The 72089-nt window shown below is 36.4% G+C and overlaps 3 long non-coding RNA genes across 3 annotated transcripts; 2 read left to right on the plus strand and 1 right to left on the minus strand.

Moving 5' to 3' along the window:
• Positions 1-30832: 30832 nt before the first annotated feature.
• LOC145955292 (uncharacterized) lies at positions 30833-33896 on the minus strand. The gene is made up of 3 exons (XR_014431920.1): positions 32285-33896; positions 32126-32201; positions 30833-31639 (listed from the first exon to the last, which is right to left on the minus strand). It is a non-coding gene; the product is annotated as an uncharacterized LOC145955292 (long non-coding RNA).
• Positions 33897-38546: 4650 nt separating this feature from the next.
• On the plus strand, positions 38547-39376 carry LOC109794044 (uncharacterized). The gene is made up of 2 exons (XR_014431921.1): positions 38547-38745; positions 39030-39376. It is a non-coding gene; the product is annotated as an uncharacterized LOC109794044 (long non-coding RNA).
• Positions 39377-47347: 7971 nt separating this feature from the next.
• LOC114914952 (uncharacterized) lies at positions 47348-51640 on the plus strand. Its single transcript, XR_014431522.1, has 3 exons — positions 47348-49163; positions 49288-50041; positions 50553-51640. It is a non-coding gene; the product is annotated as an uncharacterized LOC114914952 (long non-coding RNA).
• The last annotated feature ends 20449 nt before the right edge of the window (positions 51641-72089 follow it).

Below are 72089 nucleotides of genomic sequence, written 5' to 3' on the forward strand. Positions count from 1 at the left end.
TATGAGGATAGATGACCTTATGGATTAATTAGTGAATGGTTGTGTGTTTAGTGAGATTGAACTTAAGATGTGATATCATCATATTAGAGTTAATTCTGAAGATATATCTAAGATAGATTTAGGCTAAATTATCTAAGTATGATTTTTGATTGTATGAGGTGAGTGTTCTAGGCCTTGTAATTTCTTGCGCAGATATAACGTAGATTTACCTATGATAGAAGTTGTGCTTAAGTGGGAGATATCAAAAGTCAATTAGTGAGGTTAGGAGTTTTATTGGGATAAGTTATAGGAAATTTATTGAGTAAATTTTTAAGATAGCGGTTCACGGTTTAGGCTGCTCTCGTTTCTCTCGTCGCTACTACGGGAATCGCTGTTGCTTTCTTTTCCTCTGGTTATTAAGATGTTTCAGTTCACTAGGTTGTCTCTTGCCTACCCATGGATTCAGCAGTAGTTCGAAAGGTTAATCTATATCGGGCATTCCTGGACCTATGCTTATTTTTAACTCCCCAAAGCATTTTGTCGCTTACTTCTCTGGGTCGCTTACTATTACCTTTGACTGGATTGACTAGAAAAGAGTTGTTTTTGTATGGGATAACAAATGTGAGAGTAGTTTTCAAACTCTTAGTAAGTATTATGTGGTATATAGTGATGCTTCTAAGATGGGTTGGTTGGAGTATGGATGCAAGAAGGAAGGGTAGTAGCTTATGTGTCTAGGTAATTGAAAATTCATGAGAGGAATTACCTTACCTATGATTTTAAGTTATCAGTTGTAATATTTAGAAACACTTAGAGACACTGCCTATATGATTCTAAGCTTGAGGTATTTATTGATCGTTAGAGCCTTAATTATCTGTTAACAGAAGGAGTTAATTATGTGACAAAAGAGATAGTTTAATTTCTGGAGGACTAATATTTCAAACTTAGTTATTAATTGAGTAAAGCCATTGTGGTGACCGATGTTTTGTGTAGGAAACCTTTATATTTATCTTCCCTTATGATCAGAGAGATGAATCCTTTTGGCTCAAATTAGAGACTTAAGTTGGGCTAATAAGGTTACCTTTAGTAGTGTGAGACTAAGTATGACTTAAGTAACGAATGGATTGTTGAAGGAAATTGGAGAAACATAATTAGTTGATTCATTTTGGTGACAAGATATGAGGCTATAGGATAAGGTGATGGATAAGAGTTTGACTTGGGCGTAGATGGAGTGGTGAAATTAGAGATTTGATATGTATACCTAGTGAACTTACGCTTAGGTGCTTGATCTTTAGAGATGATCATAGAAGTAAAACCAATATTGGGGCAGATGCCTTGATTATGATGACCTCTGATATATCGTTTTGATGATTTAAGGGTTGGATTTGATGGAAGAATTTAAAGACTTATTCTTGGTGTGTGAGATTACCCTTAGGAGCATTGAATTGATTATGTTGAAAGTGACTAGTGAATTCATGGATGAGATTAGAGAAGCACAGAAGTTAGAGCCTTTCTTAGTGAACCAAGTGGAAAAGATTGGTAGGGGTATAGATAACCTTTTCTAAGTAGAAATTGTTCTTGTTTTGAGGTGCAAGAACAAATTCGGGTGCTTAGTAATCTTGAATTAAGAAAGATGATCTCGGAGGAAAGACATAAGAGTACTTTTAACGTTCATGTAGGAGCTACTAAGATGTATCGGGACCTTAGGAGGATGGATCAGAGTGCTGCAGCAGAAGCATGGTGACCTAAGATAAAGAGAGGAGTAGAGAAATTGTATACTCGTGTTTAGTATGCTAGAAGTCTTTAGGAATTTTTGTAGCACTTAGACGTCCAATTTTGGAAGTAAGATGATGAGTGGATAGGCCTTAATTGTAGGTTTGTCTGAGACGCTTAAGAGGTTGATTCTGTTTGTGTTTTAGTGGATAGGTTCGCCAAGTTTACTTGTTTTGCCCTTAGATATCTTTTGGTGAAATTGATAGAGTTGTACATCAATAAGATAGTGAGGTTGCATAAGAATTAGAATGTAAGAAGCGAGGAGTCTATCATTGCAAAAAAATTTCGGGGACGAAATTTCATAAATGAGGGGAGTATTGTAACAGCCCATTTTTCGTGGGCCAAAGGCCCAATTCGTGGCCCGGAACGGGCCGTTTCAAAATTGAAGCAAGCCGTTCCGGAATAGTTAGAATGCCCAAAATGTATAAGCAGAACGGGTCGTTCCAATTAGAGAACGGGCCATTCTGGTTTGGAGAACGGGCCGTTTTGGTTTGGAGAACGGACCGTTCTAGTGGGAGAACAGGTCATTCTGCTGGGATTGAGAATGGGCCGTTCCAGTTGAGAATTTTGCGTAGTTTCGAAGGGTCCAGAACGGCCGTTCCACTTTTGGAACGGGCCGTTCCGGTAAGTGAGCCTGAAATCCTATAAATAACGCCCCTCACCTCTCATTTTGACACATCTCTCATTCTCTCTTCTTATTCTCTACTGTTCTCTCTTCTTTTCCTCTTCTTCTCTTTGAAGACCAAGGGGCATTTAGAGGAGGAGACCAAGAGATTCCTGTTTTAGTTCAACTGCTGTTTATCCAGGTACGAGGAAAAAGGAAATTATTTATATGTAGAGTTACATAAGAGAATTAGGTAGAAGAAGAACCCTTAGGATTATGAGCAATTTTATAATTATTTCTGTTTGGAGAATTATTGGTCTTATTTGATTCTGTATCAATTTAGGATTATGAATATATGATTTATTTGTAAAAATGATGCTCTCGGAGAGAGAACGAAATTATAGAAAAGTGCCTGTAGGCTAGGTTTTGGAAAAATTGGAATATTTCTGTTTGAGAAATTGGTGATCCCATTAGATTCTGTATGTGTTGAGGATTAGAAATACATATTTAATTTGTAAGAATGATGATCTGAGAGGGAGAACGAAACTGTAGAAAAGTGCCTGTGAGTTAGGTTTTGGAATAATTGAGGGTTTTACTGTTTATGTTAAAATTATATTAAATTGATAATTCTATTGATTATCATATTAACTTATGATTATTATTGTTATATTACTTGATGAAATTGATGACTTAGATGTGAATTGCTTGAGATGTATGAAACTCATTATGTTGGACTTATCTAATATGTGTATGGAATGGAACTATGAGATGTTGTGCGGAATGTGAATGAGATGTGATTGTGGTTCTTCACACCTATGACCAGGGGTGAGCACGGCCCGGGATTGTTACATGGGTATCGTGACCTTGGTTAACATGTCAGGGGTGAGCACGGCCCTGGGTTAGGGGTAACGTGACCTTGGCACAGTGTTATATTAGGGGTGAGCACGGCCCGGGTATGTTACATGAGTATCATGACCTTGGTTAACATGTCAGGGGTGAGCACAGCCTAGGTTAGGGGTAACGTGACCTTGGCACAATGTTATATCAGGGGTGAGCACCACTTTGGATTGTTACGTGGGTATCGTGACCTTGAATAACATGTCGGGGGTGAGCACGACCCTGGGCTAGATATGCTACAGGGGAATCGTGACCTTGGCACAGTGTTATATCAGTGGTGAGCACGACCTTGGATTGTTAAATAGGTAGCGTGACCTTGGCATAGTGTGAAGTGCAAGATTTGTGATGATTGGTGTGATTGAGAATTATGACGTGATGACGATGCATGATTGATTGAAATACGGTATGTTGAAATATCTATGAATGTTAAGCTATAATGAGATAATATGTTGCGTTTTCTTATGTGCTATATATATAGATGTTTTCTTTTCTCACCGTACAACTTGTGGATGTTTTAGGTGAGGAAGATTCGGGCTATGTGTAGCATCTAGAATGTCAACAGCTGATTTATGGGTATGCTCTGATATTGTGACATCGGGGTAGAGGATTTCTAGGACATGAATTGCATTGTATATGGAGTTGAACATATTATTTTGAAAACATTTTGTAACCTCTTATGTTTTATTTTCCAAGTTTCATTTTCAGACTATTTTGGATATTGAAGAATGTGTCTAAAGGTTTTTATGTGAACCCTTTTACCTATGTTGAAAACTTTATTTCCTTAGTTTATTTATATTATTACAATATATGTGTTGGGGTAGTAAGGGTGTCACAGGAACGACACAGTGGCAGAGTATGCTGCCAAATTTGATGCTTTGGTTCGTTATTGTACCTACTACCATGGTGAGGGTGGTGAAAGGGCTAAATGCATAAAATTTGTAAATGGTCTGCGTCCTGAAGTGAAAACTACAATTAACTATCAGGAGATATATCATTTTCCCACTCTGGTCAATAAGTGCAGCATTTATGATCGTGACAACCGTGCTCGTGCTGCTTTCTATAAAGGAGTTGGAGGTCCTATCCGTGCTGTAAGTTCTAGTACTTCGGGTAGGAATAAGCCTTACTTCGCTTCTACTGGATTTCAAGGAAGTAAAGCTGGTGCTAATAAAATCAATTCATTTACTAGAGGATCCACTGTTAGTGCTACTAGAAGTGTTGGAAGGTCTGTGTCCACTCCTTTAGGAAGATGTGGAAAGTGTGGACGTATTGGTCATAATCAGTCTGAGTGTAGTGACAAGGAAGTTACTTACTTCAATTGCAAGGGTAAGGGTCACATCATCACCCACTGTCCTGAACCACCAAGAACATGTGTTATTGGATTGGATTCACAAATTGAGCATCCAAAGACTGTAGGAAGAGTATTTGCTCTTAGTGGTGCTGAAGCTTCTCGGTCGGAAAATTTGATACAAGGTACTTGTTTCATAGCTGAGACTCCTTTTGTTGTACTATTTGATTCTGGTGCAACTCATTCCTTTATTTCTGTCTCTTGTGTCCAAAACTTAAATTTGCCTGTGTCTTTAATGGTCCTGTGACTACATCCCTAGTGTGTTTGAAATGTCCTTTGACAGTTTTTGATAAGCAATTTCTAGTTGACTTAATTTGTTTGCCTCTTAGTCAATTAGATGTAATTCTTGGTATGGATTGGTTATCTTCCCACCATGTCCTTTTAAATTGCTTTGATAAATCTATTTCCTTTGGTGAATGTAAGAGTACGGAATTTCTTAGTGTTGCCGACATTAAAACTTGTTTGAAAGAAAATGAAAGAGTATACATGATTTTAGCTTCCTTAACACTTGAGACTGATAGTAAGCTAGATGAGATTCCCTTAGTGAAAGAATTTCCAGAAGTATTCCCTAAGGATGTGTCTAGTTTACCACCTGAGAGATAGATTGAGTTTAGCATAGACTTAGTACCAGGTACCTCACCTGTATCTATAGCACCCTATAGGATGTCCCCTAAAGAGTTAGTTGAGCTTAAGAAACAAATAGAGGAACTGCAAGGAAAACAATTCATTAGGCCTAGTGTTTCGCCCTGGGGAGTGCCTGTTTTGTTGGTTAAGAAGAAAGATGGGAGCATGAGGTTGTGTGTAGACTATAGGCAACTGAATAAAGTGACCATTAAGAATAAGTATCCCTTGCCTAGGATAGATGATCTTATGGATCAACTAGTTGGGGATTGTGTTTTCAGTAAGATAGATTTAAGGTCAGGATACCATCAGATTAGAGTGAGAGCTGAGGATGTTCCTAAGACTGCATTTAGGACCCGCTATGGGCACTATGAGTATTTAGTTATGCCTTTTGGTGTGACTAATGCACCTGGTGTTTTTATGGACTATATGAATAGGATCTTTCACCCTTACTTAGATAGATTTGTAGTGGTCTTCATAGATGATATCCTAGTGTATTCCAAGACTAGGGAGGAGCATGTTGAGCACCTTAGGATCGTTCTTCAAATCCTTAAGGAGAAGCAGTTGTATGCTAAGTTGTCAAAATGTGACTTTTGGTTGGATAGTGTGAACTTTCTAGGACATGTGATATCCAAGGGTGGTATAGTTGTAGATCCTGCTAAGGTAGAAGCTGTGTTAGAGTGGAGAACACCTAAATCAGTATTTGAGATTAGGAGTTTCTTAGGACTAGCCGGTTATTACAGAAGGTTCATAGAGAATTTCTCTAGGCTAGCTCTTCCTTTAACTAAGCTGACAAAGAAGGACCAACCTTTTGTGTGGGATTCTAAGTGTGAGGAAAGCTTTCAAGATCTTAAGAGGAGATTAACTAGTGCCCCTGTGTTAGTGTTACCTGATCCTAGTAAGACTTTTGAGGTATTTTGTGATGCTTCTAAATTGGGTTTAGGAGAAGTACTTATGCAAGAGGGTAAGGTAGTAGCCTATGCTTCTAAACAACTTAAAATTCATGAGCAAAATTATCCTACCCATGAGCTTGAGTTAGCTGCAATAGTATTTGTACTTAAATTGTGGAGACATTACTTGTTTGGGTCTAGATTTGAGGTTTTTAGTGACCATAAAAGCCCTAAGTACTTGTTTGACCAAAAGGAATTGAATATGAGGTAGAGGAGATGGTTAGAGTTCCTTAAGGATTATGACTTTCAATTGAATTATCACCCCGGCAAGGCTAATGTTGTAGTTGATGCTTTGAGTAGAAAATCTTTGAGAATGTCTTCTTTGATGATTAGGGAATTGCATATGATTGAGGAGTTTAGCGATATGAGCTTAGGGTGTGAGTTGACCTCTAAGAGTATTAAGTTGGGAGCTTTGAGAGTGACTAATAGCTTGATAGATGAGATTAGAGAAGGTCAGAAGATAGATCCTTTCCTATTGAGTCAAGTAGAGAAGTTGAACCAAGATGTTGAGATAGGTTGTGCATTCCTAGTGTGCCAGAACTTAAGAGAGCAATCCTAGAAGAAGGTCATAAGAGTATCCTTAGTATCCATCCAGGAGCCACTAAGATGTACCAAGACCTTAAAAAGATGTTTTGGTGGCCGAAGATGAAGAGGGAAGTGGAGGAATTTGTGTATGCTTGCTTAGTATGTCAGAAAGCTAAGGTAGAACACCAAAAACCTTCAGGTCTGATGCAACCTTTAGATGTGCCTGTGTGGAAGTGGGATAACATCTCTATGGATTTTGTAGTTTGATTTCCTAAGATTGTGAAGAACTTGGATGCTATATGGGTCATTGTGGATAGATTGACTAAGTCTGCCCATTTTATTCCCATTAATATTAGGTACCCTTTAGAGAGGTTAACCAAGTTATATATCAATGAGATCGTGAGGTTGCATGGAGTTCCTACTAGTATAGTGTCTGATAGAGATCCTAGGTTCACCTCTAGATTTTGGGAAAGTTTGCATAAGGCTTTAGGCACTAAGCATAGATTGAGTTCAGCCTACCATCCCCAAACATATGGTCAAACTGAGAGAACAATACAGTCTTTGGAAGATTTGTTGAGGGCTTGCATCTTGGAACATGGGGGTAGTTGGGATAGTTTTCTACCTTTGATAGAGTTTACCTACAATAATAGCTACCATTCCAGTATTGGGATGGCACCCTATGAGGCTTTGTATGGCAAGAGATGTAGAACACCTTTATGTTGGGTAGAATCTGGAGAAAATGTCATGTTAGGACCTGAGATAGTTCAACAAACTACTGAACAGGTTAAGATGATCCAAGAAAGGATGAGAGCAACCCAGAGTAGGCAAAAGAGTTATAATGACAAGAGGAGAAAAGACCTTGAGTTTAAAGAAGGTGATCATGTATTCCTTAAAGTCACTCCTTGGACAGGAGTAGGCAGAGCACTGAAATCCCGTAAGCTTACTCCACGTTTCATCGATCCTTACCAAATTCTTAAAAGGATCGGTGAAGTAGCCTATCAAATTGCTTTGCCTCCATCTCTTTCAAATCTTCATAGTGTCTTTCGTGTTTCTAAACTCAGAAAGTATGTCCATGATCCTTCCCATATCATTGAGTCTGACAACATTCAGTTGAAGGATAATCTTACCTATGAAACGATTCCTTTAAGGATTGATGACACGAGGGTGAAACAACTGAGAGGAAAGCAAATTCCTTTGGTTAAGGTCGTTTGGGGAGGAAATTTTGAAGAAAGTGCTACATGGGAATTAGAAAGCAAGACGCGAGAAGCTTATCCATTTCTGTTTTCAGGTAAATTTCGGGGACGAAATTTCTAAAAGGAAGGGAGAATTGTAATACCCCGAATTTTCTACTATTAAAATATTGATTATTATTTATTTTTATATATAGTTATTGTAGTTAATTAAAGGGTTTTATAAAATATTTTAAAGGTTTGTAATAATTTAATTATTTATGAAAAATTTTATATAAAATTCTATTTCTTTACTTTGGAACGGGCTGTTCCAAAAGTGGAACGGGCCGTTCCAAACGAAGAAAATACATTGTTTTCGAAGCAGCAGAACGGGTCGTTCCAAAAGTGAAACAGGCCGTTCCAAATGTGTAAAAAGGCCTATTTGGGTTTTTCTAGAACGGGTCGTTCCCAAAGTGAAACGGGCGTTCCAGAGTAAAAAAATGCCTAGAAAGTTAAGTTGGAAACGGGCCGTTCTAACTATAGACAATGTGTGTTAACATGGACCCCAGAACGGGCCGTTCAGATTTCAAAACGGGCGTTCTGCTTTTTGGAAGCGGTCCGTTCCAATGTTAGAACGGGTCGTTCCAGTTGAGAAAATTGCATATATTCGAAGGCTCCGGAACCGGCCGTTCCGAATTTAGTACGGGTCGTTCCAGGTACATCAGGATGCTTATAAATAGGGGCAGGGGGGTGAAAAAATTTATAATTGAGTAAGAAAGTGAAAATCTTAGAGAGAGAAAGAGAGAGAGAGAGAGAGAAAGAGAAAGAGAAAGAAAGATAAAGAGGGAGAAAGAAAAAGAGTGATTCCAGGGGGGAGGTTCTACTCAAGTTTTAGCTTCTACTTATCCAGGTAAGGGGGGAGTGAGAAACCTCGCTCGGGGGTGTGGGGATAATTGTTGGATAGTTTGATTGTCGGATTGGACCCCAATCCCTTACTTGTTGTTCTGTTTTATTTTCTGTTTGCTCTACTTTGTTCCTTGTTGGAAGTAATAATGAATACGTAATTAATGTTAAAAATAAATAAGTTTTAATATGAATAAAGATGCTCTCTGTGAATTCCTGTGCGGACCTTATGAGGAGTATTTATGACATGACCATGTGAAATATTCACAAATGACATGAGACATAAGAATGGACTATTGAGACAAGCTATGATTATGAGACTATGAAAAATGATGACATGATGTACTAAATGAAATTATGTAATAAGTCAAATGTTGAGTTAATGAAATAATGAATGTGTGACATGCATCATATGCATATATTACTCCAGGTGTGTCGCTGAGGCCGCATACTAGTGATGCTAACAAGGTGTACCTTAGGGTCACCGAAAGTTGTAATATGCTAACAAGGTATACCTTAGGGTCACCGACAGTTATAACATGCTAACAAGGTGTACCTTAGGGTCACCGACAGTTGTAACATGCTAATAAGGTGTACCTTAGGGTCACCAGTGATGTAACCAGGTGTGCCTTAGGGTCATCAGTGATCAATTGTGAAACTTCCTTATGGCGCCACATGCATGCATCTATGAGTCGAGTCCATGACATCATAGCATGATAAATGAGTATATATGTAATATTGATTATTATATGTATTGTTTACATGTGACTTATATTTGTTGTGCGTGTGTGTGTGCTATCTAACCTTTATTTTTGCACCTGAAACTGAGTTAGATGTTTCTCACTCCCTTGTTATTTTTGTATATGTTTAAATTATGTTGCAGGTGATCAACATCATGAGGATGTTGGTGATGAGGCTTAAAGCTTTAGTGGGGCATGCTCTAATAGGATGTGACATCGGGCATAGCTAGGCTTATTTTGGATGTTATTGTTTTAAAAAGCTTTAATTTTCTCTTCTTTTGTAATTTTGAACATTCTTGAGAAAAGACCAAAATGTACATCTGTCATATTATTTTTATTACATGATTTGAAAATTATAGATTAATTCCTAACTAGGAGGCACTACCACCTTTGCTGGAATTAATCTATATTTTCCTTTATATGATTTCTTGAATTTTGATACTTACATGATGACTTTCTATGATTTATGAATTACGAATGTGAATATTCTACCTTATGATATGAGACAATTATTTTATCCATGAAAGATGTTATCAAACTATGAAAGGTTTTATTTACTCAAAAAGAAAAAGAAAAATAAATTTTTTTACATTTATTGTGTATTAATATTAGGGTAGAGGGTGTCACATTCCCTCTTGCAGTTTACACCAAGAAAGGAAATTGACATGTTTAGGGTTTAAGAAAAAAAGATACAAGGCACGAGAAAGGTTCATATCATTCTCTTTCAATGATATTAGCACTTTCGAAGAACTTGCAAATCTATAAGTTATATGACTTGTAGAGAATAACCTAATATATTAAAATTAAATTAGTACTATACATCTGAATGGAAATTGATCATTGGAATAGATGGATACTTCTCCAATGCTTAAAGTTGATGGACTTGGTCCAACTAGCTAGATAGACTATAGAATGTTTAGGCTCTTTCAATAATTTGGCCTATGTGCTTTAGACTATATTTATCGGTATAAGAAATATTTTATTCGTCTATTTATATTATAGGATAAGGAATTACTGAAAGTATATAGTAAGACTTTATGACTTTATCCATTGGACGTTGTTGATATACTTGTAAGAAAATGGAAAAGCACTCCATTTATTGTGTCAACTAAGGTTAAAATTAAACCCTTAAGATTAAGTGTGTATTTTCACTTAGCACACTTTCTTATGTTAATTAATCTCATTCACGAGTCTTATATCTTTGAATTCAAAGAGTATTTAGAGTTTCTAAACATTGAAACTAACATGTCTTAAATGCTCTCATTCAAATAATCATTTAACCCATGTTTAATCATAACTTTTATCAACTTTTCCCAAATATATAAAGTTATAAACTAATTAGTTTAGAGGCATGATTGATGCTCAAAATTTTTTCATTATAATGTTTCTCTTATTGTGTATAGATAGTAATTTTAAATATTTACATTATAGTCCGTACATTATTGTAGAAAAACATTTCATGATAGGTGTTTTGGACATTCTATATTAGTTTGGGACAATGATATAAAATGTCTGCACATTCTATAATAGATTAACACAAGACATAGAAAATCCACATTCTATGTCGAGTGGTCAATGTCCATCATAATAGAGAGTATGAAATATGAGGATATAATATATCGACATCCACATTTTATGATGGGTGTGACGTTTTCTGTCATAGAATGTGAACATTTTATGACAGGTGACCTCACACCCATCATAAAATGTGAGATTTTTTTTAATATGTTTGTTTTATGAATTTTTCCATACATAACATATACACACACACACATATATATATATATATATATATATATCAATATATTCTGAACAATTTAATTTAGCATATTGTTGTCTAGTTCAATAGTAATTTATATAATATGCAGAATATCTATCATTTAAATTGAAATAATGTATAAATTAACTTTCATATTAATCAACCCTAAATTTAATAAAAATTGTCATTAATTAATAACAATGCACTCTAATAAAACTAAAACAAGGTACACAAATATATATGTACCAAAAGGATAAAACTAAAACATAAATATGTAGCTAATATACACAAATAAAACTAAAATACACTACAAGAAAATTGTCATATAGTGACACACACAATACGTGTCACTAAAAATTACTTTTACCTACACAATAAATATAATATATGTTGGTATATTGTTAAAAAGTGTAGGTATAGAATATAGTAACACACAAAATATATTGTTAAATCTCATTCAAAATCAACACTAAAATTGTATGTAACTATATGTCAAATAGGTATATACCTGCATATATTATACCTATAGTGACACTTTTTATATGTCACTATATGGAACATTTTTTGTAGTGATAATGTACAAAAGTGTAAATCAATCTTGAATAGCCTAAAAAAAAGTAAGATGCCCATCCACTACGGATATTTTCCATGTCACCATGGAAAAATGGATGTAGATTTTTGCATACTCATACAATTAATTCAAAATAAAGATAAATTAAATATTAATCGATCATTATATTATTGTATAATCATTTAAATTAAAAAATATGAATTAAAAATGTATTGCCTCTCTCCATGAGTCCCTAATGTTGTTAGTAATGATGGTGAACATATGCTTCATCACTTAATAGCCACACTTATGATTACTAGCTTTATGTGGACACTATAATATACAACATAAATAAATCATACTTAGAATATATTTTAATTGAACTCTAACTACTATTTGATTGATGGTTGACTTACTTTGGGGGTAATATACTAGAGCTTCTTCCTAGCTTCCAAAAGAAGGCCCCACAACCTCAAGTTTACTTCCAAAGACCTACGAAAGAAAATGATAAATAAAAAATTAAACGATACAATATTTATTTTTTTCATGAAATTATAAACAAAGAATTGACAAAGATTGATAGTAGATACTTACAAATTGATGATGCGTCTAATAGGTAATTCAATAATTTTTTTATGTAATGAACACAAGAAAACTGTGACACCCTTCTACCCCATAATAAATAAGTAACAACAATAAGAATAATTCAATAAATATAACATCAAGAAGGGTCCACATATTTTAATAAAAACTCATAGGTTCACAAGTCTTGAAATAAATAGAAATAATAATAATAATAATAATAAAGTTTTACTCTTAAAAGAAAATTATCAAGGTCTCTAAAGAAAAATGAAAGGAATCCAGAATTTACAAATATAAGGTGAATATAAAACTCTTAAAAATAAGTCTCCTCAAATGACAAATAACAATTCATAACTAAAGCATCCTAAATTCATGCCCCAATGTCACATCCTATCAGAGCAGAACCCTTTCCCTTTAGAACTCAACACTATGAGTGCCTTCATCTTCACCTAAAAGAAAACCACATAAAAACAGGACGGTGAGAGATAGATAACATCATATATGAACATAGAGCTACCCAATTCCCACCCCACACCGTGCACCAAAATATCATCATTAAATATAAACAACAAATACATCTCATATAATTACCAAACATCATTTTTTTTTTCAATCATACAAGCTTTCATACACATGCTCACTATATGCTCATACACATCTCCTCTCCTAAGAGTCTCAACTTGGCACTCCGCACTGTAGACCCCTAAAATTGTCCGGGTCGGAAATAAAACTCGAAGACCCTCAAAGATCGAAGGAAAGTCAGCCAGAAGGACTCCTAGAAAACCATAGGATGGCTATCTGTAGATTTAGAGGTCTTAGAGTAGCTTAAAATAAGGAAGTGGAGGGAATGAAGCCCAATACGGCCGTACTAAACTTAATACGGCCGTATTGAAGCTTCAACATGGCCGCAGTGAACTCAATACGGTGTATTGAAGTTTCTGAAACTTCAATACGGCCGTACTGAAATCAATACGGCCGTATTGAAGCTTCAATACAACCGCAGTGAACTCAATACGGGCGCATTGAAATTTCTGAATTTCAATACGGCCGTATTGAACTTCAATACGACCGTATTGAAGTTCAAAAATTTCAATACGGCCGTATTGATTCTGTAGCCCGTATTGCGCCTATTCCCTATAAATATGACGTCAATTGGACGTCATTCCACACTTGGGAACATAGTTTCAACCCTCTCCTTGAGTATTCTGGGGTTTTTGAGCAGTGTTCTGCCCTAGAAATCACTTGGAGAGTTGATCCGACGAAGTTCTTGAGCCCCAAGCCATTTTGCTTGAGGATCGAACCTAGTCGAAGGGAAATCCTCCGGATTTCCGTAGTCAAAACTTTATAGGAGGGAGCGAGCGGGCTTGTAGAGCGAGGGAACGCCAAAAAGCTTCCCAGTTTTACGAAATATATAAAAGCACGCTTCAAAGGTTTCTTCTTAAATCCTTCCTTTTACTGCTTTCTGTGTGCATATTTAACTGTCATCATGTAGATAGTTAATTTATAATTGCTTAGAATAAATAGGGGTAATTTAGTAATTTTACACTGTTATTTTAGAAATAATCTGTCATAGGGAACCCGAGAGGGGCGCTGTGGGGTGCTAACACCTTCCCCACGCGTAACCGCCTCCCTTACCCGACTCTGGTTGTAATGGCCAAAGTTGATTTATAAAATCAATTGCCTTATCCCTTTTTCCAATGTTTTGAGTAAAACATTGGTGGCGACTCCAAAGAACCCTCCTTTTGCTAAAACCACTAATCCATGGAGGGTCCCGCTTGGGATTAATATGGATTGGTGAATCATTTTAATAAAATTGCTCGTTTGACGAGGTCTCAGTTTGAGAATAAGTCATTCTAGCAATCCATATTTTCAAACAAATAAACGAGTCTAACCATCCTTCGCGAATGCCGAAAGCCCCGTTTCGGGCCGGTGGCGACAGATGGCGACTCCACTGGGGAAGCCTCGAGAGTCAGTCCCATTTAGTGACAGATTATTTTAACAAATAATAGTTAAAATTACTTTATTACCCCTCACTTGTATGATAACATCTTTATTTATATGGCTTTAATAACTGTTGTATGTTTAAATTCTCGCAATTGTTTGAAATATAAATTGCACACAAACCTTTGCACACAACAGTTCCCTCTATACCCGGGGGCATGAGTGATTAACCATAGGGAGTGGATGTTAGTACGGCCGGTTGTCGAATGGGTCTATAGGTGCCCGTAGACCGTTGTCGGAAAACATCACTCAAGGTGATAACCATGAACTTGAGTCCGACGGTGCGTTGGAGCTTTCCATCGACCTACGATGAGAGGAATTGGGTCCCTATAATGGGGGCACCTTGGGGGCCTTGGACCGGTGAGAACAGTTAGAACCACCTTGAATATGCACCTTTCTGCAGGATACCCCTACCTCGTGATTCGCTCGTGACTGTTCATGGATGAGTGAATTGTTTGTGCATTGTTTATGTGAAATTGTTTGAGCATACATTGCATTTCTTTAAACATACAACATTCCTATTCTTTTAAAATAAAAATAAATAGGAATAAGAATCTTCCATTGCATGGTGTTAACATCTACCTTCATCACATTCATGTAGGTAGTTTCCCTTTTCACCCAAAAAAAAATACAAAAAACAAAATACCCAAAAAAAGGAAAAAAGGGTTATTTATCCAAACCAAGCAATATCATGCATCATCTTAGGGACATCCTAAAAACATGATAATGCTTAGTTGAATAAACACTATGCATGCATATTCATCGCCATCATCTCATATCATGCATTCTTATCAAAGATCATGGAGGGATCTAGGTTTGCATTTCATACATCCCTCCCAATAAATCATTAATAAACATTAATAAAAAGAAAGAAATAATCGATGCGTATGTTCAAGATGGATCGCACGCCATTTGTTATTAAGTGTAAGCCAACAACCGCGCCAAGCGAGCGCACATCAACTCCGTTGTTGGTAATCAAGACGAATAAAGGGGAAGGTCCAACACCATTAAGGATCACTGCTCCAAGACCTTTCCCCTACGAATCAAATAAGGCTGTGCCGTGGATATACGACATCCATTCTTCTGCCGACAGCGATATCTCCAACATCGCTGGACTTGGGGGCATGACTAGGAGTGGCAGGATCTACACTCCCGAAGATCTGCACGATAAAGCCCCCAAGAATAAAGAAAAAGAAGAAAAGAAAACCGAGGAAAAAGAATCCGAGGAGGAGACAGACGAGCTGTTAAAATATATCCGACAGAGCGAGTACTCCATCGTGGATCAACTTCATAAGACGCCAGCAAAGATCACTCTGTTGTCGTTGATCCTATGCTCCGAACCGCATCGACAAGCTCTGTTGAAAGTCTTGAACGAGGCATATGTGTCGCACACTATCTCCCAAGACAAGTTTGAGGGGATTGTTAGTCACATCACGGCTAGTGATCACCTCACCTTCACCGATGAAGAAATCCCCGCTGGGGGACCGAATCATAACAAGCCCTTGCACATCTCTGTAAAGTGCAAGGAGTATCACATCGCTAAAGTCTTGGTAGATAACGGATCTTCCTTGAATGTGATGCCAAAAAGAACGCTCAAGCAATTGGCAATCAAGGGAGTCCAAATGCGCCCGAGCAACATGATCGTTCGAGCCTTCGATGGTTCTAAAAGAGAAGTGGTGGGAGAGATCAATCTTCCAATCCAAATTGGACCCACTATCTTTAATGTCGAATTCCAAGTGATGGATATTACTCCTGCATACAGTTGTCTCCTCGGCCGACCTTGGATTCATGATGCGAAAGCTGTACCCTCTACGCTCCACCAGAAAGTCAAGTTCATAGTGGGTGACAAACTGGTGACTGTACAAGCTGAAGATGACATACTCATCAGCAAGCCATCCAACATACCTTATGTGGATGCAGCAGAGGAAGCTTTGGAAACCGCCTTCCAAGCATTGGAAATTGCCAATGTTGAAACGTTTCCTCGAGAAATGAAGAAGGTAGCTCATATGCTCACAAAGAACGGATACTTGCCAGGACAAGGATTGGGCAAGTACTCCCAAGGAATCCCGGAGCTACCCATTATCAAGGACAATCTGGGGAAACAAGGGTTAGGATACAACCTTGTTAAAGATCAAAGAACGAAGAGGAATCAAGATCCTTCTCGACGTTCTTTAAGCCAGATCTTTAGGAAGGCTGGTTCACAAACGTCAAGGCCAGCTGTCGTCATCAAGTGTCCTTTTCCTTCTAATAGGGATGTGTAAATTCAGTGACTATTAGAGATCACTCCTCGGGGACAGCCCGACCCCCGAGCCTCGATAGGGCACATGTTTCCATTATGATTATAATAAAATCATTCTTCATTATTTCTTTATTGCTTCTTTTCTTGCTCGCAATAAAAATCTAAACCACGTTATTTAACCCTGTTTGAATAAACATGAATGAGGTTAAAATCATCTTGATAATAATAAACCCGCATCATTTTTATGTGGAAGTGTGTGTGACAACTTGGAGCACCTTCCCTTGGCCTCAATAAGTGCCGTCATGGATAAAAAGAAATCCATTCAGGACAAAAATCCTAAAAAACAAAAAGCTCGGCAGGAAACCCAAAAAGGGGGCTGCACAAAAATAAGAGCAAAAGACCCGCTAGGAATCCCACAAAAGGGTGACCTAGGCAAAAATTAGGGTTACAAAATAATGAACAAAAATAAAAGCCCGCTAAGACATCACAAATGGGTGTTTTAGGCAAAAGTTAGGGCCGTCAAAAAAAAAAAAGAAAAAAACAAAATAAATCCATGATGGTACCATCAATTGAATTCAACAAGGGGCTCAAGAAAAGCTATCCAAGTTGTCAAAACACAATCATTAATAACAAAGATGTGCTTAACTTCATAAGTGTTTAATCAAACTAACCTAAACACTTGAGCCTACCATTGGCCAGCCATTCTTTCAAAATCCATTTTTCGAAAATAAAATAATCCCCTCTAAAACACAAACTTTTGAAAACATATATCCTTTCCTTCTCTTCTCCCTTGTCCCAAAGATTTTTGAATAATCTAAGTGGAAACATGGAGATATAGTGGTCAATAGGAGGGTTGATACATCTTCTAAAGGAAGGGAGAATCATTTGGTTGATAACACCAAAAATCAAATACGCATCATTCCTCGGTAACAGAAATCGGCAGAGCACAGTCCGTCTGGAGGAATGGCAAAATCCAAACACAAAAAAGCATCGGTTAATTCTTTTGAAAAAAGAATCAAATAGAATTAGGTGCATCATACTGCATACATGCATACAGATGATAGGTGTACTGGAAGATCACTTATTCTCTGTTTATTAAAAAAAAACAAACAAAAAAAACAAAAAATATATAAACTTCAGGAAAAACAATGCGCCCGTACCATGTTCAGTACACCCGTACTAAAATTGGGGTTATGAACAAATTTTTAACTCAAACATGGGCGTACTGAAATGGATGCGGCCGTATTGGCCATAAAGAAATTTTTAAAGACCTTATCATGAGGCAATTGCATAAAATAGAAAAAATAGAAAAATTGCTTGTGTATGACAGCAGCAAACAAAATGCAAAGATTCAGAAAATCAACAGCGTCATACAGAATAACTGAGCCTGGAGAGGCTTGCCGAAAGAATACTCTCAGAATAACTGAGCCTGGAGAGGCTTGCCGAAAGAATACTCTCAGAATAACTGAGCCTGGAGAGGCTTGCCGAAATAATACTCTCTCAAAATAACTGAGCCTGGAGAGGCTCGCCGAAATAATACTCTCTCAAAATAATTGAGCCTGGAGAGGCTCGCCGAAATAATACTCTCTCATAATAACTGAGACATTTCTGTACAGAAAAAGCCGAAAAAACAACAGAAAAGGCAAAAATACAGAAAAAGCCAAAAAATGACAAAAAAGGCAAAAATACAGAAAAAGCCAAAAAATGACAAAAAAGGCAAACATACAGAAAAAGTCAAAAGTCGACAAAAAAAGACAAAGATTTCACATCTTTCAGAATAACTGAGCCTGGAGAGGCTCGCCGAAATAATACTCTCAGAATAATTGAGCCTGGAGAGGCTTGCTGAAATAATACTCTTTCAGAATAATTGAGCCTGGAGAGGCTTGCAGAAATAATACTTCCTCAGAATAACTAAAGCCTGGAGAGGCTTGCAGAAATAATACTCCCCCAACTGTATAGAATAATTGAGCTTGGAGAGGCTTGCTGAAATAATACTCTCATCAGAATAACTGAGCCTGGAGAGGCTTACTGAAATAATACTCTCTCAGAAATAACTGAGCCTGGAGGGGCTTGCCGAAACAATACTCATTCAGAATAATTGAGCCTGGAGAGGCTCGCCAAAATAATACTCCACATCAAAGAATAATTGAGCCTGGAGAGGCTCGCAGAAATAATACTCCCCAGAGAAACCTCAACTCAAGCTCACGGAACGAATCCCCAGCGAGAGCTATCAAAGCAAGATCGACGACATTCCCAATGGAAGCACGATCACCCAAGCAGTATATCTAGTCAAAGGACTTAAAACTTCCTCAGTGGAAGATAGCTCTCTGACTCAAGCGCTGAGTGAGGCTAAGCCTGCAGAGGCTTCCTAAATAATACCCTGGGATACATAAGATCCCACATTCCCCAGTCGCCTACTCAGAGGCGTCCCTGCAAAAGGAGAAAAATCAAAAAAAAAAAAAAAAAAAAAAAAAACATCAATAACCATTCCCCAAGCGGAATTTGGCACTCAGCCGAACACTGAACTTCAAATCCCCAGTCGCCTACTCAAGAGGCACCCCTTCAAAAAGAGAAAAAATCAAAAAGATCAATAACCATTCCCCAAGAGGAATTCGGCATTCAGCCAATCATCAAACATCAAGATAATTCACCTATTCAGAGGCACTCTTTCAAAAAAGAGAAAAAATCGAAAAGATCAATAATCATTCCTCAAGCGGAATCCGGCTCTCAGCCTATCATTGAACATCAAGATGATCTGCCTAACAGAAGAGGCCAATCACAACCAATGACAAAATCCCCTGGCGGATAACAGCCTACACAGAGGCAACAAAATCCAAAAATTAAAAAGAGTTACCCGAATAAGGATAACCGGGATACTCCACCAACGTCCAAAGGACGTCAGCCAATCATAAGGCACTGCTCATCTCAGAAAGAGCATCTTCGTGTCTACACCCCAAGGAAACAGAAATTCCTCAATGGGCGCCAACTACTCAATGGAAAGTTGGGACACAAGAACCTATGAGTAACTGCACATCCCCTAGACGGATCCCTGCGTTATCCAGCCCTCAGTGGCACAAAAATAAAAAACAATCGTCGAAGCAGCATCGTGGACTGTGGAGACAAAATCAACATCCAGAATCCCCAGCGGATAACAGCCTACACAGAGGCAGCAAAAATCAGAAAATCAAAAAGAGATACCCGAATAAGGATAAACCGGGATACTCCACCAACGTCAAAGGACGTCAGCCAAACATAAGGCATCGCTCAACTCAGAGAGAGAGCATCTGTGTCTACACCTCAAGGAGTCAGAAATTCTCCATGGGTACCAACTAAGCAATGCAAGTTGGGGCACAAAAACCTATGAATGACTGCACATCCCCTAGACGGATCCCTGCATTATCCAGCCCTCAGTGGCATCAAAATCAAAAACAATTGTCAAAGCAGCATCGTGGACTGTGGAGACAAAATCAAAATCAACATCCAGAACCCTCAGTGGATAATAGCCTACACAGAGGCTACAAAAATCAGAAAAATCAAAGAGAGACACCCGAATAAGGATAACCGGGATACTCCACTTACGTCAAAAGGACGTCAGCCAAACATAAGGCATCGCTCAAATCAGAAAGAGCATCTTTGTGTCTACACCCCTAAGGAATCAGAAATTCCCCAGTGGGCACCAACTACGCAATGGAAAGTTGGGACACAAGAACCTATGAGTAACTGCACATCCCCTAGACGGATCCCTGCGTTATCCAGCCCTCAGTGGCACAAAAATCAAAAAAACAACCGTCGAAGCAGCATCGTGGACTGTGGAGACAAAATCATCACAAATCCCTGGAAAGGAGATATTCACGCTACCCCGACGTCACAAACACGGAGGTATGCAGCTTCCGGCTCGAGCAATGAGCGAAGCTATCTCTGGAAAGGAGGTACTCACTGCTCACCGTCGTCACAAAGGTACTTAGCTTCCGGCTCGAACAAAGAGTGAAGCTAAGCCTGGAGAGGCGGTACTCACAGCTTCCAGCTTGGGCAGCAAGCAAAGCAAAGCCTGGAGAGGCGAAACTCACACTGCGCACCGTCGTCACAAAGGTGCTTAGTTTCCGGCTCGAACAAAGAGCGAGACTAAGCCTGGAGAGGCGAAACTCACACTGCTACCGTTGTCACAAGGGTACTTAGCTTCCGGCTCGAACAAAGAGTGAAGCTAAGCCTGGAGAGGCGGTACTCACAGCTTCCAGCTTGGGCAGCAAGCAAAGCAAAACCTGGAGAGGCTACTCGACAATTTTCCACCGGAAGACGCTACAAGTCAGAAGGTCGGCGCATCACCCGGACAATTGAGTCAACTCCTTTACTTGTCAGCCGGTACACCAAAAGGCCGTCCGACTAAGTAAAGGGGGGGCAGCTGTAGACCCCTAAAATTGTCCGGGTCGGAAATAAAACTCGAAGACCCTCAAAGATCGAAGGAAAGTCAGCCAGAAGGACTCCTAGAAGACCATAGGATGGCTATCTGTAGATTTAGAGGTCTTAGAGTAGCTTAAAATAAGGAAGTGGAGGGAATGAAGCCCAATACGGCCGTACTAAACTTAATACGGCCGTATTGAAGCTTCAACATGGCCGCAGTGAACTCAATACGGTGTATTGAAGTTTCTGAAACTTCAATACGGCCGTACTGAAATCAATACGGCCGTATTGAAGCTTCAATACAACCGCAGTGAACTCAATACGGGCGCATTGAAATTTCTGAATTTCAATACGGCCGTATTGAACTTCAATACGACCGTATTGAAGTTCAAAAATTTCAATACGGCCGTATTGATTCTGTAGCCCGTATTGCGCCTATTCCCTATAAATATGACGTCAATTGGACGTCATTCCACACTTGGGAACATAGTTTCAACCCTCTCCTTGAGTATTCTGGGGTTTTTGAGCAGTGTTCTGCCCTAGAAATCACTTGGAGAGTTGATCCGACGAAGTTCTTGAGCCCCAAGCCATTTTGCTTGAGGATCGAACCTAGTCGAAGGGAAATCCTCCGGATTTCCGTAGTCAAAACTTTATAGGAGGGAGCGAGCGGGCTTGTAGAGCGAGGGAACGCCAAAAAGCTTCCCAGTTTTACGAAATATATAAAAGCACGCTTCAAAGGTTTCTTCTTAAATCCTTCCTTTTACTGCTTTCTGTGTGCATATTTAACTGTCATCATGTAGATAGTTAATTTATAATTGCTTAGAATAAATAGGGGTAATTTAGTAATTTTACACTGTTATTTTAGAAATAATCTGTCATAGGGAACCCGAGAGGGGCGCTGTGGGGTGCTAACACCTTCCCCACGCGTAACCGACTCCCTTACCCGACTCTGGTTGTAATGGCCAAAGTTGATTTATAAAATCAATTGCCTTATCCCTTTTTCCAATGTTTTGAGTAAAACATTGGTGGCGACTCCAAAGAACCCTCCTTTTGCTAAAACCACTAATCCATGGAGGGTCCCGCTTGGGATTAATATGGATTGGTGAATCATTTTAATAAAATTGCTCGTTTGACGAGGTCTCAGTTTGAGAATAAGTCATTCTAGCAATCCATATTTTCAAACAAATAAACGAGTCTAACCATCCTTCGCGAATGCCGAAAGCCCCGTTTCGGGCCGGGTGGCGACAGATGGCGACTCCACTGGGGAAGCCTCGAGAGTCAGTCCCATTTAGTGACAGATTATTTTAACAAATAATAGTTAAAATTACTTTATTACCCCTCACTTGTATGATAACATCTTTATTTATATGGCTTTAATAACTGTTGTATGTTTAAATTCTCGCAATTGTTTGAAATATAAATTGCACACAAACCTTTGCACACAACAGTTCCCTCTATACCCGGGGGCATGAGTGATTAACCATAGGGAGTGGATGTTAGTACGGCCGGTTGTCGAATGGGTCTATAGGTGCCCGTAGACCGTTGTCGGAAAACATCACTCAAGGTGATAACCATGAACTTGAGTCCGACGGTGCGTTGGAGCTTTCCATCGACCTACGATGAGAGGAATTGGGTCCCTATAATGGGGGCACCTTGGGGGCCTTGGACCGGTGAGAACAGTTAGAACCACCTTGAATATGCACCTTTCTGCAGGATACCCCTACCTCGTGATTCGCTCGTGACTGTTCATGGATGAGTGAATTGTTTGTGCATTGTTTATGTGAAATTGTTTGAGCATACATTGCATTTCTTTAAACATACAACATTCCTATTCTTTTAAAATAAAAATAAATAGGAATAAGAATCTTCCATTGCATGGTGTTAACATCTACCTTCATCACATTCATGTAGGTAGTTTCCCTTTTCACCCAAAAAAAAATACAAAAAACAAAATACCCAAAAAAAGGAAAAAAGGGTTATTTATCCAAACCAAGCAATATCATGCATCATCTTAGGGACATCCTAAAAACATGATAATGCTTAGTTGAATAAACACTATGCATGCATATTCATCGCCATCATCTCATATCATGCATTCTTATCAAAGATCATGGAGGGATCTAGGTTTGCATTTCATACATCCCTCCCAATAAATCATTAATAAACATTAATAAAAAGAAAGAAATAATCGATGCGTATGTTCAAGATGGATCGCACGCCATTTGTTATTAAGTGTAAGCCAACAACCGCGCCAAGCGAGCGCACATCAACTCCGTTGTTGGTAATCAAGACGAATAAAGGGGAAGGTCCAACACCATTAAGGATCACTGCTCCAAGACCTTTCCCCTACGAATCAAATAAGGCTGTGCCGTGGATATACGACATCCATTCTTCTGCCGACAGCGATATCTCCAACATCGCTGGACTTGGGGGCATGACTAGGAGTGGCAGGATCTACACTCCCGAAGATCTGCACGATAAAGCCCCCAAGAATAAAGAAAAAGAAGAAAAGAAAACCGAGGAAAAAGAATCCGAGGAGGAGACAGACGAGCTGTTAAAATATATCCGACAGAGCGAGTACTCCATCGTGGATCAACTTCATAAGACGCCAGCAAAGATCACTCTGTTGTCGTTGATCCTATGCTCCGAACCGCATCGACAAGCTCTGTTGAAAGTCTTGAACGAGGCATATGTGTCGCACACTATCTCCCAAGACAAGTTTGAGGGGATTGTTAGTCACATCACGGCTAGTGATCACCTCACCTTCACCGATGAAGAAATCCCCGCTGGGGGACCGAATCATAACAAGCCCTTGCACATCTCTGTAAAGTGCAAGGAGTATCACATCGCTAAAGTCTTGGTAGATAACGGATCTTCCTTGAATGTGATGCCAAAAAGAACGCTCAAGCAATTGGCAATCAAGGGAGTCCAAATGCGCCCGAGCAACATGATCGTTCGAGCCTTCGATGGTTCTAAAAGAGAAGTGGTGGGAGAGATCAATCTTCCAATCCAAATTGGACCCACTATCTTTAATGTCGAATTCCAAGTGATGGATATTACTCCTGCATACAGCTGTCTCCTCGGCCGACCTTGGATTCATGATGCGAAAGCTGTACCCTCTACGCTCCACCAGAAAGTCAAGTTCATAGTGGGTGACAAACTGGTGACTGTACAAGCTGAAGATGACATACTCATCAGCAAGCCATCCAACATACCTTATGTGGATGCAGCAGAGGAAGCTTTGGAAACCGCCTTCCAAGCATTGGAAATTGCCAATGTTGAAACGTTTCCTCGAGAAATGAAGAAGGTAGCTCATATGCTCACAAAGAACGGATACTTGCCAGGACAAGGATTGGGCAAGTACTCCCAAGGAATCCCGGAGCTACCCATTATCAAGGACAATCTGGGGAAACAAGGGTTAGGATACAACCTTGTTAAAGATCAAAGAACGAAGAGGAATCAAGATCCTTCTCGACGTTCTTTAAGCCAGATCTTTAGGAAGGCTGGTTCACAAACGTCAAGGCCAGCTGTCGTCATCAAGTGTCCTTTTCCTTCTAATAGGGATGTGTAAATTCAGTGACTATTAGAGATCACTCCTCGGGGACAGCCCGACCCCCGAGCCTCGATAGGGCACATGTTTCCATTATGATTATAATAAAATCATTCTTCATTATTTCTTTATTGCTTCTTTTCTTGCTCGCAATAAAAATCTAAACCACGTTATTTAACCCTGTTTGAATAAACATGAATGAGGTTAAAATCATCTTGATAATAATAAACCCGCATCATTTTTATGTGGAAGTGTGTGTGACAACTTGGAGCACCTTCCCTTGGCCTCAATAAGTGCCGTCATGGATAAAAAGAAATCCATTCAGGACAAAAATCCTAAAAAACAAAAAGCTCGGCAGGAAACCCAAAAAGGGGGCTGCACAAAAATAAGAGCAAAAGACCCGCTAGGAATCCCACAAAAGGGTGACCTAGGCAAAAATTAGGGTTACAAAATAATGAACAAAAACAAAAGCCCGCTAAGACATCACAAATGGGTGTTTTAGGCAAAAGTTAGGGCCGTCAAAAAAAAAAAAGAAAAAAACAAAATAAATCCATGATGGTACCATCAATTGAATTCAACAAGGGGCTCAAGAAAAGCTATCCAAGTTGTCAAAACACAATCATTAATAACAAAGATGTGCTTAACTTCATAAGTGTTTAATCAAACTAACCTAAACACTTGAGCCTACCATTGGCCAGCCATTCTTTCAAAATCCATTTTTCGAAAATAAAATAATCCCCTCTAAAACACAAACTTTTGAAAACATATATCCTTTCCTTCTCTTCTCCCTTGTCCCAAAGATTTTTGAATAATCTAAGTGGAAACATGGAGATATAGTGGTCAATAGGAGGGTTGATACATCTTCTAAAGGAAGGGAGAATCATTTGGTTGATAACACCAAAAATCAAATACGCATCATTCCTCGGTAACAGAAATCGGCAGAGCACAGTCCGTCTGGAGGAATGGCAAAATCCAAACACAAAAACGCATCGGTTAATTCTTTTGAAAAAAGAATCAAATAGAATTAGGTGCATCATACTGCATACATGCATACAGATGATAGGTGTACTGGAAGATCACTTATTCTCTGTTTATTAAAAAAAAACAAACAAAAAAAACAAAAAATATATAAACTTCAGGAAAAACAATGCGCCCGTACCATGTTCAGTACACCCGTACTAAAATTGGGGTTATGAACAAATTTTTAACTCAAACATGGGCGTACTGAAATGGATGCGGCCGTATTGGCCATAAAGAAATTTTTAAAGACCTTATCATGAGGCAATTGCATAAAATAGAAAAAATAGAAAAATTGCTTGTGTATGACAGCAGCAAACAAAATGCAAAGATTCAGAAAATCAACAGCGTCATACAGAATAACTGAGCCTGGAGAGGCTTGCCGAAAGAATACTCTCAGAATAACTGAGCCTGGAGAGGCTTGCCGAAAGAATACTCTCAGAATAACTGAGCCTGGAGAGGCTTGCCGAAATAATACTCTCTCAAAATAACTGAGCCTGGAGAGGCTCGCCGAAATAATACTCTCTCAAAATAATTGAGCCTGGAGAGGCTCGCCGAAATAATACTCTCTCATAATAACTGAGACATTTCTGTACAGAAAAAGCCGAAAAAAACAACAGAAAAGGCAAAAATACAGAAAAAGCCAAAAAATGACAAAAAAGGCAAAAATACAGAAAAAGCCAAAAAATGACAAAAAAGGCAAACATACAGAAAAAGTCAAAAGTCGACAAAAAAAGACAAAGATTTCACATCTTTCAGAATAACTGAGCCTGGAGAGGCTCGCCGAAATAATACTCTCAGAATAATTGAGCCTGGAGAGGCTTGCTGAAATAATACTCTTTCAGAATAATTGAGCATGGAGAGGCTTGCAGAAATAATACTTCCTCAGAATAACTAAAGCCTGGAGAGGCTTGCAGAAATAATACTCCCCCAACTGTATAGAATAATTGAGCTTGGAGAGGCTTGCTGAAATAATACTCTCATCAGAATAACTGAGCCTGGAGAGGCTTACTGAAATAATACTCTCTTAGAAATAACTGAGCCTGGAGAGGCTTGCCGAAACAATACTCATTCAGAATAATTGAGCCTGGAGAGGCTCGCCAAAATAATACTCCACATCAAAGAATAATTGAGCCTGGAGAGGCTCGCAGAAATAATACTCCCCAGAGAAACCTCAACTCAAGCTCACGGAACGAATCCCCAGCGAGAGCTATCAAAGCAAGATCGACGACATTCCCAATGGAAGCACGATCACCCAAGCAGTATATCTAGTCAAAGGACTTAAAACTTCCTCAGTGGAAGATAGCTCTCTGACTCAAGCGCTGAGTGAGGCTAAGCCTGCAGAGGCTTCCTAAATAATACCCTGGGATACATAAGATCCCACATTCCCCAGTCGCCTACTCAGAGGCGTCCCTGCAAAAGGAGAAAAATCAAAAAAAAAAAAAAAAAAAAAAAACATCAATAACCATTCCCCAAGCGGAATTTGGCACTCAGCCGAACACTGAACTTCAAATCCCCAGTCGCCTACTCAAGAGGCACCCCTTCAAAAAGAGAAAAAATCAAAAAGATCAATAACCATTCCCCAAGAGGAATTCGGCATTCAGCCAATCATCAAACATCAAGATAATTCGCCTATTCAGAGGCACTCTTTCAAAAAAGAGAAAAAATCGAAAAGATCAATAATCATTCCTCAAGCGGAATCCGGCTCTCAGCCTATCATTGAACATCAAGATGATCTGCCTAACAGAAGAGGCCAATCACAACCAATGACAAAATCCCCTGGCGGATAACAGCCTACACAGAGGCAACAAAATCCAAAAATTAAAAAGAGTTACCCGAATAAGGATAACCGGGATACTCCACCAACGTCCAAAGGACGTCAGCCAATCATAAGGCACTGCTCATCTCAGAAAGAGCATCTTCGTGTCTACACCCCAAGGAAACAGAAATTCCTCAATGGGCGCCAACTACTCAATGGAAAGTTGGGACACAAGAACCTATGAGTAACTGCACATCCCCTAGACGGATCCCTGCGTTATCCAGCCCTCAGTGGCACAAAAATCAAAAACAATCGTCGAAGCAGCATCGTGGACTGTGGAGACAAAATCAACATCCAGAATCCCCAGTGGATAACAGCCTACACAGAGGCAGCAAAAATCAGAAAATCAAAAAGAGATACCCGAATAAGGATAAACCGGGATACTCCACCAACGTCAAAGGACGTCAGCCAAACATAAGGCATCGCTCAACTCAGAGAGAGAGCATCTGTGTCTACACCTCAAGGAGTCAGAAATTCTCCATGGGTACCAACTAAGCAATGCAAGTTGGGGCACAAAAACCTATGAATGACTGCACATCCCCTAGACGGATCCCTGCATTATCCAGCCCTCAGTGGCATCAAAATCAAAAACAATTGTCAAAGCAGCATCGTGGACTGTGGAGACAAAATCAAAATCAACATCCAGAACCCTCAGTGGATAATAGCCTACACAGAGGCTACAAAAATCAGAAAAATCAAAGAGAGACACCCGAATAAGGATAACCGGGATACTCCACTTACGTCAAAAGGACGTCAGCCAAACATAAGGCATCGCTCAAATCAGAAAGAGCATCTTTGTGTCTACACCCCTAAGGAATCAGAAATTCCCCAGTGGGCACCAACTACGCAATGGAAAGTTGGGACACAAGAACCTATGAGTAACTGCACATCCCCTAGACGGATCCCTGCGTTATCCAGCCCTCAGTGGCACAAAAATCAAAAAAACAACCGTCGAAGCAGCATCGTGGACTGTGGAGACAAAATCATCACAAATCCCTGGAAAGGAGATATTCACGCTACCCCGACGTCACAAACACGGAGGTATGCAGCTTCCGGCTCGAGCAATGAGCGAAGCTATCTCTGGAAAGGAGGTACTCACTGCTCACCGTCGTCACAAAGGTACTTAGCTTCCGGCTCGAACAAAGAGTGAAGCTAAGCCTGGAGAGGCGGGTACTCACAGCTTCCAGCTTGGGCAGCAAGCAAAGCAAAGCCTGGAGAGGCGAAACTCACACTGCGCACCGTCGTCACAAAGGTGCTTAGTTTCCGGCTCAAACAAAGAGCGAGACTAAGCCTGGAGAGGCGAAACTCACACTGCTACCGTTGTCACAAGGGTACTTAGCTTCCGGCTCGAACAAAGAGTGAAGCTAAGCCTGGAGAGGCGGGTACTCACAGCTTCCAGCTTGGGCAGCAAGCAAAGCAAAACCTGGAGAGGCTACTCGACAATTTTCCACCGGAAGACGCTACAAGTCAGAAGGTCGGCGCATCACCCGGACAATTGAGTCAACTCCTTTACTTGTCAGCCGGTACACCAAAAGGCCGTCCGACTAAGTAAAGGGGGGGCAGCTGTAGACCCCTAAAATTGTCCGGGTCGGAAATAAAACTCGAAGACCCTCAAAGATCGAAGGAAAGTCAGCCAGAAGGACTCCTAGAAGACCATAGGATGGCTATCTGTAGATTTAGAGGTCTTAGAGTAGCTTAAAATAAGGAAGTGGAGGGAATGAAGCCCAATACGGCCGTACTAAACTTAATACGGCCGTATTGAAGCTTCAACATGGCCGCAGTGAACTCAATACGGTGTATTGAAGTTTCTGAAACTTCAATACGGCCGTACTGAAATCAATACGGCCGTATTGAAGCTTCAATACAACCGCAGTGAACTCAATACGGGCGCATTGAAATTTCTGAATTTCAATACGGCCGTATTGAACTTCAATACGACCGTATTGAAGTTCAAAAATTTCAATACGGCCGTATTGATTCTGTAGCCCGTATTGCGCCTATTCCCTATAAATATGACGTCAATTGGACGTCATTCCACACTTGGGAACATAGTTTCAACCCTCTCCTTGAGTATTCTGGGGTTTTTGAGCAGTGTTCTGCCCTAGAAATCACTTGGAGAGTTGATCCGACGAAGTTCTTGAGCCCCAAGCCATTTTGCTTGAGGATCGAACCTAGTCGAAGGGAAATCCTCCGGATTTCCGTAGTCAAAACTTTATAGGAGGGAGCGAGCGGGCTTGTAGAGCGAGGGAACGCCAAAAAGCTTCCCAGTTTTACGAAATATATAAAAGCACGCTTCAAAGGTTTCTTCTTAAATCCTTCCTTTTACTGCTTTCTGTGTGCATATTTAACTGTCATCATGTAGATAGTTAATTTATAATTGCTTAGAATAAATAGGGGTAATTTAGTAATTTTATACTGTTATTTTAGAAATAATCTGTCATAGGGAACCCGAGAGGGGCGCTGTGGGGTGCTAACACCTTCCCCACGCGTAACCGACTCCCTTACCCGACTCTGGTTGTAATGGCCAAAGTTGATTTATAAAATCAATTGCCTTATCCCTTTTTCCAATGTTTTGAGTAAAACATTGGTGGCGACTCCAAAGAACCCTCCTTTTGCTAAAACCACTAATCCATGGAGGGTCCCGCTTGGGATTAATATGGATTGGTGAATCATTTTAATAAAATTGCTCGTTTGACGAGGTCTCAGTTTGAGAATAAGTCATTCTAGCAATCCATATTTTCAAACAAATAAACGAGTCTAACCATCCTTCGCGAATGCCGAAAGCCCCGTTTCGGGCCGGTGGCGACACGCACAATGGGCGTACCTCGTCAATTCCCTTAGTTGTTGCCAATGCGGGCATACCGTTCTCACACCCTCCCAGGGCCGGTATGTTGCACGGTTAAACACTCAGCGGCCCGTGCAAAGGCAATCCACCCACCGTTAAACCCTCTGTGGCCAGTGAGCTGCGCAGTTAAACACCCAACGGCCCACGCATGGAATGCCTCCCGTCATGGTCCCCCCTGTCTCAACCCCTCTCTGGGCCCAGGGTCCAATGCAATATAGCCACGTCTGGCTTCTTAAGCACCACATGCAACTCATAAGTCTCATGCAACTCATGCATCCCACGTAACTCATAATTAATGCATCTCCATTATATAACATCATCACATGTCAATAACAATCCATGAAATATCATCCTCACATGCTAGGTACCTATCATTAAGTTATCAACATCATAGATCACAAATTTCACATAATTCTTCACACACATCACAATATCTATGACATTCAGTTAATAATTTAACCATAACTCGAGATATACATATCCTTTCTAAGTGATCCCAACTCCATTAGAATCCTAACATCAATATCTACAACTTTCATGAATAACACAAATCCTAATAAAGTCGTTTAGGTTACCATTCAGGGCTCACAAAAATTGATGTTGTGGTTCGCACACAGATTGGAAGGCTCAAATTGCAACTCACATAACTTGATCAAATATTAATATTTTTACACGATTCTTGTGTCTAAATGGTAGCCCCAGATGTCTAGTTTCTAAAAAAACAAACGGCACTCGATTTGGATAACTACACAGAAAGATATCGCAAAATTACAAACGTATGTCGGGGTCCCGACGCCCGACGCCCAAAACTGGCGCTGAGCGCCCAAATCTCTGCCCAGACTCCCCTCTGTGAAATTAAACCTGCGTTTTACGAGTTCCAACAAGGTTTTTACCAATTTTCACTACTTCTACACCCCGTTGGTTCAGTTTAACTCCATTTATATTCTTCATACGTTCCAAATCAATCCATACACATCTCAAGCCTCAAAAATTGGTTTCCATTGGTTTTACAAAAAAAAAAAAATTTAAACTCTTCTTAACACATAAAATTTAAGTCATCAAATTTAAGGATAAAGAATTAACAAGAAAGCCCCAATGGAATTCAAAGACAATTCAAGAAATAAGTTCTTCCAAATGAATTAAGAATTTAGAACATCGATTGCACAGATAATCGTTCAGAATTTTAAATAGAGTTCCTAGAGAGACTTAGGGATTGCCCTCACTACCTGAACGCCCCTATATTCACATATGAAGAAACCCATCTCCCCCGTACCTTATGGATGATGAACGAAGGCCAACAGAAGAACGACGGAGCAATCTGAACACTTTACGCCTTCCTTCAAGAATTTTCTCCTCTCCCCTCTTCCTTCAAGCGTCTGACGTTAAAATGAATATTAGGTAACTGACTACCCCCAAAACCCCTCTAATAATTCCGACTGGGCCAGGCCCATACTCACCCGCCCATCCCCCTCTATTTAATTAAAATGGTAATTAAATAATTAAAAAAAAATAAAACAGTTTCAACTTCTATAATTATTTAAAATACTAATTTATTTTCTGCTCTCTAGAATATAAATATAAATGACTACTTGACTCAAGTTTCTCTCGTAAATATAATTATTATTATTTAGAATCTACTGCAATTTTATAAAATTACTAAATAAAATGATATAAATTATTTTCATAAAAATAGTAATTAATTAAAATTTAATTAATTTAAAATTTAGGATGTTACAAAAATTATAAGAAACTACCTCAAAATTATCACGAGGAGCTCTCAATGTGCACTGCATTTTTTTTAATATTGTTAGAAACATTAAAGTTTCTGTAAACTTAAAATTAAACATAACATAAATACTTACTTTTTCAAATAAGGTTCTAAGTACATCTTTTTTCCTCCATCCTTGAACCGGTCTATCAAATAATTCTAAAAGGTACCTAAACACCATATACCATTAAATTAGTAAAATGTAATTAATTAAGAACATCATTAGAATGTAATATATTGAAACATTGATTACCTTTGCCACATTGGCCCTATTAGCCTAAATGGCCATAGGATAAAGGTACCTAGGCTTGCCCCACTATTTGAACCTTTGCAGTGGGCACATGGACTTGAGCATCATGCTCTCTAATATCAACAACCTCCAAGTATTGTAATCTCCTGGTGGTGAATGGCTGACCCCAAAATGTGCACCTTACCTTTGGTAACGAACTACTCCGACAAGCCATCAATGAATAATTGCACAAGGGGTTGTGCTACATCAACTGCATCCTCCCTCGATGTGTTAGGGGTAGCATAACTTCTCTAAGAGCTGATAGGAGGAAAAGGAGAAGGAGAAGAAGGTTGTGTTGTCTGACCCTCAAATGCAAGCTAGTTTACAAGTCCTTTAGCACCTCCACTTTCAATTCAACCTTAAGTAAGATTCAATTTTTTATTTTAGATTTATTTCCTAAATTATAACATCTTTCTTTCATATAACCGTGAAACATATTTTCCTATAAGAGAAACTTAAAAAAAATATACTCTTCTCAATATATTCTTTATTATTAGTTAAAATTTATTAAAATTAAAAAATTGATAAATCTAATGAATTTTCTATAATTTTATAAATTTTAATAAAATTTAATTATTAAAAAAATATTAACCAAATATGTTAGAGAACGAGTTATATATTAACACTAGCTAGTTCTAAAATTATTGTTTTCTACTAAAATACTTTAGCCGTCTTAATTGTTAAGTCCTTGACCCGATTAACATTTTTTTTTATCCTCTAAGAAGATCAAACATGAACGGGATCTTAATTCTTAAATTTTTAATTAGACTTGCACACTGTATAGAGTTTAGTCAAAGTATGGTAAGAAAAAACCTACAAGAATATATCAATTTGGTTTTCTCAACTTAGAATGAATTAAGTTAATTTAATATTGATATTTTTTATTTGTACATAATATTGATATTTATTTTAACAATAATGTTATATATTCTAACGATTTTTTCTATAAATCTTCCTACTATTTTATAAAAATAAATAAATATATTTTAATATATTGAAAATATAAAACACAGTAAATACTTATCATACAAGGAAAGTAAAATGATTAATAAGAGGTTATAAAAAGAAATTAGAAATTAGAAATAGTCATTACAAAAGCAACAAAATTAAGGGAGGAGATAAGTATCTATGTAATTAAAAGAAATTAGAAATGTGTTTGAGAAAGTGGTAAAAATTAAATTATTTAAATAATTGATTATATGCTGGATAGATAGATCATGGTTGTTGTGGGACAAATATTTTTTTTTTTTAATGTTAGTTATATATATATAATAATAATAATAATAATAATAATAATAATAATAATAATAATAATAATAATAATAAAATATCATTTGTTATGTTAAAAATTAATTAAGTTTTTTTTTTGTTTTTATGTTTAAAAAAAAAAGTCAAAATCAATATATTATTTTTAAAAGACATTTGAATATAACTCGTTAACTTACATTTTCTTAAAAAATAAGTGTGTATAAGTTATCAAATATTTGTGAAATTGCTAAGATACACTTATTACATTTTTAGAAGGACTATATTAGCAAGTTATAACTATAGTAATTTTTAAAATGCACTTAAATATAACTTGTTAAAATGCACTTAAATATAACTTGCTAATTTTCTTCTTCTGAAAAAAAAAGTGGATGTAAATTAGCAAATTCGTATATATCTCTGAGTATGTGTATGTGTAGATATCAATTATATTGTTATAATAATATAGATATCAATTATATTAGATAGTAGTATTAAAAAATATTACTATAATTACAGACATATAATATTGATTATATAATATTTATATTTATTTGATAATATAGATATTGTATTTGCTTTTATTTGATAATATAGATATTGTATTTGTTTTCGTTGTATGTAAGTTCTTAATACATCTTTTATTAATAATTTTTATAACTTATATTTTTATTTGAATTTTAGACCTAGTAGTGTTGATAATTTGTAAATTAATATTATTAGTAAATTAATTATTAATTAATCAAACATAAATATAGCAGTTATTAGTAATTATTTTTTGATATATTTGTTTGGTTTTAATTTCAATATTAGATTATTTTATAACAACATTTATATATAAAAAATTTTGCAGGAAAATAAATATTACAAAAGTTGTTCCCTTTATGTTATTTATTTATAAATAGTAAGATAGATTTATAAATAATTTTCTATTATATCTTTTTTCAAGTATAATACGATAGTTTCATAAAGAATATTTAATTTACAAAAACATTTTTTATAATGTATAAAAATTAATAAAATATTTTTTCTAATTTTTTTTATTTTGATATTTCACTAACATGCTAATTTAGGTTGGTACAAGTGACCTGAGAGACTCACGTTGTTTAAATAAGTGGTCAAGGTACATTTTTTAACAAAATGTTGTTTAAATTTTTTATTAACATTAATTACCATAATGCTATAAATGATTTTTTTTATAATAAATACATTATTTGAATTCATAAATGAAAACGTTTTAAATTTTTTATTATTGTTAGTTAATACTATTCTAATAAAAAAAGAAAGTATGAAAAAGCATGCATTCCGTGGTGACAAAGTAATTATGATACTCTTATTGTAGATCGTGGCATTAGTTTTAAGTAAGGAATTACTTTTTGAAATTGGTAGAATCAAAGAAAGGAATTACTTAAACTTGATATGCATTGACAGAATAAAAAATTGAACCATTCATTCTAAGTTATAAATATTTCATACTACCATTCATAGACAGTCTCAACAGTTTTAGGGTTTTAGAGTTTCTTTACCTATTAAAATAACTATTTAATATCTTTTTTTAAAAAAATATTATTATTGATTAGGAGAAATTTCAAAATTATTATTCATTAAATAGTATTTATAGTACCAATATAAACTTCATAGTCAGTTAGAATATTTTAAAATTTTAATTAAAAATTATTTTAGGTGTAATTTTAAAATTAAGTATTTTTAATTTTATAGTAGTATATTAATGTTAAAAAAACATTGGAGGCCTAAAACCCTTGTGCTACTTGCTTGGGTCTCTTAGAGATTAAAACAAGTTTTTTAAAAATTTCATGATTAAAAAAATAATTTTAAATTTAAGAGATAAAAATAAATTTACATTAAATTTAAAAAATTAAAAATATATTTAAACGTATATATTATAATTGAGCTTGAGTAAATAGAGAAGACTCAAAGAAACTGAAATCATCATAGATTATTAGGTAGCGGTAATAAGAAAAATCATTAAACTAAACATATAATAATTGTAAATATATAAAGTATTAAAACATAGAATGAGGAAAAATCACAAATAAGAATTATTATAATCTCACATATATATATATATTATAGATTATAGATTATATATTGATAATATAGATATTGTAATTTTAAAGTTAATATTATTAGTATTCATAATTACTAATTAATCAAACATAAATGTATAGTCATTGTTAATAATTAATGACATTAAAAAAACATTAAATATTTTTTATTTTTATTTGAATTTTAAATCAAGTATCGTTAATATATTTTATTAATCAAGTATCGTTAAAAAAAAAAAAGAAGAAAAAAAAAAGAGAAAGTATCATCCTTGTGTCAGTTGCCAAAAAATATTGTTTTTGAGTCCTTGTAATAAAAAGAGTTGAGTTGAGGTTTGATATATAAAAGCACATAAAGAGGAGTTTCTTCCATAAAACCACATACCAACGACAAACTATATTCATTCATATATATTTGCGGCTATGCCTTTAGGAGTCCGAACCAATTGGGAGAATTTCATTGAGACTACTGGCTTCGACGCGGGGGAGGCGTACTACATATGGGTGACAATACATCCTCTTCTTAATATCATTTCTCATTGAATATATTTTATTGAAAACCAAAAACTTAAGAAAGAGGGTCATTATATAGAATGAAAGACCCACCAATTTTTATGTTTTTCATCGGTGTTAGTATTCTTTTAAATTTATTATATTGTAAGTTGACAACATTAAGTTTATATGACAGTATAAAGATTATGTCTTCAATTAATTCTTATTATTTGTTTACATCCTAACAACCCTAAATAAATGAGGTTAGGGACACCTCACTAAATAAATATACATATAAAATAAAATAAATAAATAAACATATAGTAGTATATAAAATTTTAAAGAGATAAAGTTCTCCTCCCCCTTACCTTAAGATAAGTAAATTAAATTGCTATGTTTTCACTCTTGCTTTACACATATATATGGCTTTCATTTGCATCACTCTGACATGACTTGAACCTATGACTTGGAACTTGTAGTTCTTATACATAACTACACAAACCATTGAATCATTCCATCTTATATTATAATAAGTTGTTTTGTATCTAATAGTAAGATATTATAAATATTTATAATATAATTGAATATCATATATATTTATTTATATAAATATATATGAAATTTTTATAAAAATAAAACACTAGTATTTATCTATTTATTTTAAATATATTAACTAAAATTTAAGAGTCTAATTAAAAATAAAATAATAAAATTATGAATAAATATTAGATGATTCTATTTTATTAATTAGATCAATATAAAACTAGGAATAAATATTATATAATTATGTTTTATTTTACTAAAAATGTTGTAATAAAAATTTGATATATTCTAATTATATAAAATATTGTACTTATTCTCTATTATATATATATATATATATATATATTATAATAATTAAAATTTTTTAGAAGGAATATATTAGCAAGTTATAACTATAGTAATTTTTAAAATGCACCTAAATACAACTTGCTAAAATGCACTTAAATATAACTTGCTAATTTTCTTCTTTTGAAAAAACAAGTGGATGTAAATTAGCAAATTCATATATATCTATGTGTGTGTATGTGTAGATATCAATTATATTGTTATAATAATATAGATATCAATTATATTAGATAGTAGTATTAAAAAAATATTACTATAATTACACACATATAATATTGATCATATAATATTTATATTTATTTGATAATATGGATATTTTATTTGCTTTTATTTGATAATATAGATATTGTATTTGCTTTCGTTGTATGTAAGTTCTTAATACATCTTTTATGAATAATTTTTATAATTTATATTTTTATTTGAATTTTAGACCTAGTAGTGTTGATAATTTGTAAATTAATATTATTAGTATAATTAATTATTAATTAATCAAACATAAATGTAGCAGTTATTAGTAATTAATTTTTGATATATTTGTTTGGTTTTAATAATTTTTAATATTAGATTATTTTATAACAACATTTATATATATATAAAATTTGGAGGAAAAAATATGTTACAAAAGTTGTTCCCTTTATGTTATTTATTTATAAATAGTAAGATAGATTTATAAATAATTTTCTATTATATCTTTTTTCATGTATAATACGATAGTTTCATAAAGAATATTTAATTTACAAAAACATTTTTTATAATGTATAAAAATTAATAAAATATTTTTTCTAATTTTTTTTTTATTTTGATATTTCACTAACATGCTAATTTAGGTTGGTACAAGTGACATGAGAGACTCACGTTGTTTAAATAAGTAGTCAAGGTACATTTTTTAACAAAATATTGTTTAAATTTTTTTATTAACATTAATTACCATAATGCTATAAATGATTTTTTTATAATAAATACATTATTTGAATTCATAAATGAAAATGTTTTAAATATTTTATTATCGTTAGTTAATACTATTCTAATAAAAAAAAGAAAGTATGAAAAAGCATGCATTTCGTGGTGACAAAGTAATTGTGATATTCTTATTCTAGATCCTGACATTAGTTTTAAGTAAGGAATTATTTTTGGAAATTGGTAGAATCAAAGAAAGGAATTACTTAAACTTGATGTGTATTGATAGAATAAAAAATTGAAGCATTCATTCTAAAGTTATAAATATTTCCACTTCACGGATATGAAATTATATTTCTTGGAGTGTCTCAAGCAGCTAAATTTAGCTAAATTACTGATGGACAGCCATCATGCAGCTACACTACCATAATCCATTTCATTTTGAATTATTCAAATCCATACACATCATAAAAGCATATATATAGTTAGTTATTTAATTTCTATTAAACATACCATTTTCTGTCTCTAATTAGTACTATAATAATAAAGAAAATCTTGGTTATCTATGAATAAGATTCACAGTTGCATTATATTTGAATTAGTTTATATTATTTTTGACTACTATATGTATTGTTTTTGAGTCCTTGTAATAAAAAGAGTTGAGTTGAGGTTTGATATATAAAAGCACATAAAGAGGAGTTTCTTCCATAAAACCACATACCAACGACAAACTATATTCATTCATATATATTTGCGGCTATGCCTTTAGGAGTCCGAACCAATTGGGAGAATTTCATTGAGACTACTGGCTTCGACGCGGGGGAGGCGTACTACATATGGGTGACAATACATCCTCTTCTTAATATCATTTCTCATTGAATATATTTTATTGAAAACCAAAAACTTAAGAAAGAGGGTCATTATATAGAATGAAAGACCCACCAATTTTTATGTTTTTCATCGGTGTTAGTATTCTTTTAAATTTATTATATTGTAAGTTGACAACATTAAGTTTATATGACAGTATAAAGATTATGTCTTCAATTAATTCTTATTATTTGTTTACATCCTAACAACCTTAAGAAAAATTGGCTTATCATGAAGAATTTCCTTGGATTATACAGGAAATATCCTATCATCTTCAACAAGTCAAAGATGCCACAATAAGAATGGAATTTCCGGAAACAAATACAGTGCATTGTGAAGACTTGCCCAATCTAAAGAGTTTTTCCTCAGGAAACATTGTTGAATGGCCATACTTGGAAAATCTTATTTTGAACCACTGCCCTAACTTAAAGAAGTTTGGATTGGGAAAGATAAAAGAGTCACGATTAAAATCATTCATCATGGAAAATCAAGTACAGCATAACATTGATACAGAAGTTATCTATTTTTTTGAATCATGGGTTAGTTCTCTATCAAAACACTATTTGCCATAATAGACTAAAAACATTAAGCTTGTTTACGATTATGCTTTTGCCTTCTTTAATTGTTATTAACTACGATTTTCAAAGCTAAACTTTTTTAATTAATTAAGTCCATCTACTTGTTAGATTGAGTGACTTTTGATTCTTTTATAAATATTGTTCTATTATGAGTCTTTAAATTCTCATTTCCTACTTAAATACGTTATAAAAATTTAATACTATTAAATTGTTTTAAATCTTTCTCTGCTCAAAACTCGTTAACCAAAAAATTAAATTTCAACCAAAAATTGAAAAGTATCAAAAAATTTATTTGTCAAATTAAATCCAATTTTACAACTTTCAAAAAATTCTTCAAATTTTCCTAAATTTAATTCTTGAATTTTTTAATCTTAAACTAAATATAAATTTCAAATATGTACATAAAGAATATTTGATAAAAAAATGTGCATTTAAATTTAAAATTTGGGAGGCTTAATTATGAAAATAGGTTACCTTACTTCTTTCAAGGTATTGGATATATATTTAGTGAGTCTTTTACTCTATGTTTGAAAAATTGCCACTCCAGTTGCACAAAATGGTAACAAGAGTAGAAAAATTTACAGGATGATGAATTATCAACAATTACTGAGTATGAAATTGGTGACAACGAGGAATTAGGAAAGATATTGGATAATCTTCGACCATCGCATTTCACCAACTTGTTACAATTCCAAGCAAAAAATGTCGATGAAAATCTGATTAGATTTCTCTTTATTTTGATCAAGAGGCAAAATAAACTTGAAGTTATCAACATTCAACAATGCAAAACAATAAAATATTTGTTTGACATTCCTCATAATCCTTTAGCTAATGAAGATGGACATGATATATATTTCACACAGATGAGGGAATTAAAATTAATAGAACTATATAATCTAGAAACCGTATGGAATTTTAATCCAATAGGAATTTTGGGCCTCGGTAATCTCCAATTGATACACATCAAAAGTTGCCCCTCTCTAAACCTTCTATTCTATTATGATGCAACAAAGAAGCTCCACCAACTTAATGAATTAAAGTTAGAGGCATGTGAGTCGTTAAGAAATTTAGTTTATTCTTATAGTATTGAGATACCACCAGCAAAGTTCCCATCACTAACCAAGGTAGAGTTGAAGTTAGGGACACCTCACTAAATAAATATACATATAAAATAAAATAAATAAATAAACATATAGTAGTATATAAAATTTAAAATTTGGGAGACTTAATTAAAAAAAATAGATTACCTTACATCTTTCAAGGTATTGGATATATATTTAGCGAGTCTTTTACTCTGTTTGAACAATTGCCACGTACTCCAGTTGCACAAAATGGTAACAAGTGTAGAAAAATTTAGAGGTTGATGAATTATCAACAATTACTAAGTATGAAATTGGTGACAATGAGGAATTATGCAAGATATTGGATAATCTTCGACCATTACATTTCACCAACTTGTTACTATTCCGGGCAAAAAATTGCGATGACATGTTGGTTGATTTTCTTCTTATTTTGAAGAAGAGGTCAAATAAACTTGAAGTTGTCAACATTCAACAATGCAAAATGCAATATTTATTTTACTTTACTCGTGATCTTATCCTTGATGTAGATTGTGACACCCTTACTACCCCAACACATATATTGTAATAATGAAAACTTAACAAAAACAATTTCTCTATTTCGGTAAAAGGGTTCACATGAGAATCTTCAAAATTATTCTTCAATACCACAACGATAAAAATGAAACGTGAGAGTTTACAAATGATTTTCAAAAATAATATTTACAATTCTAATTCCATATAAAAATCTATGTCCTAAAGAAAATCCTCTGCCCCGATGTCACAATATCAGAGCATAACCACAACTCAACCGTTAGCATTCTAGATGTCACTCGTAGTCGGATCTTCCTCACCTAAAATATCCACAAATCGCACGGTGAGAAAAGAAAATATCTATATATATAGCACATAAGAAAACACAACATATTATCTCATTATAACTTAATATTCATAAATATTTCAACATATTGTATTTCAATCAATCATACATCGTCATCACGTCATAATTCTCAATCACACCAATCATCACAAATCTTGCACTTCACACTATGCCAAGGTCACACTACCCATTTAACAATCTCAGGCCGTGCTCACCCCTGATATGACACTGTGCCAAGGTCACGTTATCCCTATCCCAGGGCCGTGCTCACCCTTGACATGTTAACCAAGGTCACGATACCCATGTAACAATCCAGAGCCGTGCTCACCCCTGATATAACACTGTGCCAAGGTCACATTATCCCTATTCCAGGGCCGTGCTCACCCCTGACATGTTAACCAAGGTCACGATACTCATGTAACAATCCAGAGCCGTGCTCACCCCTGATATAACACTATGCCAAGGTCACGTTATCCCTAACCTAGGGCCGTGCTCACCCCTGACATGTTAACCAAGGTTACGATACTCATGTAACAGTATCGGGCCGTGCTCACCCCTGGTCATAGGTGTGAAGAACCACAATCACATCTCATTCACATCCACATTCACATTCACATCCACATCCACATCCACATCCACATCCACATCTCAATTCCACAATACATACACAATCCACACAAAATGGTGATTCACATACCCCTCAAGTAATTCATCATCTAGATCATCAAATAATATAACAATAACATTCATAAACTAATATAACAAACAACAGAATTATCAATTTAATATAATTTTAACGTAAATAGTAAAATCCCCAATTGTTCCAAAACCTAACTCACAGGCACTTTTCTACAATTTCGTTCTCCCTCTCAGATCATCATTCTTACAAATTATTAGCATATCTATAATCCTCAACACATACAGAATCTAATGGGATCCTCAATTTCTCAAACAGAAATCATCCAATTTTTCACAACCTAACTTACAGGCACTTTTCTATAATTTCGTTCTCTCTCCCAGAGCATTATTTTTACAAGTTAAACATATATTCGTAATCCTAAATATATATAGAATCACATAAGATAATTAATTCTCCAAACATAAATAATTATAAAATTATTCATAACCCTAAGGACTCTTCCTCTGCCCAATTCTCTCATGTAACTCTACATATAAATAATCTCATTTTCTCCCGTACCTGGATAAATAGGAACTCGGGCAGAACCTCCTCCTCTTTTTCCTGAAATAAGGATCGGAACTAAAACTGGAGCAGAACCTCATCCTCTGAGTTCCCCTTGGTCTTCAGAGAGAAGAAGAGGAACGAAAGAGAGAACAGAAGAGAAGAGAGAGTGAGAATGAGAGGTGTGTAGAAATGAGAGGATTTGAGGCCTATTTATAGGATTTTTCGCCCACCTACCACTATGGCCCGTTCCAAAATCGGAACGGCCCGTTCTGGGCCCTTCAAACCTACGTAAAATTTTCAACTGGAACGACCCGTTCCCAAACCAGAACGGCCCATTCTCAAACCCGGCAGAACGGCCCGTTCTAATTCTAGAACGGCCCGTTCTCCAAACCAAAACGGCCCGTTCTACTTCTACAATTTTGGCCATACTCACTATTCCAGAACGGCCCGTTTCAAAATTGAAACGGCCCGTTCTGGGCCACGAATTGGGCCTTTGGCCCACGAAAAATGGGCTGTTACAATACTCCCCTCCTTTAAGAAATTTCGTCCCCGAAATTTTTGTAATGGTAGACTTCTCTCTTCTTACTTTCTATTCCTTATGCAACCTCACTACGTTACTGATATACAACTCTATCAATTTTATCAAAGGATTTCTAAGGCTAAGACATATAAACTTGGCGAGTCTATCCACTGAAACACAAATAAAATTAATCTCTTAAGCGTCTTAGACAAACCTACCACTAAGGTCTATCCACTCACCATCTCACTTCCAAAATGGAGCGTCTAAGTGCTACAAAATTCTTAAAGATTTCTAGTATGCTAACCACAAGTATACAATTGCTTTACTCCTCTCTTCATCTTAGGTCACTACACTTCCGCTGCGCTACTCTGATACATCGTAGTAGCTCTTAAATGAATGCTAAGAGTACTCTTACGTTCTTTTTCTAAGATCATCCATTAATTCACTAGTCACTTTCAACATAATCAATTCAATGCTCCTAAGGATAATCTCACACACCAAGCATAAGTCTTTAAATTCTTCAATCAAATCTAATTCTTAAATCATCAAGAATGACATATCAGAGGTTATCATAATCAAGGCATCTGCCACAATATTAGTTTTACTTCTATGATCATTTCTAAAGATCAAGCACCTAAGCGTAAGTTCACTAGGTATACATATCAGATCTCTAATTTCACCACTCCATCTACACCCAAGTCAAATTCTTATCCATCACCTTATCTTATAGCGTCATATCTTGTCCACAAAGTTATGCCTCTCCAATTTCCTTCAACAATCCATTCATTACTCAAGTCATACTTAGTCTCACACTACTAAGGGTAACCTTATAAGCCAAACTTAAATCTCTAATTTGAGCCAAAAGGATTCATCTCTCTAATCATAAGGAAAGATAAATATAAAGGTTTCCTACACAAAACATCGGTCACCACAATGACTTTACTCAAATAACAACTAAGTTTGAAATATTAGTCCTCTAGAAAGTTAAACTATCTCTTTTGTCTAATAATTAACTCCTTCAGTCAACCAATAATTAAGGCTCTAATTATCAATAAATACCTCAAGCTTAGATTCATATAGGCAGTATCTCTAAATATTACAACTGCTAACTTAAAAAAATCATAGGTAAGGTAATTCCTCTAATGAGTTTTCAATTGCCTAGAATCACAAGCTACTACCTTTCCTTCTTGCATCAACACTCCACCCAAACCTATCTTAGAAACATCAACCCATACCACAAAAGGCTTACTAAGATTGGCCAATGCTCACACTAGTGCACTAGTCAATCTTTCCTTAAGAATTTGGAAACTACTCTCACACTTACTATCTCACACAAAAATAACACTCTTCTTACTCAATCTGCTCAAAGGTAGTGCTATCTTAGAAAGTTACTCAATCAATATCCAACAACAATGAGCTAATCCAAGACACTCATAACCTCGCTAATAGACTCAAGTATCTCTCACTTAAGCACAACTTCTATCTTAGATAGATCTACGGTTTACCTCCACAAGAAATTACATGGCTTAGAAAACTCTTCTTATACAACCAAAATTCATACTTAGATAACTTAGCCTAAAGCTATCTTGGATAAATCCTCACTCTTAATTCCAATTTGATGATAGCACACCTTAAGGTCAACCTTACTGAACACCCACTAATTGATCCATAAGGTCATTTATCCTCATATCAACATACATGCATATCAAATCATATTAGAATACCTATTTAAACCTTTATATATATCATTCCCAATCATATATATGAATCTATCACTATTTTACACCATATAACATGTGCATGAACTTAACTTTACCACATAGCATCATACAACCTTTAACAACCTTACAATCCACATGACAACACCTAAGAACATCATAACAAAATCATTTTTATCCTTGCATTGCCTAGTAACTCAAAAACATCATGATAACATATACCTCCCTAAGCATGTATGAATTGATCATCTTTTACACCATGAACCAATCATATCATTTTAATCAACCTTTCAATGACCAAACCTCAAAACATCACCAAATCCATTTTTAACCTTGTTATGCCTAAAATCTCAAAAACATTCATAACAGCATATATCTACCTGACACATAATATTCATCCAAATGATTTCAAACCTATCTCAAAAGAAAGCTAAAAAAAATAAGCTACAACTTTTATGAAAACATAAGATTCCCAAAGGATCATTTTCTTAGCTAAAAGTTCAAAAAAAATCACCACAAATGTATTCCGCTCTTACAACTAAACTTCTGATCACCAAAGCAATTATAACTAAAGTTCTAGACCTCTGTTTTATGTTATTCCAGTTTCATTGGAAAGATAATATCCAAAGCCACAACTTTCATGAAGACCACAACATCTAATTCTGTCAATACGATACTCATACTGGCACAACAAAACTGTAGTGAAAATATCTTCTACACCAAACAACAATAGTGTATGCCACAAACTACCTCGACTCTTTCCAAACTCACACCTCAATTTCTCATTCAAGTCTCTCACTACTATCCTCAATGAAAACAACTCACATGCTACCTAAACCATAAATAGTTAACATGCCAGTACTAACACTCAAGGGAATTACGGTCATTTCAATCTCTCACCAAGGAGACAATCACCTTAGATTCAACCGCTACAACTATAGATGTCAGAAACTCCACCAATCGCAAATTCTTAGTACACTCGACAAATCAATGTATCACTTACATCTAAAGTTCTAGTTGGCTAGCACAAGGCTTCGTTCACTATTAATGGCACATGTGTTCGCAACACGAGCGATACTATTTAACCACTACTTCTTACATAAGTAAGAAGTATCAAAACCAATGAGTAATCATCAACTAAGCTATATCATGTCTTCCAAATAAATCCTAAGAACACAATGCACACAAATAAACAAACAAAATCAATCATCACAATAGCACATCAATAAGTTACAATCAAATCATCACATTACTCATCTACCAAACAAGCATAGTAGACTCATAACTCACGGCCGATTGGATCGACCTGCTTTGATACCACTAAATGTGACACCCTTACTACCCCAACACATATATTGTAATAATGAAAACTTAACAAAAACAATTTCTCTATTTCGGTAAAAGGGTTCACATGAGAATCTTCAAAATTATTCTTCAATAACCACAACGATAAAAATGAAACGTGAGAGTTTACAAATGATTTTCAAAAATAATATTTACAATTCTAATTCCATATAAAAATCTATGTCCTAAAGAAAATCCTCTGCCCCGATGTCACAATATCAGAGCATAACCACAACTCAACCGTTAGCATTCTAGATGTCACTCGTAGTCGGATCTTCCTCACCTAAAATATCCACAAATCGCACGGTGAGAAAAGAAAATATCTATATATATAGCACATAAGAAAACACAACATATTATCTCATTATAACTTAATATTCATAAATATTTCAACATATCGTATTTCAATCAATCATACATCGTCATCACGTCATAATTCTCAATCACACCAATCATCACAAATCTTGCACTTCACACTATGCCAAGGTCACGCTACCCATTTAACAATCTCAGGCCGTGCTCACCCCTGATATGACATTGTGCCAAGGTCACGTTATCCCTATCCCAGGGCCGTGCTCACCCTTGACATGTTAACCAAGGTCACGATACCCACGTAACAATCCAGAGTCGTGCTCACCCCTGATATAACACTGTGCCAAGGTCACGTTATCCCTATTCCAGGGCCGTGCTCACCCCTGACATGTTAACCAAGGTCACGATACTCATGTAACAATCCAGAGCCATGCTCACCCCTGATATAACACTGTGCCAAGGTCACGTTATCCCTAACCTAGGGCCGTGCTCACCCCTGACATGTTAACCAAGGTCACGATACTCATGTAACAGTCTCGGGCCGTGCTCACCCCTGGTCATAGGTGTGAAGAACCACAATCACATCTCATTCACATCCACATTCACATTCACATCCACATCCACATCCACATCCACATCCACATCTCAATTCCACAATACATACACAATCCACACAAAATGGTGATTCACATACCCCTCAAGTAATTCATCATCTAGATCATCAAATAATATAACAATAACATTCATAAACTAATATAACAAACAACAGAATTATCAATTTAATATAATTTTAACGTAAATAGTAAAATCCCCAATTGTTCCAAAACCTAACTCACAGGCACTTTTCTACAATTTCGTTCTCCCTCTCAGATCATCATTCTTACAAATTATTAGCATATCTATAATCCTCAACACATACAGAATCTAATGGGATCCTCAATTTCTCAAACAGAAATCATCCAATTTTTCACAACCTAACTTACAAGCACTTTTCTATAATTTCGTTCTCTCTCCCAGAGCATCATTTTTACAAGTTAAACATATATTCGTAATCCTAAATATATATAGAATCACATAAGATAATTAATTCTCCAAACATAAATAATTATAAAATTATTCATAACCCTAAGGACTCTTCCTCTGCCCAATTCTTTCATGTAACTCTACATATAAATAATCTCCTTTTCTCCCGTACCTGGATAAATAGGAACTCGGGCAGAACCTCCTCCTCTTTTTCCTGAAATAAGGATCGGAACTAAAACTGGAGCAAAACCTCATCCTCTGAGTTCCCCTTGGTCTTCAGAGAGAAGAAGAGGAACGAAAGAGAGAACAGAAGAGAAGAGAGAGTGAGAATGAGAGGTGTGTAGAAATGAGAGGATTTGAGGCCTATTTATAGGATTTTTCGCCCACCTACCACTACGGCCCGTTCCAAAATCGGAACGGCCCGTTCTGGGCCCTTCAAACCTACGTAAAATTTTCAACTGGAACGGCTCGTTCCCAAACCAGAACGGCCCATTCTCAAACCCAGCAGAATGGCCCGTTCTAATTCCAGAACGGCCCGTTCTCCAAACCAGAACGGCCCGTTCTCCAAACCAGAACGGCCCGTTATCCAAACCAAAACGGCCCGTTCTGCTTCTACAATTTTGGCCATACTCACTATTCCAGAACGGCCCGTTTCAAAATTGAAACGGCCCGTTCTGGGCCACGAATTGGGCCTTTGGCCCACGAAAAATGGGCTGTTACATAGATGGACACGGTATATATTCCACACATATGAGGGAATTAAAATTAATAGAACTATATAATCTAAAAACTGTATGGTATGGGAATCCAGTAAGATATTATGGCCTCGAAAATCTCCAATTGATACACATCAAAAGTTGCCCCTCTCTAATAAGTCTATTCTATTATGGTGCAACATGGAAGCTCCACCAACTAAATGAATTAAAGTTAGAGGCATGTAAGCGGATAGCACATTTAGTTTATTCTTTTAATGAAAATCAGACACTACCAGCAAAGTTCCCATCACTAGCCAAGGTAGAGTTGAAGTCTCTCTCAAGATTGGAATGTTTCTATAGTTATGGAGTAGAATTGCCAAGTCTAAAGTCCTTGACAATAGAAAAATGTCCTCAGTTGACATCATTCACAAATGGGTTTGCAACCGCAAATGCATCATCCACAATTATTGATGGGAAGTCTTTCCTTGAGCTAAATGAACTCACATTACGTAGTTCTGACAAGTTGGTGTTGTTGTGTCATCTAAGACTTTAAAAGAGTTAGGAAAATTGAAGAAACTCATTGTGAGTGATTGTATGGAATTGAAAATGTTATTCAACATTGATGGAACAATATCTCATTCAACTGAGCTCCTACAACAGTTAGTTGAATTGATCTTGAATGATCTACCTAATTTAACTCAAATCATCAACGAAGAAATTGTCGAGCTCTATCGAAACTTGAAAATCCTACAAGTTAAGAATTGTGAGCCTCTTGAATGGTTGCCCATATCTCAAGTGTTAAAAAATATGGAAATTATCGATTGCACAGCCTTGCATAAAATTATGATCATCCATGAAGAAGAAAGAAAGAGACGTAAAACCACCTTTACTCGATTGAAGGATGTTTCCCTTGTAAATCTATTAAATCTCTCTATTGCCTTTCCTATTGCAGCTAAACTTTCATCCTTAGAAACACTGAAAATAAAAAATTGACCTAGTCTGAAGACTTTTGTTGAAGATTCTAATGAGGAGAAAGATCATCCAAAATTAGATAATTCAAACTATTTCTTTCCAAATTCAGTAAGTTTCTTCACTTTAACATTTTAGAAATAATATTCATTATCGGGAGCATGTATGTATACATAGTTTTTTTTTTATTCATCTTTGTTCCAAATCATTGAAAATTATTTTTTATTCTTTGTAGTTGTCATTGGACAAATTGAAGGTACTTTATGTAATGAATCAACCGGTTGAGGAGCTTTGGCACTACAATTGTCCTTCTGAATCATTTTGTGAGTTGGAAAATCTTACTTTGAGAAACAACAAAAAGTTATTGAGTGTCTTCTCCCCCGCCATGATAGTAAGATTCAACAAGCTAAAAAAATTGACTTTGGAAAAATGTGAATTATTGGCCGAGGTATTTATCCTTGAAGGTGACAAACCAAATCATGATAACCAAGAAATGCTTCCTCAACTAAAGGTGTTAGCAATGAGTAACCTAAGTAAATTGACATGTTTCTGGAACAAGGAACCTCAAGTTCCATTTTTCCTTAATTTGGTTTCACTTTTCATTATTCATTGCCTTTGCCTCAAAAGCTTATTCTCACTTTCTCAGGCCCAAAATCTTAAAAAACTCAAAATACTCAGATTGTGTAATTGTGAGAAAGTAGAAGAGGTAATATCTAGTGATAAAGGTGAAAAGGTGGCTACCATTTTCCCTAAAATGAAATGTCTTGTGCTCAAGGATCTTCCAAAGCTTGTCAACTTTTGTCAGGAAGGAGGATGTTTTAATTGGCCTAACTTACAAACACTGAGGGTGAACAATATTCCAAGTATGAAAACATTTTTGAGAGATGATCTTAATACACCATTGTTGAAATCAGTGTATATAACATTTTCTAAGAAAATTTGGCTTGGAAATTTGAAGAATACCATATCATATATGCACAACAATCCAGGTGTGTAAATTTTAATGTTATATGCCAAAAATTAAAAACTTGTAACATATAGTTTTACTTTTACAACTTGTTTTATATACATGATACATATCATTTTTTTTCCTAAAAGATATCTCTTGTACAAGATATATTATTAATTTAAATTGTTAGATGACAACAATTACCTTTAGATTATATTAAAATATTTTAAATTTAAAAAAAAAAACTGCTAATAATATTTTAGGATTTTGTACTTTTTTATTTTACAAGGTCCTTTCAAACCTTGATTTAAAGCTACTAATTTTGATAAAAATGGTTCAGGATCCAATATAAGTTTATGTTCCTCATGCTGTGACCATTAAAATCTTATTTTGATGAGTATTGCTACTCAAGAAGACCCATTGACATGAAAGACAAAAATTTTCTAGTGGATCTTTAGTGGCATTCAGTTCAGCAAGTAAAATTATGAGTTAAATTATTGGTTTATTAACTTGATAAATTTGGTTTATCTTTTAATTTTTTTCAATATCAGGAATGACATTACAAGGAAGAATATGAAGATTACATATTAAATAGAAGAGATCCGAGGAAAGGCTTCAAAGTCACATTAATCAAGTATAAATATATACATTGCATTAGCCTTTTAGATGTAATACTATTTGTACTTTGTGTATAAAAAATTATAATTCATACTTGTCTTTAAAAGCAATGTAATTCATACATACATAAATATTTTTAGGATAAAATAAGCTTTTACATGTTTAGAAACATACATAATTGATTTTTGGTTTAAAGGTGAATGGTCATAAAATTCAATTGGTAGGGGTGAATGTTGTTAATGAATGGTTAATGGATGCGACGGTTATTTTGAATTGTAAGGTTGGATTCCTACCTTTCGAATAATTGGGGTTACCGATTGGGGCTAATCTAAGAAAGAAAGAAGTGGAAATCAATAGTGGAATTGGTGGGAAATAGATTAATGTTTTGGGAAGGAAAACACATTTCAACATGTGGAAGGGTGTTTTTAATCAAATTAGTCTTTTCATCTCTTCTGATCTACTTCCTTTCTTTTTTCCAAGCTTTGAAAGATATTATTTCTAAACTTGAATCTCTGTTTAAATTTTTTTTGTGAGGTGGGAATGCAGAAAAATATAAAGTTCATTGGGTAGCGTGGGAAAAGGTGCATGTGTATAGCGAAGGATGAAAAAGGTTTGGGAATAATAAATCTTAAAGCTTTTAATTTGTCATTGTTAGGAAAATGGCATTGAAGGATGAAAATTGAGAGAAAAGAGTTGTGGTATAGGGTGCTTAGAGGAAAATATGCTAATGGAATAGAAGGATGGGTGAGTAGTAATAGGAGTTGCTCAAATTGGTGGAACAATATGTGACACCCTCTACCCCAACATACATATACAATCATTTTAAAAAAATGTTTTAATTAAAATCTTTCATAAATAAAACCAAATTCTCAAATATCTTACGTAGAGGATTCACATTCATAAACTCATAAAGAATATCTTCAACATAGAAATTACAAAGAAATAAAATTGAGTTTTCAAATAGTTTAATAGAAATAGCATCCTAAACTAAGCCTAGCTATGCCCCGATGTCACATATCCTATCAGAGCATCCCAACTGAAGCCTAAACCTCATCACCAACATCCTTATGCTGATGATCAACTGTAACACAATTTAAACACAGACAAATAACAACAAGGGAGTGAGAAACATCTCACTCAGGTTCAGGTGCAGAAACAAAGGTTAGATAGCACACACACACAACAAACATATTACTGTCGCCACCGGCCCAAACGGGCCTCGGCGGTCGCGAAGACGGTCGAGCTCTCTTTTTATTTTTTGTTTGAAAATGTATTGGATTGTTAGAACGACTTGTTCTCAAACTGAGACCTCGTCGATCTTATCCAATTTATTATTGAAAGAGTCTCACCAATCCCATTTAATCCCAAGCGGGACCCTCCATGGATTAGTGGTTTTTGTAAAAAGGGAGGGTTCGTGGAGTCGCCACCAATGTTTTACTCAAAACATTGGAAAAAGAAGTTAAGGCAATCGATTTCAAAAATCGACTTCGGCCATTATAACCAGAGTCGGGTAAGGGAGTCGGTTACGCGTGAGGAAGGTGTTAGCACCCCACAGCGCCCCTAACGGGTTCCCTATGACGGATTATTTTACAAATAATAGCACAAAATTACTAAATTACCCCTTTTATTTATGAACGATTATTATTTTAAATATCTACATGATGCTTAAATTAAACACACAGAAAGCAGTAAAAGGAGGGAATTAAAGAAAACCTCTTGGGGCGTGCTTTTATAAATCTCAATAAATGCTAGGAGGCTTTGCGGCGCTCCTTCCCTCTACAAGCTCGCTCGACACTCTCCTCGAAGAAAATTTTTGACTAAGGGAATCAAAAAGATTTCCCCTTCGGTTAAATCCGAGACTCAAGCAAAGCGCTCAGAACTCGAGGATTTAACCGGTCCTGACTCCCAGAGAGGTTCCTAAGGCAGAGCACTGCTCAAAAACCCCAGAACACTCAATAAGAGAGTCAAGAAATGGTTGAAAAGTGTGTATTGACGTCAAATGACGCCATATTTATAGGAAATAGGAGCAATACGGGCGCTGGGGTCAATACGGCCCGTATTGAGAATTTGTTCTTCAATACGGCCGTATTGAACTCAATACGGCCGTATTGAAATTCACAAATCTTCAATACGGCCGTATTGAGTCCAGTACGGCCGTATTGAAGTTCAAAACTTCAATACAGGCCGTACTGGTCCCCAAGCAGCCCGTATTGGTCCCAATTCCTCCTATTTTCTATTTTTAGCTATCCTAAGACCTCTTAGACCTATAGAGAACCCTCCTTGGGCCTTCTGGAAGTCCTTCTGGCTGATCCTTCTTCAGTCTTCGAGAGTCTTCAAGCTTTATTTCCGACCCGGACAATTTTAGGGGTCTACAGCTGCCCCCTCCTTTACTTGGTCAAACGGCCTTTTAGTTTACCGGTTGACAAGTAAAGGAGTTGACCCAATTGTCCGGGTGATGTGCCAACCTTCTGACTTGTAGCGTCTTCCGGTGGAAAATTGGTTGAGTAGCCTCTCCAGGTTAGCCTCGCTAGACGCCCTAGCTGGAAGCTGTGAGTACAACTTCACTTGCTGCCCGAGTCGGAAGTTGCGTACCTCCGTGCTTTCTGAACACTTTGGTACTGAGTTTGCCCTCTCCAGGGTGAGTACCGTCTCTCCAGATACAACTTTACTCGCCGCCCGAGCCGAAAGTTGCATACCTCCGTGCTTTCTGAACACTTTGGTACTGAGTTTGCCCTCTCCAGGGTGAGTACCGTCTCTCCAGATACAACTTTACTCGCCGCCCGAGCCGAAAGTTGCATACCTCCGTGCTTTCTGAACACTTCGGTACTGAGTTTGCCCTCTCCAGGGTAGCTTCACTAGACGCCCTAGCCGGAAGCTGTGAGTACTGTCTCTCCAGATACAACTTTACTCGCCGCCCGAGCCGAAAGTTGCATACCTCCGTGCTTTCTGAACACTTCGGTACTGAGTTTGCCCTCTCCAGGGTAGCTTCACTAGACGCCCTAGCCGGAAGCTGTGAGTACTGTCTCTCCAGATACAACTTTACTCGCCGCCCGAGCCGAAAGTTGCATACCTCCGTGCTTTCTGAACACTTTGGTACTGAGTTTGCCCTCTCCAGGGTGAGTACCGTCTCTCCAGATACAACTTTACTCGCCGCCCGAGCCGAAAGTTGCATACCTCCGTGCTTTCTGAACACTTCGGTACTGAGTTTGCCCTCTCCAGGGTAGCTTCACTAGACGCCCTAGCCGGAAGCTGTGAGTACTGTCTCTCCAGATACAACTTTACTCGCCGCCCGAGCCGAAAGTTGCATACCTCCGTGCTTTCTGAACACTTCGGTACTGAGTTTGCCCTCTCCAGGGTAGCTTCACTAGACGCCCTAGCCGGAAGCTGTGAGTACTGTCTCTCCAGATACAACTTTACTCGCCGCCCGAGCCGAAAGTTGCATACCTCCGTGCTTTCTGAACACTTCGGTACTGAGTTTGCCCTCTCCAGGGTCTGCCTCCGTGTTTCTGATCACTTTGGCAAAGTGAGTTTGCCCTCTCCAGGGTCTGCCTCCGTGTTTCTGTTCACTTCGGCATGGCGAGTTTGCCCTCTCCAGGGATCTGTGATTGATTTGTCTCCACAGTCCACGATGCTGTTTCGACGGTTTGATTTTGATTTTGATGCCGCTGAGGGCTGGATAACGCAGGGATCCGTCTCGGGGATGTGCAGTTACTCATAGGTTCTTGTGTCCCAACTTTGCATTGTATGGTTGGTGCCCATTGAGGAATTTCTGTTTCCTTGGGGTGTAGACACAAAGATGCTCTTTTTGAAATGAGCGATGCCTTATGTTTGGCTGACGTCCTGTCGACATTGGTGGAGTATCCCGGTTATCCTTATTCGGGTGACTCTTTTTGACTTTTCTGGTTTTGTAGCCTCTGTGTAGGCTGTTATCCGCTAGGGATGTTGACATGTTGATTTTTTGACTGGCCTCTTCTGTTAGGCAGATAGTCTTGATGTTCGATGTTTTGGCGGGATGCCAAATTCCGCTTGGGGAATTTTATTAATCTTTTTGATTTTCTTCCCCTTTTGTGGGGATGCCTCTTGGATAGGCGATCATCCACTGGGGATTGATGTTGATTGGCCTCTTTTGTTAGGCAGATCATCTTGACGTTCATTTGTTAGGCTGAGGGCCAAATTCCACTTGGGGAATAGTTTATTGGTCTTCCTTTTGAAGAGATGCCTCTTTAGTAGGCGATTGGGGATTTGAAGTTTTTATTCATCCTAGAGTATTATTTAGAAAGCCTCTTCAGGCTTAGCTTCACTCATCGCTTTTGAGTTGGAAAACTATCCTCCATTGGGGAAGTTTAAAGTCCTTAGACACTTTTCTTGGATGATCAGGCCTCCTTTGGGGATTTCGCTGATCGCATTCTGATAGCTTTCACTGGGGAATTTGGCCCGTGAGTGTAAGCTTGAGATATCTCTGGGGAATCGAGCCTTTCTAGGCTCAACTATTCTGAAGGAAGAGTATTGTTTCTGCGAGCCTCTCCAGGCTCAATTATTCTGAGGGAGTATTCTTTCTGCGAGCCTCTCCAGGCTCAGATATTCTGAAGGGAGTATTCTTTCTGCGAGCCTCTCCAGGCTCGATTATTCTGTACAAGCTTTTTGTTGGATTTTCTGTATTTTTGCCTTTTTCGTTTTCGGCTTTTTCTATGTTTTGCCTTTTTATTGGTTACGGCTTTTTTTCGTTTTTGCCTTTTCTTTATTGGTTTTGGCTTTTTCTGTACAGAAATAATAAAGAATCTAGACTCGAAGAGTGAAAAATTTCATTCATTAAATAAACATGAAATTTTGTACAAAATAATAATGATGGGACGCAGCCCATTCAAACATATACATAAAGAAGAAATAAGCCGGTCCTCAATCCTCTGCCGGCGGATCCTGTGGAGGAGCGGGGAAGTGGCCATGGAGCCAAACCGAGAGGCTATCGAACCCCTGTACCAAGGTGTCTAGTCGAGCGTCGGTACTCTGCTGCCATGTACTGACGCTATGCTGAAATGCATCGAGTCGTGTGTCGATGCTTTGCTGCAGTGCGTCAAAGCGGGCATCAAAGTAGTTCCTGTCTGACTGTGAAGGACCATCCTCTGGCTGCGGGAAGTCACCACCCTCAAAATCGAGATCATTGAGGACGTCGGCATAGGCATCGGGGCCATCTACTCGTACATACCGCTCTCCTGATCTCGTAATGATCCTCATGCTAATCAAGGTGGAAGCGCCAATCAGCTTGGGCGTCAGCGCCCCTGGCTCCTCGCCGTCGGGGCATCTCCATGTCCTCGCTAGCTGTGAAAGGAGTGGAGCGGCCAAGATATACCCCTGTCTAGCCTCTCCTCCCTCTCGTATCCCCAGCTTCCTCACGTGCTCGAGGAAGAAATATCCAGGGTTGGCCTTCCGTCCGGTGGCCATGCAGTATAATGCTAGCAGGTCTGGACGAGTGATCGACTCGGGACTCCTAGACCTGCCATGAATGGTGCTAGTAAGGATCTTATGGCAGATCCTAAGAGCGGTCGGGAGCCGGGAGCCCTTTACCCCTGAATGGTAATCCTCTCGGCCCGTAAGCAACCTCCACATGTCAACCGGAGTCCACTCCTCCGGCCACTCGCATATGGCATCTCGGAATGCTAGCTGATCGTCGCGGCTGAAAAATCCTGCTTGGACGTTGAACTCATCCAACGTCACCGAGCGGTACCCCTGGTTCATCCAGAAGTCAACCGTGCAGACCTGCTCCCCAAAACTGCTCGTCGACTCAGTAACGCCGACGGAAGCCAGAAACTCCTTCGTGGCTGTCAGGTACAGCTGAGAAGGAGGATCGAGAAGGAAACCCCATCCTATGGCGTCGAAGTTACTCCTGATGTCATCTTCCAAGCCCACTGCTCGGAGAAGATCAAAGTCGAGCACCCTTGACGGCTCGAAGTTGAATGTCTCGATAAGCTCCAGCCGTTGCTTGTGCCTATCCGTCATCTCACGTCGAGCTGGGGCTCTCTGTCTCTTGCGGGATGACTCTGCCATTATCTCTGAGGGTTTTTTGGGGGTTTGCACTCACAAACAGGGATGCAGAGGATGAAGATTGGTATGCAAAATGTGAAAGGGAAAGGCTTATTTATAGACAGGCTTTCGCCAATACGGCCCGTATTGGATTCAATACGGCCGTATTGGCATAGCCGTTTGTGTGCAAAATTTAAAATCAATACGGCCCGTATTTCATTTAATACGGCCGTATTGGCTCTTCAATACGGGCGTATTGGGTTTAATACGCCCGTATTGAAGTTGAAACGTTGTCTTCAACGTTTACTTCAATACGGCCGTATTAGTTACCAATACGGGCGTATTGGATTGATTTTTTTTTTTTTTTTTTTTTTTTTTTTTTTTTTTTTTTTTAAGATAAACAGAGAATAAGTGATCTTCTTGTACACCTATCATCTGTATGAATGTATGCAAATATGGTGCATCTAATTCTATTTGATTCATTTTTTCAAAAGAATTAATCGACGCGTTTTTCGTTTGGATTTTGCCATTCCTCAAGACGGACTGTGCGCTGCCGACTTTTATGACCGAGGAATGATGCATATTGAGTTTGAATTTGGCGCCATCAACCAAATGATACTTCCCTTCTTTTAGAAGATACGTCAACCCTCCTATTGACTACTATATCTCCATGTTTCCACTAGATTATTCTAAAATCGCGTGGGTCAAGAGAGAAGAGAAGGAAAGAATATATTTTTCCTGTAAGTTTGTGTTTTAGAGGGATTCAATTTTATTTTTGAAAAATTGATTTTGAAAGAATGGCTGGCCAATGGTAGGCTTAAGTGTTTAGGTTAGTTTGATTAAACACTTATGAAGTTAAGCACATCTTTGTTATTAATGATTGTGCTTTTGACAATTTGGATAGCTTTTCTTGAGCCCCTTGTTGAATTCTGTTGGCGGTACCATCATGGATTTATTTTTGTTTTTCCTTTTTGATGGCCCTATCTTTTGCCTAAAACACCCCTTTGTGGTGTCTTTGCGGGCTTCTGTTTTTGTTTATTTTTTGTAACCCTAATTTTTGCCTAGGTAACCCATTTGTGGGATTCCTAGCGGGTCTTTTGCTCTTATTTTTGTGCAGCCCCCTTTTTTGGGTTTCCTGCTGAGCCTCTCTTGTTTTTTTAGGATTTCTTTTATCCATGATGGCATTTATTGAGGCCAAGAAAAGGTGCTCCAAGTTGTCGTGCACACTTCCACATAAAAATGATGCGGGTTTATTGATTATTAAGATGATTTTAACCTCATTCATGTTTATTCAAACAGGGTTAAATAACGTGGTTTAGAATTTTATTGCAAGCAAGAAGAGAAGCAATAAGAAATAATAATGAATGATTTTATTATAATCACAGTGGAAACATGTGCCCTATCGAGGCTCGGGGGTCGGGCTGTCCCCGAGGAGTAATCTCTAATAGTCATCAGGTTTACATATCCCTATCAGAAGGAGAAGAACACTTGATGACGACGACCGGCCTTGATACTTGTGAACCGGCCTTCCTAAAGATCTGGCTTAAAGAACGTCGAGATGGATCTTTGTTTCTCTTCGTTCTTTGATCTTTACTAGGGTCATATCCTAACCCTTGTTTCCCCGGATTATCCTTGATAATGGGTAGCTCCGGGATTCCTTGGGAGTCCTTGCCTAATCCTTGTCCTGGCAAGTATCCATTCTTTGTGAGCATGGAGGCTACCTTCTTCATTTCTCGGGGAAACGTTTCAACACTGGCGATCTCCAATGCTTGGAAGGCGGTTTCTAAAGCTTCCTCTGCTGCATCCACATATGGTATATTGGATGGCTTGCTGATGAGTATGTCATCTTCAGCTTGTACAGTCACCAGTTTGTCACCCACTATGAACTTGACTTTCTGGTGAAGCGTAGAGGGTACAGCTTTTGCATCATGAATCCAAGGTCGGCCGAGGAGACAGCTGTATGCGGGAGTGATATCCATCACTTGAAATTCGACGTTGAAGATAGTGGGTCCAACTTGGATTGGAAGATTGATTTCTCCCACTACTTCTCTTTTAGATCCGTCAAAAGCTCGAACGATCATGTTGCTCGGGCGCATTTGGACTCCCTTGATTGCCACTTGCTCGAGAGTTCTTTTTGGCATCACGTTCAAGGAAGATCCATTATCTACCAAGACTTTTGCGATGTGATATTCTTTGCACTTTACAGAGATGTGCAAGGGCTTGTTATGATTAGGTCCCTCGGTGGGGATCTCTTCATCGGTGAAAGTGAGGTGATCATTAGCCGTAATGTGACTAACAATCCCCTCAAATTTGTCTTGGGAGATAGAGTGCGACACATACGCCTCGTTCAAGACTTTCAACAGAGCTTGCCGATGCGGTTCGGAGCTTAGGATCAACGACAACAAAGTGATCTTTGCTGGTGTCTTGTGAAGTTGATCCACGATGGAATACTCGCTCTGTCTGATGAATTTTAACAGCTCATCAGTCTCCTCCTCGGATTCCTTATTTTCCTCGGTTCTTTCTTTTTCTTTTCCTTTATTCTTGGGAGCTTTGTCATGAAGATCTTCGGGAGTGTAGATCCTGCCACTCCTGGTCATGCCCCCAAGTCCAGCGATGTTTGCTATATCGCTGTCGGCAGAAGTGTGGATGTCGTATATCCACGGCACAGCCTTATTCGATTCGTAGGGAAAAGGCCTTGGAGCGTTAATCCTTAAAGGCGTCGGACCTTCCCCTTTATTTGTCTTGATTACCAACAACGGAGCTGTCGTGTGCTTGCTTTGCGTAGTTGTTGGTTTGCATTTTATTACCAATGGTGTGCGATCCATTCTGAATATACGCATCGATTAATTCTTTCTTTTTATTAATCTTTATTATTTAATTACCGGGAGAGATAAATGCAAATGAATGACTAATGAGATGCAAAGGCAATAAATCTCAAAAATATGATTTTTATTCATTGAAGAAAGTGTACAACTTTTATACAATGCTTTGAAGCAATTTTTTACAAAAAGAGAAAAGCCGGTAGAAACCCACAGGCGGGTTCATACGTCTTTGCCATTCTTCTTCGGCTTCCTCGACATGGCGTGTCATTGCTTCAATCTGCGTATGGACCGCTTGGCTCATATCTTCACTGATTTTCTGAGCCTCTTTCGCTTTTTGAATATGGTAGTTGATCATGGCCTGCAACTCATTAAGCTCGTCTTCGGCTCGATCCTTCTCTTCTTGGAGTTTGGCCATCTGTGCCAATCCTTCCCTTTCCTTTTTGCGGAAGTCGGAAAGGTTTGCAGCTTGTCGTTGAGCGACTTCCCGCCATTGTTGTGCGTCGGATCGAGTCGAGAGTAAATCGTCTTGCATGTCCTTGATCAACTGTGCCTGCTTTGCATGCTCGGCTTCAAGGCGTGCTATCTTAGCGTTGACTTCTTGGAGTTGACTACCCGATTCAATCTTTGGCATTTTGAATGTCCGAGTAGTCTCCTTGTTGAGGTTAGCACACTCATCCTTGAGCCGCTCTATCTCGTGGTTTTTCTTCTTGCATTGCCTTTGAAGACCATCAATGAGGAAACTGGATGCTTCGTTTTTCTCCTCAAGAACTCTCATTTGAGCTCCTTGGATTTCCAGTTTCTTGGTCAAGGCGTCGACTTGTTCTTGCAACACCTTCCTTGTTGCTGTAGTTGCACAAGAAGTGGATGGCTGAGACACCCCCCTCTCGCTCCTCCATTTCTCATAGTCGGTGGAGGCGGATACCCGAGGCTTCCCAAGCTCGAGATCTCCCTCATAGGTTGGTTTCTCCCACGCTCTTATGATAGCGTGCATGTCCCTCTGATGTTCGGAATCAAAGGAGAAACACAACCCTCCAAGCTCCTCTTTAGTAGGAACAATTTGAGTCCTCATTAGTTGTCTCATAACCAATTTAGGTGAGTAGGCTATGCAACCTCTGAGGCCCATCAATGGTATGCTTGGATAATTGCCGCATCTTATCAATACATTGCTTGGACGGAACCATGGACAAACCCATGTGAAGTGGTCAATGCTCCACTGTTCCATCTCTTCCTTCCATTCGGAAGCATATCGGCGGCGCATGGGGATCTTGGAGAAACTCCTCAATGGATCGGGCAAGGTCCCCATATGACTAGAGGCATAGAAGTGCGTGATGCCCCACACATACAGCAAGGAGGTGCAACATCGGATGATTTTTCCTTGCTTCTGTTGTGTTAGATGAACAGACAGCAAGGTGTCGGCAAGAATAGCAGGCACGGGACTTTTCATATGTACGTCCCAAGCGAAGAAAGCGTCCATCGCAGCATGGTCCACTGTGTTAGCGTGAAAGGGGAATAGAATCGTCCCAAACACGGCTAACGCAAGAGTCTTGTTGAAAGCTAACCAATCTCCCTCACCAGCCAAGGAAGAAAGGTGGTCTTCTATCATAGCAAGCTTCCAACCCTTGATACTGCCGTTCCCCACTAAGGCAGCTGATCGTGATGGTAGTTTGACCTGAGTGGCAACTCTCTCCACAGCCACATGATTTCCATGAAAAATATAGACCCCGGCTGATTTGGGCCATCGAAGCATGAGTTCGTACTCCTCGAGAGTAGGAATTAGGTCAAACTGGGGAAACTCGAAGCAGTGCAAATCGAGACTCCAAAAATGGACCAAGGCTCTCAGAAAGGCTGGATCCACACAGATCTTCATCAAGTCGAGAACTCGTCCATAGGATTTCTCAAATTCCAAACGAGCCTCTCGTGGCATCAAGGTACAGAGGTGATCCAACCTCTCGGCACGGTACAACAAGAAGTCCACTTTCTTCAACTGCCCATGCACCTCCCTAGATCTCTCCATAATCTACAATACAATGCATGATATGAGATGATGAAGATGAATATGCATGCATAGTGTTTATTTAAACTAAGCATTATCATGTTTTCGGGATTTTCCTAATGTGATGCATGATACTGCTTGGTTTGGATAAATATGTATTTTTTCTTTTGGATTTTTGTATATATTTTTTTTTGTTGTTTGTTTTTTTTGGGTGAAAAGGGAAACTACCTATATGAATGTAATGAAGGTAGATGTTAACACCATGTACTAGAAGATCCTTATTTCTATTTATTCTTATTTTAATAGAATAGGAATGTTGTTTGTTTAAAGAATGCAAATGTATGCTCATACAATGTCACATAGTTAATGCACAAACAATTCACTCATCCACGAACAGTCACGAGCGAATCACGAGGTAGGGGTATCCTGCAGAAAAGTGCATATTCAAGGTGGTTCTAACTGTTCTCACCGGTCTGAGGCCCCCAAGGTGCCCCCATTATAGGGACCCAATTCCTCTCGTCGTAAGCCGATGGAAAGTTCCAACGCACTGTCGGACTTGAGTTCATGGTTATCACCTTGAGTGATGTTTTTCCGACAACGGTCTCATAGGCTCCTATAAACCCATCAACCGGCCGTACTAACATCCACTCCCTATGGATTATCACTCATGCCCCCGGGTATAGAGGGAACTGTTGTGTGCAAAGGTTTGTGTACAGTTTGTATTTCAAACAATTGCGGAAATTAAACAAACAACAGTTATTAAAGCCATATAATAAATCATGTTATCATACAAGTGAGGGGTAGTGAAGTAATTTTAGACTATTATTTTGAAAATAATCCATCACTAAATGGGACTGACTCTCAAGGCTTCCCCAGTGGAGTCGCCATCTGTCGCCACCGGCCCAAACGGGCCTCGGCGGTCGCGAAGACGGTCGAGCTCTCTTTTTATTTTTTGTTTGAAAATGTATTGGATTGTTAGAACGACTTGTTCTCAAACTGAGACCTCGTCGATCTTATCCAATTTATTATTGAAAGAGTCTCACCAATCCCATTTAATCCCAAGCGGGACCCTCCATGGATTAGTGGTTTTTGTAAAAAGGGAGGGTTCGTGGAGTCGCCACCAATGTTTTACTCAAAACATTGGAAAAAGAAGTTAAGGCAATCGATTTCAAAAATCGACTTCGGCCATTATAACCAGAGTCGGGTAAGGGAGTCGGTTACGCGTGAGGAAGGTGTTAGCACCCCACAGCGCCCCTAACGGGTTCCCTATGACGGATTATTTTACAAATAATAGCACAAAATTACTAAATTACCCCTTTTATTTATGAACGATTATTATTTTAAATATCTACATGATGCTTAAATTAAACACACAGAAAGCAGTAAAAGGAGGGAATTAAAGAAAACCTCTTGGGGCGTGCTTTTATAAATCTCAATAAATGCTAGGAGGCTTTGCGGCGCTCCTTCCCTCTACAAGCTCGCTCGACACTCTCCTCGAAGAAAATTTTTGACTAAGGGAATCAAAAAGATTTCCCCTTCGGTTAAATCCGAGACTCAAGCAAAGCGCTCAGAACTCGAGGATTTAACCGGTCCTGACTCCCAGAGAGGTTCCTAAGGCAGAGCACTGCTCAAAAACCCCAGAACACTCAATAAGAGAGTCAAGAAATGGTTGAAAAGTGTGTATTGACGTCAAATGACGCCATATTTATAGGAAATAGGAGCAATACGGGCGCTGGGGTCAATACGGCCCGTATTGAGAATTTGTTCTTCAATACGGCCGTATTGAACTCAATACGGCCGTATTGAAATTCACAAATCTTCAATACGGCCGTATTGAGTCCAGTACGGCCGTATTGAAGTTCAAAACTTCAATACAGGCCGTACTGGTCCCCAAGCAGCCCGTATTGGTCCCAATTCCTCCTATTTTCTATTTTTAGCTATCCTAAGACCTCTTAGACCTATAGAGAACCCTCCTTGGGCCTTCTGGAAGTCCTTCTGGCTGATCCTTCTTCAGTCTTCGAGAGTCTTCAAGCTTTATTTCCGACCCGGACAATTTTAGGGGTCTACAATTACAAGTCATAAACACCAATCACATATAAACAATACACATATATAATCAGTATTACATGTATACTCATTTATCATGCAATGATGTCATGGACTCAACTCATAAATGCATGTGGCGCCAGTCACATGTCTCATCACATATCTCATCATTTCATCATTGGTGACCCAAGGTACACCTTGTTAGCCTGTTACATCACCGGTGACCCTAAAGTACACCTTGTTAGCCTGTTACATCACCAGTGACCCTAAGGTACACCTTGTTAGCTTGTTACATCACCAGTGCCCCTAAGGTACACCTTGTTAGCTTGTTACATCACCAGTACCCCTCGGGTACACCTTGTTAGCTCATACATGCAAATGATGCATGTCATTCAAGATCCTATTCATTCTCATATTACATTATCATGTCTCATCCTCATATAATATCATCATGTCTCATCCTCATGTCTCGTCATCATGTCTCATCACCATGTTACATCATCATAGCACATCATCATAGCATATTCACAATTTTCACAGTAGCACATTTCATTCGCATCATGTCTCATCATCATGTGTTCATATTTCACATAGTCATTCTTATAATTATTCCTTTTAGTGTTTCGCACAGAACCCACAGAGCACTCTAATTCATATCAAAACTTATCTAATTTTGAAATTGAATACATATTTACACTCTGCATCACAATAGGAACGCAACAGAACATTCAAAAAACAAAATAGAAAACATTCATATTTTGCCTGTTTTCTCATAGGGTTTCCCGTAGGAACCCATAGAACATTCTAATTCATATCAAAACATCTTTATTTTCAAAGTTAATCACATACTCATACATGACATCCAACAAGGAACACAACTGAATAATCAGAAGGCAAAACAAAAAACATTCATATTTTGCCCGTTTTCTCATAGGGTTTCCGTAGGAACCCACAGAGCACTCTAATTCATACAAAAACATATTCATTTTCAAAATTAACCACATACTCATGAATCACATCCAACAAGGAACACAACAAAGTAATCAGAAGGCAAAACAAAAATATTCATATTTTGCATGTTCCTAGAAGCATGCATCAAGCAAGGGATTGGGGGCCAATCCGACTACCCAACAATTATTCCCACACCCCGAGCGAGATTTCTCACTCCCCCTTTACCTGGATGAGCAGAAGACGAATGGTCTTGGTGTGATCTAAGATCGTTCCTGAGTACTCTTCCTTAGAGCTCTTTGTTTCTCCTTTTTTTTTCCAAACCCTTCAGAAAGCAAATGAGGCAGATATGGTTAACGCTACCTGACTCCTTTCTTAAAATTAATCCATTGGGCTGGGTACCCAACCCATTTTCTTTCTCTTCTAACCCACTTCTCTTTTTCCTCAAAATAATTAAATAAAATAAATACATGTATATTATAAAATATTTTTCCTGTATAATAATAATATATTTCTGACCCAGAATATAATAATATAATTTCAATAACAAAATAATATATAAAATCAACCTTCTCTTAAAACATATAAATATTTATTTAAAAATGTTAATAAAAATATTTATTTAATACGTACAAAATAATTTTCCAAAACAATAATTATTTGAAACGTACAAAATAATATTCCTATATAATTATTAAAGTAATTATGACCAAATACCATATAATAATAATAATAATAATAACCTTTTTGAAAATTGGGGTGTTACACAATATCAATATAATGAAAGACAATTCAAATTTTCACTACTAGAATTTCTCTTATTGCATGCGACTTTTCCTGTAAATTTTTCATAAAAATTTGCAAGAAATGTTGTTCTTGCAAATTTTTCTGCGAAATTTTTTCTGTCGATAATACCTTTGTGAATAATATATTTTTTCAAATTTTAAAATTTGTAGAAAATTTTCCTGCGAAATTTCTTGCGAAAAAATTCACAAGAAAGTTTCTTGCAAAAAAAAATTTGCAGGAAAGTTTCCTGCAAAAAAAATTTCACAGGAAAATTCGTAGGGAAGTTTCCTGCGAATTCTTTTGCAAGAAATTTTGCAGGAATATTTTTTATGAAAAAAATTAAAGAAATTACTATAAATTCTATCAATAATTTTTCAACTTTCGAATGCTCACAATATAAATTCATCCGAAGCATTTATTTCCATGCCTCCAACAAGTGATACATAATCTTTTAAATTCTAAGATTGTAGATTAGAAGCTTAACACTCGACCATACAAATCAACTTGTAAGATAAGTGTTGTCCCAACTTATATACTCTTTAATTGCTTTATTTTTAATCGATGTGGGACTTGAAGTTTTTTTAAAATATTAAACTTATAAATTTAATTTTTTTTTATTTTTCTTGCAGATTAAAATTTGCAGGAAAATCCGCAAGAAAAGTTACCTGCAAAATTTTTTTACCATTTAGTAAACATTACATGCGAATTTATTTTTGTAAGAAAATCTGTAAGAAACAAAAAAAAAATCTTGCAATATTTTTTGTAAATTTTTACCATGGAAAAATATCTCTATGATTATTAAAATTGTAGCAAAATTTGTAAGAAATATCTGTAAATTATTTTTCACAAATAAATTCGCAAAAAAAAATTACGAATATTTTTTTGCAAGAAAATTCGCAAAATATTTTTGCGAATATTTTTTTGTAGGAAAATTCGCAAGAAAATGACACTTTTCTAGTAGTGTTTCAAGAGAAGTGATTTTCAAGGTCGATGTATAAGAGGGTGAATTTGAGTAATAAAAATATGTTTTAACATGATCCATGGATGAAGGCTGGAGTTCTAAAAGATAGATTTCAAAGAGTATATAATGTAGTTTGAGATAAGGGGATGAAGGTGGGAGATGCATGTAAGTGGTTTGAGGGGAGGTGGGAGGATACTTGGGAGTAGAGGAGGTCATTGTTTGAATGGGAAAAGGAGTCCTTGTTAGAGTTGGAAGAGGTGTTGAGAAATGTAAGGAGGGTGAGGATGATTGTTGGGTTTAAAGACATGAAAAATAGGGATAATTTTGTGTCAAATTGACATATAACACAATTATGACTAATAAGAGGGGAAATACAAACACTAGTGAAAAAAGGACTTTTAAAATTGATAATCTTTTACTTGTAAAATTGATTTTTTGTAGGATTTTAAAGAGCCAATTTGGTAAGTCTTGCCTTTTAAAATTGGTCGTCTGAGAAGAAGAACCTCTAATGAAACACCTCTTCAGCTTGAGAGAAAAAGAGTGAGTGAGAAAAGAGAGTTGAAAGGGAGAAAGGGGGGAACAACCATGGGTCTCACATAAAACATATACAATATATTCGTCTATAATAATAAAAATAATTATGACCAAATACCGTATAATAATAATAGCATTTTTTGAAAAATGGGGTGTTACAAGTTCATATATATATATATATGTGTGTTTGTGTGTAGATATCAATTATATTTTTATAACAATGTAGATATCAATTATATTAGATAGTAGTATTAAAAAAATATTAAATTAAATATATAATAGTTGTACCATATGTACATAAAGTATTAAAACATAGAATGTGGACAAAATCACAAAAATTGAATTACTATAATTACACACATATAATATTGATTATATAATATTTATATTTATTTGATAATGTAGATATTGTGCGGGTGTGCATGTGTGTGTGCGTGTGTGTGTGCGTGTGCGTGTGCATGTGTGTGTGTGGTGTGCGTGTGCGTGTTGTGCGGGTGTGCGTGTGCGTGTGCATGTGTGTGTGTGTGGGTGTGGGTGTGTGTGTTGTGTGGTGTGCGTGTGTATCCGTGTTGTGCGAGTGTGCGTGTGCGGGTGTGTGGGTGTGCGTGTGTGTGTTGTGCGCGTGGGCATGTGCGTGTGTGTGTGCACGCGCGTGTGTGTGAGTGCGGGTGTGCGTGTGCATGTGTGTGAGTGCGCGTGGGCGTGTGCGTGTTGTGCGGGTGTGCGTGTGCATGTGTGTGCGCGTTTGTGTGTGTGTGGGGGGGTGTCTGTGTGCGTGTGCGCGTTTGTGCGTGCATGTGTGCGGGTGTGCGTCTGCGTCTGCGTCTTGTGCGGGGTGTGTGCGTGTGTGTGCATGTGCATGTGTGTTGTATGTGTGCGTGTTGTCCGGGTGTGCATGTGCGTGTGTGTGTGCGTGTGTGCGCGTGCGGGTGTGCGTGTGCGTGTTGTGCGGGTGTGCATGTGCGTGTGCGTGCGCGTCTGTGTGTGTGTAGGGGTGTCTGTGTGTGTGTGTGCGCGCACACGCGTGTGTGTCATGTTAATTATAGTTAAATTAAGTAAATTTGGTCAAGAGATGCTGACTTACACAAGTTCATATTATACTTTTTAAAAAGAAAAAGTTTTAATGTGAGAAATGAATGATTAAATATTTGCTTAGTATAATGTTTGGCCAACGAAAGTCACACCTTACGAACATAATTAGTCTTTGATTATCAGCTTTGAAATACTACGTGGATCATGTTTATGAAAAAAAATAATTGTTTAGTTACTTGTATAAAGAAAAATAATTTTAAAGATGTTAAAAATAGAAAAAATATTTTTCATTTTTAAAATATAAAATCTCGTATAAAACAATTGTAATGTATATTTTTATTCTAAAAATGTGAAATTAGATGTTTATTACTACAAATTTGTATATAACTTTTACTCTAACAATAATTATTTTTTTAAAAAAATTATGGAGTCAGGAAAAGAAAAATGCCCTTTAATAAAAAAAATATATATAACTCTTTCAAACCAGATTCTGAATCTGGAATCAATCACACTTACAAAGGAACTAAATTTTAACAAATTAATAAAATATAGTTTGAAGGAAAAAAAATTATGAAAAATTTATTCATGGTCTGTACGACAAGGAATTTAAATTCAAGTGGTTCTTTAAAAGATGTTTGTATGTAGGCAAGTTTTAATTAAATGCAGCGAAATAGAACTTTTCTCTAAAGAAAATTTATTTGAAAAAGAAAAGTAAATTCCAAAGGTTTTTTTTTTTAAATTAAATAAAAAAGAAAAGTACATTTATCTATAACAATAGATAAAAGAGATACATTTTCCATCAACTTTTTCTGGTGTCCAATTTTAATAAAACTATTTTGCCCTTCAAATAAAAATTTCTATAAAGTAAATGTAGATTACATTTCTATTACAAATAAAAACTTCTATTAAATAGTACTTATACATTACATAATTATTTTTAAAGTTATTTTTTATAAAAAAAAATAAATATAAGTATGAAGTGTCTTGATTTCATTAATTTATTAATAAAAGAAAGTGTTATTATTTAACTAAAACAAAACATAGAAAAGAAATTTGTTTTGAAGAGATGGATATCAGGCCTGGGGGCTTCTTGATCCAAAGCTTCTTGAAAAGACAAAAAAAAAAAAAGAGTAAAAGCAAAGGGAATTTTTCTTTTTCTTTTTACAGCACTAGTTTTATTGGGCTCATGTGGCCCATTTTATTTTTATATCTTTTTCTTATTAACGTTTTTGTATTGGACTTCCGAATCCAAAATAAATATAATGAACCAGCAGGGTGTTGACTAGCAATTCAAAGTAAATTAAAATAAATTATTGGACGTGGTTGGACACAAGCTTGGTAATTGATATCCAATTAAAATTAGATTTTTACTTGTATAATTAAAAAATTATTTTTAATATAAATATATAATACTAAAATAAAATTCTATTTTTATTGAAAAATAATACCAATAACATATATTATTTATTTAAGTTTTGTCTTGAAACAATTCTAATATTTTGCTCAAACAACTCAAACAGGAACTTGATCATACCCTCTCATTCTCATTTTTCAATAGTTTAAGGTTAATGCAGATAGATCAAAAAACATTTAATAGATAAAAAATTGTACTAAAAATTTCTTATTTAATATCGCATTTAGTTGAATTAATATTTATTTTCTGATTGGTTGTATAGTCCATTCTAGTAAAAGATAAGTAAGTAGTTGGTGAAGTGAATGTTTATTAAAATTGAGAGAAAAAAGGTTAATTTGATATTAAAATTTTAAATCAACAACTGTTTTAGAAATTAAAAAAAAATGAAGGCCAAAACCACTAAAGAAATGATTAGAAACAGAAAAAAAAAATCTAGTCCACCAAAATTTGACAAACCCAATAAAAAATCATTATTAGAAGAAGAAATCTCACTAAAAAATAATCAGTTAATTTCTTTTGTGATATTGATGGAAATATTCTCAGACTTTATCAAAAACTAATATTTCTCATACATTAATTGTATTAAGGTAATTTCTTCTAATATGGATTGGATCAGTGAGAATTTATATGTCTATTTAGTGTCTTGGAAACAGATCAAGACACAAATATTGGTACTAAAGCATGATAAATTTTGAGTTGGCAACCATTATTTCAGAAATTTCATTTTCTCAATTATGTATTCCTTTTAGAGATTGCATGGTTACAATAAATTCTATGCTAGTACAATTTGTTGATTTGGCACATGAGAATTACTAAAGCCCACTAAAACTTGACAAGCCCATAAGGTCTCAAAGTATATAAAAGGCCCAAGCCCATGAAAATTTATATTAAGCAGATATTTATCTATTTTAATATATAAGAAGTGAACTCAAGACTTTACAACAGCACATGCATATTACTAAACCAACTAATGTAGACCCATTTATTATTAAGCATAGGTTAATGGCTAGGGAAAAAATGAGAAAGACAAAAATATTCCTCACTCTCCCTCCTACTTTCTCTATGAGTTATGTCACTTATTATAAATTTAATATAAAACATGAATTTTATTAATTCAACCAACTAGTTATAATTATATATTTTCTTGATTATTTGGGTTAAATTTTGGGAAAATTTTCAATAATATAAATATAACCAATTAAATTATATTTTTATATACTTAAAACTATATATTACATTAGTTTTAATATATATAAGTAAAGTATTAAATAACTTTACGTTAATATACAAACTTGAGATGTCAAAACAATTTTTAATTTAACTATGAGTTTTGAAATAAAATGAATAGTTATTGAATAGTACAATAATATAAAACTAATATATGTACACTATAAATTGAGTAAAATTTTAAATTAACATACAATAATCATATTATTTAACATAAGAAGTTAATAATAAATTATTAAATTTTACTTTATGAAACTTCAAAACTTTGTATAGGCCTTTATTAGGTTAAAAACCATTATAACCATTAAATATGGGATTAATTAGTATTATAAACATTAAATATATGGATTAATTAGCATTAATTTAATCAATAAATTCAAGTTTAAATTTTAATATAAAATTATTTAATGCTCTATTTTTTTTTAAGGGAATTTAATGCTCTATTTATATACATCAAAATTAATGAAGCATATACTTTTAAAAAATAATAAGTATATATTTTAGTATATAGTTATATTTATTTTATATAATTTGACACAAACAATTAAGATATCATACAAATTGTAATTCAGCAATTGTACAAATTGTAATTCAGCAATTGGATTGATAAGATATATATTCTATATAAACTTATTAGTGATCTCTAATAATTAGTACTTTCTCTAGTCCATTTTATATGAATCAAATCAAAAGTGTTGTTTGGCCATTTTATAAAGACCAATGTAAAATGTTTCTTTTGTTAATTTTTTTTACAAAATACCCATAATTAAAATTCTTTCTCTTAATTCAATAAATAATTGGTGAAGTAAGTGTCTCAATGATAGATAAAATTTTGAAAAACTAATGTTAATAATATTACTAATATTTTTAAAGATAAACTAATAATTTAGTAAATATAAATTAATATATTATATAATTTTATGAAAATATAAATATATTATTTATGATAGAATATAGGCTTAATTCTGCGTAAGGTGAGCCAGATTTGATTCTCATCCTTGTAAAGCAATCTTTATTTTTCATTCTTTCAAATTTTAAATTACTTTTTTTACATCTTATTATTATGTGATTTTGTTAGTTACTTTTTATTTATTAAAAGGTTAAATGATTATTCAAATGGTTCTTATAGTTACGTACAATATTATGTTATTATGTGACACTTTTAATTTTCTTTTATAGATCTTAAAATAAATATTATTTATTAACCTTAAAATAAATGTTAAAGATAAAAAAATTATGACTTTAAATTTTAAATGGATGAAAATAAAAAAAAAAATATTATAAGAACTAAAATCAAAATTTGTTCATTTTACATGGACAAAAAATAAAGATTTCAAATTTTAAAGAAATGCAAAATAAAAAATATTTTTTAGAGGAACCAAAATCCAAAATCATTTTATGGATTAAAACTTGCGATTCAAACCAAACCAATTAAATTGATTTGATTTTTTTTTCTTGATAATATCAAACCCTAAATCCTAAAGTTTGGATAACATATTTAAACTTTACAAATCCAATGATCCAAGAATCGAACTAATTAAACCTTTTATTATTTTATAATTTTATTTTATTATTAATTAGTAGCACATCAACACAATTCACTTGACATTATTTCACTCATGGTATTACCTATCATACCTAATGTCAGACTAACATAGGTTAAACTTTCATTATGTCACACAATCTTTA

This window comes from Cajanus cajan, chromosome 2, assembly GCF_000230855.2.
Source record: "Cajanus cajan strain Asha chromosome 2, NIPB_CcT2T_4, whole genome shotgun sequence".
NCBI lineage: Eukaryota > Viridiplantae > Streptophyta > Magnoliopsida > Fabales > Fabaceae > Cajanus > Cajanus cajan.